The 67610-nt window shown below is 47.4% G+C and overlaps 9 protein-coding genes and 1 pseudogene across 11 annotated transcripts; 4 read left to right on the top strand and 6 right to left on the bottom strand.

Moving 5' to 3' along the window:
• Positions 1-1159, bottom strand: part of LOC112883383 — a 4542-nt pseudogene extending 3383 nt beyond the window's left edge.
• Positions 1160-7780: 6621 nt separating this feature from the next.
• Positions 7781-11827, bottom strand: LOC112880388 (DEAD-box ATP-dependent RNA helicase 57). Its single transcript, XM_025944982.1, has 11 exons — positions 11513-11827; positions 11279-11415; positions 10890-10981; positions 10712-10808; positions 10532-10612; positions 10226-10458; positions 9352-9546; positions 9179-9269; positions 8706-8828; positions 8433-8583; positions 7781-8228 (listed from the first exon to the last, which is right to left on the bottom strand). The coding sequence occupies exons 1-11, from the start codon at positions 11730-11732 to the stop codon at positions 8026-8028; spliced, it is 1623 nt and encodes a 540-aa protein (XP_025800767.1). The 5' UTR covers positions 11733-11827; the 3' UTR covers positions 7781-8025.
• A 161-nt stretch (positions 11828-11988) lies between these two features.
• Positions 11989-18930, top strand: LOC112880389 (E3 ubiquitin-protein ligase SP1). The gene is made up of 11 exons (XM_025944983.1): positions 11989-12210; positions 12300-12352; positions 13055-13179; positions 13269-13364; positions 13913-14050; positions 14125-14190; positions 14294-14406; positions 14477-14587; positions 17057-17100; positions 17186-17291; positions 18418-18930. The coding sequence occupies exons 1-11, from the start codon at positions 12134-12136 to the stop codon at positions 18518-18520; spliced, it is 1032 nt and encodes a 343-aa protein (XP_025800768.1). The 5' UTR covers positions 11989-12133; the 3' UTR covers positions 18521-18930.
• A 1471-nt stretch (positions 18931-20401) lies between these two features.
• On the top strand, positions 20402-23384 carry LOC112879607. The gene is made up of 5 exons (XM_025943947.1): positions 20402-20714; positions 20809-20891; positions 21096-21454; positions 21536-22328; positions 23084-23384. The coding sequence occupies exons 3-5, from the start codon at positions 21098-21100 to the stop codon at positions 23113-23115; spliced, it is 1182 nt and encodes a 393-aa protein (XP_025799732.1). The 5' UTR covers positions 20402-20714; positions 20809-20891; positions 21096-21097; the 3' UTR covers positions 23116-23384.
• A 575-nt stretch (positions 23385-23959) lies between these two features.
• LOC112879617 lies at positions 23960-25916 on the bottom strand. The gene is made up of 3 exons (XM_025943956.1): positions 25760-25916; positions 24338-24494; positions 23960-24229 (listed from the first exon to the last, which is right to left on the bottom strand). The coding sequence occupies exons 2-3, from the start codon at positions 24491-24493 to the stop codon at positions 24182-24184; spliced, it is 204 nt and encodes a 67-aa protein (XP_025799741.1). The 5' UTR covers position 24494; positions 25760-25916; the 3' UTR covers positions 23960-24181.
• Positions 25917-28377: 2461 nt separating this feature from the next.
• On the bottom strand, positions 28378-30110 carry LOC112883262 (BSD domain-containing protein 1-like). Its single transcript, XM_025948536.1, has one exon. It carries the CDS (start codon positions 29934-29936, stop codon positions 28641-28643), a length of 1296 nt encoding a protein of 431 aa, XP_025804321.1. The 5' UTR covers positions 29937-30110; the 3' UTR covers positions 28378-28640.
• Positions 30111-30779: 669 nt separating this feature from the next.
• On the top strand, positions 30780-41727 carry LOC112882922 (39S ribosomal protein L45, mitochondrial). Its single transcript, XM_025948120.1, has 12 exons — positions 30780-31010; positions 31114-31175; positions 31276-31355; positions 31436-31528; positions 31618-31700; positions 32516-32567; positions 37979-38071; positions 39104-39172; positions 39261-39362; positions 39534-39602; positions 40397-40453; positions 41356-41727. Exons 1-12 carry the CDS (start codon positions 30928-30930, stop codon positions 41440-41442), a joined length of 930 nt encoding a protein of 309 aa, XP_025803905.1. The 5' UTR covers positions 30780-30927; the 3' UTR covers positions 41443-41727.
• A 2637-nt stretch (positions 41728-44364) lies between these two features.
• On the top strand, positions 44365-47835 carry LOC112881481 (cytochrome P450 734A5-like). Its single transcript, XM_025946185.1, has 2 exons — positions 44365-44652; positions 46262-47835. The coding sequence occupies exons 1-2, from the start codon at positions 44442-44444 to the stop codon at positions 47518-47520; spliced, it is 1470 nt and encodes a 489-aa protein (XP_025801970.1). The 5' UTR covers positions 44365-44441; the 3' UTR covers positions 47521-47835.
• Positions 47836-48046: 211 nt separating this feature from the next.
• LOC112881482 (calcium-binding protein 39-like) lies at positions 48047-53440 on the bottom strand. 3 transcript variants are annotated; one of them, XM_025946186.1, is made up of 12 exons: positions 53300-53440; positions 52161-52354; positions 50996-51160; positions 50802-50920; positions 50521-50595; positions 50104-50197; positions 49941-50000; positions 49673-49738; positions 49501-49599; positions 48758-48802; positions 48543-48645; positions 48047-48369 (listed from the first exon to the last, which is right to left on the bottom strand). In XM_025946186.1, exons 2-12 carry the CDS (start codon positions 52266-52268, stop codon positions 48293-48295), a joined length of 1011 nt encoding a protein of 336 aa, XP_025801971.1. In that variant the 5' UTR covers positions 52269-52354; positions 53300-53440; the 3' UTR covers positions 48047-48292. The 3 variants fall into 3 exon arrangements, with proteins under 3 accessions (XP_025801971.1, XP_025801972.1, XP_025801973.1); XM_025946187.1 differs by having other exon boundaries at positions 52161-52425; positions 53300-53436; XM_025946188.1 differs by lacking the exons at positions 50996-51160; positions 52161-52354; positions 53300-53440 and having other exon boundaries at positions 50104-50208; positions 50521-50714; positions 50802-50905.
• An 11524-nt stretch (positions 53441-64964) lies between these two features.
• LOC112882234 (probable galacturonosyltransferase-like 4) lies at positions 64965-66556 on the bottom strand. Its single transcript, XM_025947247.1, has one exon. It carries the CDS (start codon positions 66554-66556, stop codon positions 65504-65506), a length of 1053 nt encoding a protein of 350 aa, XP_025803032.1. The 3' UTR covers positions 64965-65503.
• Positions 66557-67610: the final 1054 nt, after the last annotated feature.

The following is a 67610-nucleotide window of genomic DNA, read 5'->3' as shown; positions in this document are numbered from 1 at the left end:
CAAATATGATAATGCCCAAAGCAGCATCGTCTGGAAACGCAAACGCCAACAGCACTCCTGTAGTAAGCATGCACGAATTCAAAATGATTCGATGCCAAAACTCTTGTTTGCTGCCCAGAGCACGATCAACTAGTTTGATGATACATGGAAACCGCCGCCTGCTGATCGTCAAAAGGAGCAGAACCAGAAATAGTAGTACGTACGCTACCAATACGGCCATTTGACGGGTGTCAATTCCTTCCTTAGTTATTACACGGAACAGAGTGAGGCCGAGAAATAAAATTGGAACGAAGGGGCTCAATAACGATATGGCACGGCGTAGCAGATTGCCTCTGACTAACGACCTTGCAAGTCCTGGGAACAACTGGACTACTGCAAGTGTAACCAGCACCACCAGTTTAGCCACTACTTGCACATTCGAGTAGATCGGTAATAAGAGAACGCCGGTAAAAATTGCAACCACAGTCAGCCCATTCCATCCAAGAGGTTTTAAAGCACCTCTTGTGTAAAAGAACAATTGGTAATCCAATTTGTTATTGCGGCTGAACATCCTGCATACATATGGTGCCATTAAATAAGGAAGCTACATATATGTATACAGATAAAAATTACCCGCAGAAAAATATAGATAAAAAAATTAAAGGCACGTAAATCATATTATTGTTTTCGAGAAACTTGGTGTGACGACATGCATAACTATATCGATCGATCTGCAACAGGATTACATGCAGTATAATTTGTATATCGTCGAAATCTATCGTAGTGCATGATGATCGATTTGCTTACCTTGCTGCTTCTAGGAAAACTATGGTGGTTGCGAACCAAAAGTCGCAGTCTTGGCGGAGCACCGTGGGATAGCCCCCCAGCAGGACGACGGTCGCCCAGGTGAAGGCGAGCGTGCCGAAGGCGTTGCCCAGCCGCTCGATCAGCGCGACCGCGCGGACAAAGCCGTTCAGCTGCTTCTCCAGCGGCGTGTCTCCCGTGCCCGCCTGCCCGCCGCCGTGAGCCGACATGCGGACGTGGTGCTCCCCTCCGGTGCTCTGAGCCATGGCTAGCTTGGCGCGCGGGCCGGGAGAGGCTTAATTGCAGCTCGCACCCCGTCGTCTAGGAGTCGCGACGATTCGATGCGACCACTCATACAGCCAGGGCACAGCCGGGCGCTGCCAAGTCAAGTCAATACATGTATGCACACCTTTTAATTATTGATTCCGCTGCTACGCAATAATTAAGTGGATTCAGCCAACGCCACAAGTTGTCCGGTCGGCTTCGACCTAGCTTCGTGGAACTCTTAAGCCCTAGATGATGCCAACACTGCAGCATTCTGAAGCTCATTTCAGTTATCGTTTTGCCGTTCAGTCCCTTTCTCTCACGGTTGTTCTCCTTAACTCTTGCTTGATACCCGCTGGTAGACAAGCTCCGACGAGGGTGACACATCTCGTCTTTCAGCTGGAAACGAGACATTTTTTTTCCCACACCTCCATGGCTCCTTTCGTAGACGGAAAAGGACGGTCAACACAGGAAAGCAAGGTGGTCATCAAATTAACAAGGTATTCTCCATCAATATATAGCTGGTATGTGGTGTACTAGCACTTTTGGTTCAGAAAAACAAGCAATTGATTAATTTGGCTTCATAAATTAATTTGATGCTTAATCCCTACGCGCCTTAACTCCAGCTACTTTCCACTGTGCGGTAAGTCTTTACTTACCTCCCCCCCTCACTACAGTAAACCAGCCTAATTTCGTCTGCCAGAAACCGACAAAACTAGCCTGAAAACCGTCGAAAATATATATTTTCATCGGCTGGCAGACGAAAATAGGCCGACGGAATAAACTCGACGAAAATGAACGCATTTTCGTCGGCAACCGATGAAAATACATTTATTTTCGTCGGCTCAATAGGCCGACGAAAATATGCATCATATTTTCATCGGTCCACGCAGCCGACGAAAATACATAACATACTTTCGTCGGCCCGAGCAGCCGATGAAAATATACACCATATTTTCGTCGGCCGGAGCAGCCAACAAAAATACTAGAGAGTGTACAGTATTTTCATCAGCCCCCTGACCGACGAAAATACTGAGCGCCTGCTAAGAAACAACTACTCCGTACTAGTTTTCCAGAATTTCAAATAGTAGTTAATTAATATAAAAATAGTTATCGATAAGTACAGCATACCACAGTAGTCATACATCATCACGCAACCATGAAATACATAGTCTAAATGATATATATAATATATATATATATATTATATATATATATGTTAAACAAACCTAAAAGGTTTCTGCGGCCTCGTGACCACGGGAATAGAACTCCCGTGCTATATATTGATGGAGAATAACTTGTTGATCTTTTCTGAAGAAAGGGACGGATTTCTGGAAGATCCATGCAGGCCAGATTGGTAGGAGTACACCAGATCTACGCGGTCTTGATAATGAAATTGCTGCAAAGAACACGAGCTCCCAGATCCAAAGTAGGGAGATGAGAGTAACTGGAAGGCCGATCGATACGTTTATAATTCTATCGCACGAACGCACGGCATGATCATCGAAAGAAACCCATCTACAATGTAATTAAACCGTTGCTCGGCTACATACAGCTTCTTGGTTCGTTGTGTGGCGGTGGGCTTCTTCAAGAAGAGTACTCCATGCTGGAGGATGCGGTGGCTAGCTGGAGGTCAGATCACTGTTTCAACTGCAAAAGGCGGTGGTGGTGGCCTCTGTCAGGACCTCCGGAGCCCGCGCGGTGGCGGTGTGGCCTGCTGGCCGCGGTGTCGCTCGACTCGACGCAGCACCAGCGTGACCGTAGACGTGTGGCATTAGCTTGGCTTGGCAGGCAGGAGGCCTCCCTCCACCTTACAGCGGCACACCGGTGAAGTTCGTCAAGCTGTTGAGGACAAAGTAGGCGGCAAGTTCGAGGTCGATAGATGGTGCTCGATCGCGCCCAATGGTGGTGATCCATGGCGCGCCATTGGCCTTGCCCGGTCCTGAGATCTTGTTGCAGGTCGAGCACGCGACGAAGACGCCCCGTGCAAACCCACTACAACCCGGTGCGTCCTTGCAGTACACCCTGTTAATCGCCGCCGCGCCATGGACGCCATCGGACTGACAGAGAGGGCAGGCAGGCGGCTCAGATGCGCGCGGGGTTGGCTTCGGCGGCGCCGGATCAGCGGATGGGCTCGTTCCGTTGAGGGACGGGGGAGCTGGATGTGTATGGCAGGGAGGCGATGTTGGTAGCGGTTGCTCCCCTGCGGTTGGCAGACGCGGCCTCGTCCGCCGCCGTAGCGCCGGCCAAGATTTTTTTACAGATGAGCTCCTATCTTTAGTTCGCGGTTAATAATTGTGACCCGGTATTTTACATATAGCACCCTGAATAAGATCGCGGACAATAATCGCGATCCGATATTTTATAAAAACACCCCTAGTATTTTTCAAAAAAAAAACCTCTTCTCCTCCGTCTGGGTTCGTTCTCCCCTCCCCAAGCAATCCGCCGCCGCCGGCCGCCGCAAGCGCAAGGTCCAGTCCGCCTTCCCCCTAGCAGAAGCTCTTAGATCGTCCGTTTCATTGGAGATTCCCCGGCCCATGTGCGGAAGGACACTGGGACCGCGCTATTCACCAGTCCGCCGCACTCGTTTCGCCAGTGTGGGGAAACCCGCCGGGCCGGTGACCGGCGACGTACGGTGGGCGGCAACAGTGCTGGCTGGTGCTTTTGCTGCTTGCGTGATCCTCCAAAGCAAGGCCCACAGCCAAGGGTAGGCATCGTGCCGTGCGAGAGGCTGGTGCTCACGCTGCAGCAACAGCTGCTTCACCGGCCGCGTGTCTCCCGTGCCCGCCTGCCCGCTGCAGTAAGACTGTCTCCAGCGATATCCTTCAAATCCTATCCTCTACATCCTTCATTTACAGAATTCTCTACAAGATTCTCTCCTCTATATCTCATTTCTCTCCAACAATATTCTCTAAATCTCGTTCTCTATACATTAAACGCTATATTAGAAACGTATTTTGTTCCAAACTTTTGTACGTACGTATTTATCATACCTCAAATGCTATGGATATATTTTATTTTTATTTAATTCAGTGTTTGAAACGTAAAGAAAAAATAGAGAAGAGGAGAAAGAATCTCTATATATAGAGGAAATCTGTAGCGTTCTCTGTTTTAGAGGACCATTTAGAGAACGCTGCTGGAGCAATAGAGAACGAAATCTTCCTCTATATATAGAGTACAGAACGCTTTACAGAACGCTGCTGGAGACAGCCTAAGTAAGCCGGCATGCGGACATGATGCTCTCCTCCTCCGGTGCTCTGAGCCATGGCCTAGGCCCATGTGCGGCCTATAGTCCCGGACTGGGTCAACCAATAGTCCAATGCAGAATTACAGACTTTTTTTTTTGAAAAGATGCAGAATTACAGACATACCGATCCACTTGCAGCCCAGTGTCCTTCCGGCTTCCGCACATGGCTGCAGACAATCCCGTGACCTTCTGCACGTACCAACCTGACGGGGTTAAGGGCCTGCGCATGAACCGGAAAAAACGGTAAACGCAAAATTTTTGAAGGAATGTTACTAATTTAAAGTAGTAAATGAAGTCATAGATGGGCTGTAAATCGCGAGACGAATCTAATGAGCCTACTTAATCCATATTTTGCAACAGTGATGCTACAGTAACCATCCGCTAATTATTGCTTAATCATGGATTAATTAGCATCATTAGATTCGTCTCGCAATTTACAGCCCATCTATGCAAAATATTTTGTAAATAGACTTTATTTAGTACTTCAAATTGGTAAAATTCCTTAGCAAAATAAATTTTACGTTTACACACCGCCGATCTAAACAGGCCCTAAATATCACAGCTACCTCTAAGCAAGGCCAGCAAGGTCCTCGAGGGTCTAATCGGGGAACTAGCAGGCGAGAGCTGGGCAGCCGGGCCCCGTCGGTAGCGCGGACGGGACCGACCCGCTAGCGGAAGAAGCCCCGACGGCCGAACAACGGCCGAGCCAGCGGCACGTGGCGCATCCCGACCCACAACGCCACCGCGGGCCAGGGAGCGGATCCGGCACCCGCGACTCCCTACGGACGCGAGCAGCATTAACTGCACTGACCTGACGAGACATGCGTGCGCCCCCTCGCATGACAGACTATGGTCGGTCAGATAGGACCGGTGTCCGCGCCGGTCGCAGCATCCAGGCTTGTCACGCAAGACACCGACAGGCGTAGGGCGACGATCAGCAGGGCACCTCGACCTCAGAAGGGAGGCCCGGGCCTCACCGCCGACAGGAGGGCCGCCCCGGCGCAATACGAGGGGCGAGCCGCAAAGCACGACGGCGCCATTCCCTGCCACAGGGCTGCCACACGGATGGCGGACAAGACCGGAGCCATGCCAGGCGGCGTCGCGGGATGGGTGAGCAGGACCCGGCATCGGGACACACGGCGAGGCACGACCGACTGAAGGACGCCGGACAAGACACGTGTAGCAACAACGCCGACCTCTCTCCCGGGATGTCGATCTCGGGAGGCGAAGCATCCACTTTCAATCTCATGTAGTGTAGCCTAGCCATCCACGGATATAAGACAGAGCTACATCTTCTCTAAATGTACAGATAATTTTACACACTCGCACCGCTTGCAAGTAATTTTACACACTTGCACCGTTTGCAAGAGATTTGTTGTAACTTGTAAGCACTCAGTTTTCAGGTGTGAGGAATACGAAAAAACACTACCCACACTGAACGTAGAGCATTTGCAGCTAAATTTACAGCCCACTGAACAAACACCAACACAACCATTATTCTATTATAAAAAAACCCAATGTTTTGAAGCTCATTTCAATTATCGTTTTGCTGTTCAGTCCCTCTCTACATACCTGTGGGACATACATAAACACCAATAAACCATGCTCACTACTCACCACATTAGTTCATTTTTATTAATCAGAGGTCACCTAGCAATTATAAATGCAAAACAGTGATTGATACAATAAGCAAAAACAACAAGTATTAGGGAAGAAACAAAGTAGGCAAAAGCTAGACCAAGGATGGTATATCTACTGAATTTTGATGAAGTTACTCTTGGGTACATTGAACATAGATCTTTGTTCTAAATCATTTAAATTAAAAAACAGTAAACCTTGAAATGATAACGATAGCAGTCCATAAAAAATGTACATGGACTAACCTTTTCTCCTTGGCAATCTAATTTCATAGTATGTATGCTTGCAGTATCACTCAGAACTTCACTTGACACACATCTTTGATGAATGATGATCCTCTTGGGCAGGGAATATGAGGTATAATTCCTTCAGGGATGGATTGACACCAAATTACAGGGGGGCATGGGGCCGAAGTATCCCCCTCGAGATGCTCCAGTTTTGGCAGGCGAACAACGTCAAGTCTTCCGTACAGGCAAAAATGGAGTTTTAAGTTCGCTGCATCTACTTTTTGTGCCCCATTCGATTCTGGATCACAGTTTGAGAGATACAGGTGGTAAAGCAGCTGGCAGCAGCCAGAACAGTCAAATAGGTGATGATTGATGTGTTGATGCCCCATTTAGCAAAGCGCAAGGTGTATAGAGACAGTCTTATGAGGCAATGAAATACGCTACGATAAGGACTAAAAAATGCCTCTCACAACACGAGCTTGCTACATGCACATGAGCCTGAAAGAAAAAAAAAAGCAGAGACTTACAGAGTTGATTCCAATGGTAATACTTAAACCCCAATGATGCACAACTGTGAGAGGGAATTCTGGTTTTGGATTGTTGAAGAGCGTGACGAAGGAAAATTCCCTCCAACCAGCGAGCGGATCGAACTCTCTGCAATAATCCGACTGAAAGAAGAAACCAATCCACGTTCGTATGGATGGACCTCCACCACCCTGCCCCAGAGAGGAGAGGAGCTGCGGCGGCGGCGGCGTCGGCAGAGGGACCGGTGCCGGCGGGAGAGGAGGGCTGGTGGTTGGCCGAGTTTTTGGGCTTGAAGCCCCCCGTGCCGGAAGCGCGAGCATGAGGGAGAGGTTTGGCACTCTGCCATGCCACGGTGATGGTGATCCACGGCGCGCTGTTGGCCAGCGACCAGCGTGCCCGATCCCGGCATCTTCTTCGAGGCGGAGCACACGACGACGACACCAATGTACGCACCCGCTACAACCTGCCGACGGTGGCTCCAGTTCAAATCGAGGCGGTGGCTGGACGCGCGTGGGGCTGACCTCTGACGTCGGCGGCGCCGGGTCCTCGGGCTCGTTCGCTTGAGGTTAAGGGGCGGTGGTGGGTGCTGGATGTATGGCAACGGCGGCGCCCGCCGGCTTCGTCCGCCGCCGTATCGCCGGCTTTGATCTTTTACAGATTGGCCCCTCTTTCGGATCACGGTTAATAACCTCCATCCAAATTAGGAGGTTTTAGGTAAATATAGTATCCAGTATATTTATATAAAATCCCCTAGTTTGGATCGCGGATAGTAATCGTGATCCGAAATAGGGAGTTTTGTGATTAATACTGGATCAACATTTTGCATAAATATTCCTATTCTTTCTCAAATAAGCCCTCGTCATCCGTTTGGGTTCCTTCTTCCCTCCTTTCAATAATCCGCCCGCCGCCGATGGCCGCTGCAAGTTCAGGGTCCAGTGCGCCCCCTCCACCATGGCAGAAGCTCTTCGCTCGTCCATTCCGCCGGAGATTCGATCTGGGGTTAAGAATCTGAATGAAGGGGAGATACCAACCAAACATGAAAATGTTTGTTAACAGATGATTGATCTCCTGTCTAAAAAACAGATGATTGATCCAATTGGCAAACAGAATAGATTTACTTGACGATTCATTAATCGATCACAAAACTTGCGAATAACAAAAGATACGCATGTGCTCGTCTGGGTTCGCAGTTAGTAGACCAATCGTTACACCGGGCATTCAAACAGGGAAAACTGAAGCCAACGTGCATCTCAACTCTCAAAGGTGCTATGGTTACAATACCACTCTGGGCATTCAGACATGGATAACTGGAGCCAATGAATTATCTCAAAAATGCTATTCTTAATCTTCATCTGGTATGGTGGAGATTGGGTCCCTATCCACCCTGTGTTTCTTTCGCTTGAGCTTCGGCAACGCCATTATCCAGGAAGGAACTTCACATCCAGAAGATACCAGCACGTTCGCGATATTCCTCAAGAATGGCTTGTCCTCCTCTGTGAAGAACGTAATGGCCTCCCCAGATCTGCCAGCTCTTCCAGATCGTCCTACGATAGATAATATATAAGGTCTTTCAGTACCAAGGTGCCTCCACCAGATGGACAAATGCAGACAGCCAAGATTGCAGACACATCAAAGGATCACTTAAACTTATTAGCACAAGAAATAACTTGGCAGATTTATACCAGATCAGAATTCAATTAAAAAGGAACCTAACAGGCAAGATGATGAGGTAGATGTGAAAGTCTTACCTATCCTGTGAATATAGGCAGCAGCTGACTCTGGAAAATCGTAGTTTATCACACAGTTTACACCTTTGAAGTCCATTCCGCGAGCAATGACTTCTGTTGCTATCAGTACCCAGCTCTTTCCAGCTCTCAAGTTGTCAACAGCATCCTGACGCTGCAGTAAAGGAAATATAATTTGACAGCATGTGAGCCTTGATGTAGACAAACAGCATTACAACTATAAACAAAATAGCACCGACATTTACGCACTAGTAACAACATTATGCAAAGCAATACCTGCTGCTCATTGAGGTCTGCATGAATCACATCAGCCCTAACATCGTCAAATGCCAGTTCTTTGTAAAGCTCTTTTGCCCTCTCTTTGCTTTGAACAAAGATCAATACTGGTGGATTGAGGGACTACAATTCAATAAAAGGTTGATCAACAATAAGTAACAATCTCGGAAAGCATAATAAGGAAACTTTTGTATTTTGTTCAAATGATTACTAAAAGCAGCAGATTAGGTCCAAGCCTAGCTTTTTTATTCATATGTGTTGTTAGTGCATAAACGCTACATGGAACTGTGGTGGGTTAGTTCGGTATTAGCAACAAAATCTGTGTAGCATCAGTACTTTATATTCCAATAACTGCAACCTATTTTTTGAAATTCATGCAAATACAATTCCACATTCCAACAACTAATTTGGAACTCAAGTATATATCTGGAGACAACAGAGACACAACCAGATAAGGATTATTAATACAATACCTCTTGAAAGCTTTGGCGAAGAGCTAACAATTTCCCCCTCTCAGTTCCAGCAAAAATCAACTTTTGCTTAATCAGTGAGGAGGCTGAATTCCTGTTAAGTTGAACAAACAATGATGAAAATAACAAATTAAACAGGCCTGATTTAGGTTCATATATTAGAGGAAGGTACTCACTTTCTTCCAACAATGATTCGAATGGCATCATGCATTATAGTGCGTGCAAGAGCCTCAATTGAATCAGGCAATGTGGCACTGAACAGAGACCGAATTATTGAAGGATTGGAACAGGCTTCAACAACTGAATCAATCACTTCAACAAATCCAAGCTCAAAAAGTTTATCAGATTCATCCAAGACAAGGTATTCCACGCTGCAAAACGGAGTATCTGTTATTTAGATTTTAGACTACGCTTTATAATGCTGAAAGAAAAAAAATTAACAGTTCATCCTTAAATAATAAGAAAACAAAGATGAGTTGGAAACCAGCATAAGGTTAGCTTTAGGGATGCAAGTTATATTTATTTTGGGTCATTGGGTCGACTCAAAAACTTGATAAAATGAACTAGGATGGCATTGTGCGTAATTAATTTAGGAGGAGAAATGAACTAGGATGGCATGCCATCGTAATATTTAGTTGACCCATAAAACACCATTGGGTACCCACTTGCATCCCTAGTTAGCTTGATTGATATTATAAAATTTTGATTCCTAAATAAATTGAATATAAGAATACAGGAACCACAGGCTTTCTAATATTTCTAAAAAATAGAAAAATAACTGGTAAATTTTCTGAATGACACATGAAGCATTGTAGTCGCATACAAGTTATCATTTTTGCATGAAATGCTTCAAGCTGCACAACTATGCTAGCTTTAAGTGTTTAGAAAAAAAAAAGTTAGAAAAAGGAACTGCAAGTTAACAGACATGATCAAACATAAACCGAAACTCCAACTTCTAAGAAGTGGGCATCAATAAATTGCTTATGGAAACCAATTGTGGTGGAAAACAAAACAACAATTCAACAAAACATTCAAGCTATGATCACAGACCTATTTAAATCAAGGTCTCTTTTCTTTACAGCATGGTCCAAACGAAGCGGGGTGGAAACAAGGATATCGCAGTGCATATCTTTGAAATTCCCTGATTTGGAGAGATCTTTGGTCATCAATTTAATATAATACTTCCTTCCTTTAGCCAACTTCTTGCATTCTCTCACAGTTTGTGCAGCCAATTCCCTTGTTGGGCAAAGAATCACGGCTTTAACACCACCTTTAGACCCTGGCTATTAGAACAATACTCATCAAGTGGCATATCAACCAATTCGAACAGCACAATGCAATACTATAAAGACATACCTTAATTTTCATAAGAAGTGGAAACAAGAAAGCCAGTGTCTTGCCAGAACCAGTAGGTGCACAAGCAAAGCATTCCCTCCCCTAGGCAAGGAATGAAAGTTAAATCACCTCAACAGCTAAAACAACTAAGGGTTTCCAAGGCAAGAGGACTAAATCCAAACAGAGTTCACACTCACTCACCGAAAGAAGAATGGGAATGGCCTGCCTTTGTATCGGTGTAGGTTCATGAAACCCAAGTTTTGACAAGTTCCCAACCAGATAGGAATCACAACCATACCTAGTGCAAAAATGAAATCAACCTAAGCACCTTAAACAATTCCACTCTAACCTGAAGTATACTGTGGTTGAAAACACTAACCTTGAAATCAGTTCTTCAAAGCTCTCAAGTGGTGCTGGAACATTTTGTCCAGCAATGTGAATGTCAAACCTCTTCCTAAGAACTGCAGCCCTCTGCAAAGTGAAAAAACAAAATCAAACTATAAAACTCCAGACATCCAGAGGACTCATTGGTAAGAAACTTTGGAAATTGCAATTGCAAATATCTAAACTCCAAGCTTCCTTGGCACTACTGTCAATTCAAGTAGGATAATGAAGGGGTCATAACAAATTTTAGGATATGGCAAGCTTTTAACAATTAGTTCTTCATGAGTGAGAATTCAGTCCAACAAAAGTTGGCCACATGCTTACATAAATGAGACAAGCATGGCAGAATACACCAACACCAGTGCATTGCAAAACTTCAATTACCTCGATTTCCCTCTCAATCTCCTTCCGCCGCCTCACAGCCACCGAATCCTCATCCTTCCCTGTATCCACCTTCTCAGAACGCAGCTCATCATTTTTACCCGTCAATCCCTTGAACAAATTGAACCCCTCCACAGCATCTGCAAAGTACAGCACACACGGCAGAGTGAAATTAGCAACATAATCAGTACCCAAGCGGCAACCACCCGAGGCGAACCAACCGGAACCGAGCCCCACCCGACGACGAGGCGATAGCCGCTTCCGCTCGCTTCTTCTGATTCTTCTTCGCCTTCGCCTTGCCGCTCTTGCGCTTCCGCTTCTTCTCCGGGGACGGAGCGCAGGGGGCGGCGGGTGAGGGAGTCGGGCCCTGGTGGAACCGCTCAAAGTCAGCGGCGAAGCGCTTGCGGTTGAAGTGGGTGCCCGCGAAGAGCGCCGACGAGAGCTTCGAGTTCTCCATTGCTCGCCGTCGCCGCCGCGGAGAACCCCTTCGCTTCTAAAACCCTAGGCACCCCTGCTTCTCTCTGTGATAGCTCCGGGACCCACCTGCAGTGAGTGGTCAAGTAGAACTGGCCGGGCCCATTCGGCAGAGAAGGAACCCGCCCTCCCCATTCCGTGGGACCAACGCGCGTGTGACTGGCTGACTGCAGAGGCGGTCACCCTGGGACCCCACAAGTCAGCGTATCTGACAGCCGGGGGCCACCTTTCCGTCGCGTCCGTTTCCGCTTCTGGTATCCAGTTCTTTGCTTGGCCCCCCCTCCAGCCCCTTCCCATAGCGCGGCCGTAGGAAAAAGGAAGAATTCGGCGCGCAAATCTCCGCCTCCATTCGCGCACCACAATTCTCGAGCTCGATTCGCCGCGATGATGATCCCGTGGGGCGGGGTCGGGTGCTGCCTCAGCGCCGCGGCGCTGTATCTGCTCGGGAGGAGCAGCGGAAGGTGCCGATCCCTCGCATATTTTTTTTTTTCCTTCTCGGTGCGATTTATGTCGAATCCCTGTGATTTTGATTTGTTTGTTTGGTTCTCAGGGATGCGGAGGTGCTGCGCTCGGTGGCAAGGGCTGGCAGCATGAAGGATTTAGGTCAGTAAGTAACGGGCTAGGGTTTGGTTACTGTATTTGTGGTTGATGTATTCAGCCTTTTGGAAGGCTCATTGTTTGATTTAGACTAATCCTATTTTTGTGTTTCCTACAGAAGGATAGTGAAACCGAAGTGTTTATATGTGAGAATAAAAAATTGGCCGAAGCTTATAGTTGCACAGTTTGATATACCCGTTGAGATGAGTTTAGATTAGTACTCCTTTTACTTAGGTTAGCATCCTGGGTTTTTTATATGGTTTTGTTTGCTGGTAGAATTGTATCAGGTTTAAAGTTTTTACACTGAACTAACTTGATTGTGGTTGTATGATTTACAGAATTGTCAACTTTTGACTTTGATATGCTTGCTCAGTTGTTTCTTCTTTCATTTCACTCTCTTTTTCGATATAAATGTTGATTTTAGTGTGGTAGTGTCCAGGAACCAGAACACTAATCTACGCTCTTTTGCAAAAATGCTTAAATGCAAGTGGGATAAGTTTATCAACTTGGGCTCAGATTTGGCAGTTAGAACTTGTTTGCAGATTTTCTCAGCATATAATCAATATAAATAACTTTAACTTTCTCGTGTTTTGATTGGTTAAATAAATAAAAGAAACTTTAGATTATGTGTATATTTTGAGAACTTGCCAACCAGTTTGGTAAATTTAAATGATATTTTTTGTGACATGTCTACACCGTCTTGGACAGCTGCTATCTTGGACACTGCAAGTAAAGTCCTACCACTTGTAGTTGCTGTTTCTGGAAGAGTTGGTTCAGACACGCCACTTATATGCCAACAAAGTGGCATGAGAGGTGTAATCGTTGAGGAAACGGTAACTACTGAATTCGTTCGTTCTTTTGTTTGTGGTGATGAGTACACAGGCTGCAATAAATATTTCTTCTTAAACTTTATATTTTGTAGGCAGAGCAACACTTCCTGAAGCACAATGATGCTGGATCCTGGATTCAAGATTCTGCAGTGATGCTTTCTGTTAGCAAAGAGGTTCCATGGTATCTGGTAATTGACTGTTATAGCTTCTTCTTTTTTCTCTCTTTTTCAAATATGATTTTCAATTCAGCCTAGGATCAAACTAGCACATTATGTCCCCGAATTTGGGTTTATCAATAAGCTAATTTCTGCGGACTTGGGTTTATAGTAGCGAACCAACTAAGCTCATGGTCTCTGCTTGGATTACCTTAAGCTTTTCTTGTGAGCTTATTGTTTTAGCTTGCTGTGTGGATAAAGTCAGCTTTTAAGCTCCAAAGCCCAGCCTGCTAGCTCTGGCTTCTTGTTAGAGGCCAGACTCAAGCCCAAAATTAGACCCTAGCTTAGGCATTGTTGAAATCATACATGAGCTTCTTGTCTAAAATGAATGATAACGCTGAGCCTAAGATATAACAAATAGGTATTTAAACATTAATTATTACAGCTCAGGATGAAAATGAAAATGGCTATTCCATATTCACTATATGAATCCTTCAGGCAAAAGAAAAAATGATACCATTTTTAATAACTTATCCACAATTTGCAAGTGGGATGTTTCTCTAACCTTTAAATATCACTAGGATGATGGAACTGGACGTGTCTATGTGGTTGGTGCTCGTGCTGCAGCTGGTTTAATTTTAACTGTTGCCAGTGAGGTTTTTGAGGAATCAGGGCGGACACTTGTACGTGGAACTCTAGATTATTTACAAGGATTGAAGGTTTGTCTAATCGCATCTTCAACAGTGACAATGCTTAGACAAACATGATTGATGGTTAAATAATAATCCTATAGATGCTCGGAGTAAAGCGGACTGAAAGGGTTCTTCCAACTGGAACCTCTTTGACGGTTGTTGGTGAGGTAAATTGGTTATATTCTGTTGCATTACTTCTTGTTGACATGTCTAATGTATTATTTTTTGTCTCTTCCTTTTGTTCTTTATTCTTATTTTTTGTATGAACAGGCCATTAAAGATGATGTTGGAACTATTCGAATTCAGCGACCTCACAAAGGACCATTTTATGTATCACCAAAAGGCATTGATCAACTTATCTTGAATCTTGGAAAATGGGCCAAGTAGGAAAATTCATTAGAACACTTTTTGTCTTAGTTATGGTCTCATGATGCTAATAGCATGTTGTGACAGGTTATACCGGCTTGCTTCCATGGGCTTTGCAACATTCGGTGTCTTCCTTCTTGCAAAGCGTGCAATACAGCATTTTCTAGAAAGAAAGCGCCGGCATGAACTGCAGAAAAGGTGTCTACCTCCTAACATCAGTTCCTTTTAGGACATCCAAATGAACATATCGTTAGAAAACTTAGTGGCATTCTTTACATGTTCAGAATTTTTTAATAGGTTTGTCTTTCTTTTCTGGCCATGGCTTGGGACTTGCATCATTTTACATCGTTACTTTTTCTTGTGTGAGAACTGCATGGGTGATGCTGAGTGGTCTTGTATTTATGCCGTTCTATTGAAATTAACCCCGCATTTGCAACCTTCAGCTAATATAAACATAAAACTTTTGTAGAGGTTACATGAAATTGAAAAGGACAATACTAATACAATAATTCCTCTGATCATAAATATGAAGTCCATTTAGGTTTGTCTTAAGTCATCCCGTTTAACTTTGACCATCATTATCTAATTTGTATAGATTGGCAGCATAAGATTGACATTATTATATTCATTATGAATATACTTTCATAATATATGATATTATTATATTCATTATGAAATATACTTTCATAATATATAACTCTTTTCATTTGAGATAATATATTTCAATAGACAGGGCTGGCTCTATGATTTTGAGGGCCCTAGTGCGAACTTGATATTATGGGCCCTTTAGGCTAAATTTTTTTATATGTAACAGATAAACGAGAAAATAGCATTAATAATAATTTTAATTGTTGAAAAACAATGTTGATAATACAAACTAAATTAGCGGCAAAATAAAGCTACATAGTATGATTACCAAATTCAGAGAATCAGAAAGCAACAGGAAGGCATATCTCTCGGCTAGTCGGCGACTCAGTATCTCAGTGTTGCCGTGATACGATGATGGGCCTGCTGGCGCCTGGCGGCTAGGAAGTAGGAACAGCAACAGGCAAGGGCACGCACACACTCACAAAGAAGGCAGCAGCGCGATCCCAATCGACAAGATGATCCGTCAATCTCTTTTGCCTCTTGAGCGAGGGCCGGCGATAGATGATAGGATGATTGATGGATGACGATCCATGTACGGTGTGCGTTGTGCCTGCGCTTTAGGCCTTGATCTCGATCACAGCCTCCCCCTGATGCTTTGTGTGCCAGCGCGTGGCTGCTGTGGCTGGAGGAGTCTTGAGACCTAGAGCATAGAGGTATATGGACATATTAGCTCTAAGGGCCCCCTTCGGCTTGGGCCCCTGGCGATCGCCTCTGTTGCATAGGCTTAGAGCCGGGCCTGTCAATAGATATTGCAAGTCAAAATTAAAAAGATTTGACTTAGGATATATTTAGATGGACTTATATTTGTGATTGGAGGAAGTATTTAAGTGTGAGTAGAGCTGGATATCGAGCTGGCTCAGCTCAGCTTGGCTCAGTTCGGCCTGGCTCGTTAGGATAACGAGCTGGCTCAGCCCGGCTCATTATCCAAACGAGCTAAAAGTCGAGCTAGGCTCGGCTCGCTGGCTAGCTCAAGCTAGCTCGTTGAGCTCACGAGCCAGGGCAGCCACGATGCCTGTAGTAGGCCTGATGGAGAAATCAGCGAGGCTGCCATCGAGGATGAACTCCGGCCGCACCATGGGGTGATGGTCATGCAGCGAGGAGGTCCGCTGCCACTTGCCTCGTCGAGGACAGTTGGCCGCCGCCAGTCTCCCCCGCGCCATGGATTTGGCTGCAGGAACTTGACGAACTCCGGCCGGCCGTGATAAGAGGAGATGAGGGCTGGATCCAGTCTGCCGATAGAGGAGGATTAGCAACATCTCCATAGATGAGATGGGCAGTATCGAGCCTCCAAACGTGATTCCTTGCCGGCCGCGGCAACATCAAAGAGCACTGCCTCACCTGCTTGCCGGATCTCAGCCGTGGCCTGTGGATCTTGAGCGTTGTGGCCACCTCGGCCTCCATGACCCCACCGACATTGCAATTGGTGGACACGTGCCTGGAGCTTGTGGGCTAGGCAATGGTGGAGAGCTGTAGAACGGCAAGCAGGATGAATAGGAGCTCGAAAGAGCAAGCCTGGACGGTGAGTACGAGCGGCGGCGGCTGCTGCATCTTGTGTTGCTTTGTGGGATGGGGAAAACAGAATTCTGAATTCAGAGACCCTCGGAGAACACTTGGGCTGGGCTGTCTTGGGCCTTAACATTTAGCTCACAGTTCGTTTACAACCAAGATTCTACAGCTAGCTCACGGCTCGTTTGGCTCGCGAGCTGCTCGCAAGTAGCTCGTTAAAGTAAACGAGCAAAAACTCCAGCTCAGCTCGTTACAAAATTCTATCGAGCCGAGCCGAATCCGTCATGAGCTGAGCGAGCTAACGAGCTACGAGTTTTTTGTCCAGCCCTAAGTGTGAGTAAACTGTATCTTAACCCTGCAACTAGTGTTTTGCTTGGTTAAAATGCAACCAAAATCTAAAACAAAATATTCTATTTGCATAGAAGTGTTACCACAAACCAACACTCATGCACATGATGGCATACTAAGGTCTTATTGGGCACAGAAGATTCTGATACTATTTTATTTGTATAGGGTTCTTAATGCAGCAGCACAAAGGCTAGCTAGAGAAGCTGAAGGTGATTTTATTTTTGTTATAGATTGATTGCGCTATTTGATTAGTAATGGCCATGTTTAATTAGTATCTTGTATTATTTTGTTCAGGTGGCAATGGTACATCGGACACAGAACCTAACAGTAAAAAAGATCAGTTAGTGCTGGATATATGTGTTATATGCCTTGAGCAAGAGTACAATGCTGTTTTTGTGCCGTAAGTATCATTCATCTTCCAGAGCATGACTGTTCATTGTTGAGAATGAACAACCTGATTTTCTTGTTTTCCTCTTACCTTTTCTTTTCCATAATCCCAAACATACTACCACCATTATGGTTTTCCTGTTTCATGTCAACTAGTTTCTCAATTTCTCTCTTAACAGCTTGCCTCATAACTCGACAACCACTTGAATATTGCTAAAATGGTTAAACAACTCAATAAGCAGTGTTATGTGCGATGCTTCATCCTTTGGGTTGGAGCCTGAGCAAAGAGTGGAACTGCAGAAATACAAGTTTTGTTCACATTTTGAGCCCTGCACATTACTAGTTCTGCTATCATTGTTTGCATCCCTAAAAGTTTTTGAGAAAATTCCCTATATAGCAGTAGATAAAAACTTGACTCCCTATATGGCACTAGAAAATTTTACTTCCCTTCATTGACACCAAATTTTTTTATTTTGTTCCCTTTTTGGCACTGCCGTTACATCTGTTAGCATCTTCCGTTAGAAATCACTGTTGGACATATTAGAATTTGATTTATGGACCAAACTACCCCTAACAAAATTAGTGGGCCTCTTGTTGACAGCCCCTCCCTCCCCTGAATCCCCCAGCATCGACCGACCCCTCCTCTCGCGAACAGTCGCGCCTCCCCTCCCTCTACTCTTTCTTCTTTTTGAAAGATCTCTCTGCTCTTTCTGTCCCCAATCCTAGATCTACAGTAGTGGGCGCGGCTGACAGCAGTGAGGGCCGCGGATGGCGCTGGCTTGAACAAGACATGGGGGGTGACCCATTTTGCAGGCTGCCGGCATGGGACCTGCAGCCGCCGCGGGCAAGCTGCGGGTGGTTGTGGTTGTGGCGGTGGGCAGGCTGCTGATGGCGGCGGCGGCGGGTAGGCTGCGGGTGGCCGCGGCCATGGGCAGGCCTGATTGGCTGCAGCGGACGGCAAAGCGCAAGGGCTACTTTTGAATATTCCTGCACCGTTTATGGTTTTTTGGTGTCAATTAGGGAAGACACAATTTTCTAGTGCCATATAGGGAACTATGTTTTTTTTCCAATGCTATATGGGGAATTTTCTCAAAAGTTTTCACTTGAAGGAACTCAGCAATTAATAAATTGTGATACAGGTGCGGCCATATGTGTTGCTGTATGGCGTGCTCTTCACATTTAACAAATTGCCCACTTTGCCGGAGAAGAATAGACCAAGCTGTTAGAACTTTCCGCCATTGACGGTAATATATGATGCTAAAACTGGCATGGGACCACCACGTTGAACTGCTTCTTTTGAAACCAGTTGGTCAACCAAGGACATGAACTGCAATACTGGGTTGAAGCTTCTTCAAGGAGTTTGCTAGCAGAACAGCGTTGCAAGCTCATAGCCAATGGGTGCTCTTGCCTGTAATACTACAATTGTGTACAGAACGTTCTTGTGTAAATGCACATAGGCTAGCAGCGAGTTTATTGATAATGTGGATGCTTGTAACATTTATCGCTGCCCAATGGACATTTGTGCAGAGGAATAACAAAGTTCGCTTTGTTAACATTAATCAATTTTTCTGGTGAATGAGTGGAACACCATTCATGATTCTTTTGTGCCCGGTTTGCTTGGCAGGGTCATAAGAAACAGAAACGATTTGTAATATGTTGTAGTATATTTTTTTTTTCTGCTCATTTTGTAACATGTATAAGTGAAAACTCCTTGTTGGCACATTATTTTTCAGCCCATATATGCTTGTTCCTCGTTAATTTAGAGGCGCCCTGGCGGGATCTGGGATGATAAAGGGCTTTGCCTTTTTGGCTGGGATAATGCAACCATCAATTTGCAAGATTGTTGCTCTTTCTAAAATTGGAAATCGTTGGGCTTATATGTGCAAAAGGAATACTAGGAAGTTATAATAAGAAATTTACGTAAAGAATATTTTACTAGACTTAGTTTGTACATATAATATTTTTAATAAAGTCCAATTAATTTTAGCACACCTACAATACAGTCGATGTTGAATGGACAGCTTGCCTCCAAAAACCTTTTTTAATGGTCAGCCACCAACAATATAATATACATATAATATAGAAGGCTGTTATCTGGAAATAGAACCTAAGGATGGATATGCATTGGGTGCCACCGATTTTATGGACTGAAAATCAACAAAGATGAACACAAGAATTAAGACCAGTGTTTTAAATTATGTGCTATAGTGGTCTTCTGAACCGCTACAGTAAAAATTGCATGATATAGCACTATTAGCGACTTGAGAATAAGTCCCATAATCCGTTATTTATATACTAATTTAGACACTCTTGGTTCTCTTTCTTTGTAAAATGGGAATCACTATGAGGTGTAGCGACTATCATAGTTGATGTATGAATTCCACCTTGACCGCTCTTATATCAGATTTGGGAAAAAATAATATGCAAGCTTCATCCACTCTTATCTTTTACCTTTTCTTTTCTTTCCTTTCTTTTCTCTTCCCTTCCCTTCTTCTTACTTCTCGATAAGTGCCGACCAAGCTTCTCCACCGTAGCGCAAGAACTCTGCTGGTCGATCCATCTCGTCATACCATAACACCCTAGAATCTGGTTTGTCGTGTCATATTATCTACCACTTCTCTACGGTACCTTCACTCTACGCTCCACTATAATCTGCGATTGGTCTCTCTTTCCACTATCCCTACTCCTATCCACCGAATGTCCTTTATAAACCGGCTAACAACATCTCTACTCTTCATAATCTGCCGCCACAACTAGGTAACTGTTGTCACTGACCTTCATCTTAAATGACAACTTCTTCTCTAACTTTTATACTACCATAGCTTCTAGCCTAAATCTCCAAACCTAATTCTACCTCCTTGTAATTGACATAGTGTGCTCCAACAATGCCAAAAAAAATTCATGTCTCAGTACCAAGCAGGCAGACGTTCATTGGCTAACATACTATGGGTGTGTTTGGTTGAACTTCCATCAAAAAAATTAAACAGCCAACTAAAAGGTAGCTTTCCACCATAAGTTCCATAGTAAAAGCAGCTTTTCCGTAGTTTAATTTTCACAATAGTTTTTCCTCTATTTTTTAATTTTGGATGGTATATTTTGCTGAAAATTACTAAACTTTAAACTCCCGCTGGTTACGGGCGTACCCCTCGGCATCTTCGGCTGCCTGGTGAGGTTCTGATTTTCTACCACCCGGACTGTTATCACCCGGGAAGTCAAGTCCTAATCCAAATCCAAATCCAAATCCATACCCATTCCCTGATACGAAGGCTGAGCCGCTGAGGTCCGCTCCAACGGGAATCGCAATCTCAGGATCCAGCCGAGCTCCCGCAGAAACCCTAATCCGTTAATCCCCTCGGGCACGGGATTCCCATTCCCAATCCTGCATCAACCAGCTCGCCGCCGACGTCCTCCGGTCTTGGCCACCGCCGTTCGTGGGGTGAGACTCCTTGCGCTCCTCCGTGTTCTACATAGCGACACCTAACTGTTCAGATTCAGACGAGGTTTTTGCTTTTTTATTATTTTACTTTCAGGTGCTCAAGCGCCGATTTTGTCTCATCTCGACTCTCGCCGTGTCAGCTAACTGCAGTTGCGGGGAGAAATTTGGTCTTCGCAGGTCTGCTTTATCGCTCTCTCCAATTCGTAATGCCATATGCTTTGTATTTCTCTACTCTGTCAGCACTCAGCACAGTATTTTTTAGCGAGGCATTGTTCGGGTCTGAAGCGATTCAGTACTGTCGTGTGCTAATCTACTTGTGCTACAAGTATTATGCACAGTCTGAATTGATTTTTGTCGATTTGTTTTGCTTCTTGGTTCCAGGGATGAATCATACTCAAAGCCCAAGAATTGTTCGCGGCAGAGGTAGAAATAAAAGGAAGTGGACAGCAGAAGAAGATGATGAGCTTGTCAAAGCCTTGTGCCAGGTATCTACCGATCCTAGATATAAGGTTGAAGGAGGGGGCTTCAAGAATTGTTACTCTCAAGGCATACAGAGCATTCTTGCGCAAAAGCTACCTGGCCATGGTATTAAAGCCAGCCCTCATGTTGATTCTCGGTTGAAAGTGATGAAGCAGAAGTATTATTCAATCAAGGATATGCTAGCATCGCCAGGCTTCTCTTGGGACGACACTAGAAAGATGATACAATGTGAAAAACAACGATATGATGAATATTGCAAAGTGCGTTATTCTGAATATTTTGGCACTTTTATATGTTTCATCGTGATATGTTTCTGTTTTGACTTTTTTTTTTTGCTGCAGGATCATCCTAGAGCGAAGGGTCTGTATGGCGTCCCATTTGTATATTTTGATTCATTTGATGCAATATATGGCAAGGACAGATACGCCGGAGAAGGGTTGGAAGGGTCTGAAGAAGCAATTGCTAACATGGAGAATGATGAAAATACAAATGAAGTTGGAGATGACGAAGAGGAGGACGGGATGTCCACAGGAGTATCTGGTCGCTCCTTGGCTGCAACATTAAGCTCTAAGAGTCAGAAGAAATACAAGCATGATGGGAAAAGGAATATGACTGAATTGAATTGTCCGTCTCTGGACAAGTTCAAGGATGTACATGGTCAGTTTCAGAGTGCCATTCAGCATGTTAGTACGATGGCAGCAGCAATGGAGTTGTTCAAGGATGTACATGATCACTTTCAAAGTGTTGTCCAGCATGCTGGTGCAATGGCCACAGCAATGGAACGGTTCAAGGATGCACATGATCGCTTTCAGAGTGTTGTTCAGCATGTCAGCACCACAACAGCAGTGATGGAACATTTCAAGGATGCTCTTGATCATTTCCAGAGTATTACTCAGAATGGCAGGGTGATTGCAGCAGTGGAGTATGGTATTGAGATACAAGAGAAGTCAATGTGTGAAGAGCCCCAAAGGAAGGCCAAAGTAACAGCCATTTCTGAAGTACAAAAGCTTGGCTTTACTGGAATTGAAGTGGTAACCGCCGCAAGCATATTCGCAAAGGAACCAAACCAAATGGACATGTTTTTAGCACTGCCAGAAATCTATAAGAAGGATTACATACTCCAGATGCTCAATGGTATGCCATGCGATTCTCTGATCCTATACTTGGTTTGAACTTTATGGCTGTAAAAATTCATTTAGCATATTTGTTCTTAAGTCTACATTGGCATTTGCTGCAGGTTTCAACTTTCTGAGGTATATGTATATTATTGTTAAGCTATTTGCACTAGTTTCCGTTGTTTTCAATTTGAGTTTATGCATGTGAGACGTCGAATTGCCTCTCCTAGGAGTGCAACATGCGCAAACTGTAGGGGGTTGGAGCATTAATGGATGGTTCTGCATATGTCATCTTTAGTTTGCTCAAGTTATAAGTAGTCGGTCGCTGCTTGCTTCCGACAGGTAACGTGTCAAGATATGTGCGCGCGAGAATAGATAATTATTCGCTTGTTGATAGTTTTGTGAGCACCCCTGTGATGCATTCAAGGAGAATTATCAACAATTGCTGACATCTCTGGTTTGTTAGTTCACGCTATAACTTTATAAGGCTATTCCTATATGCAAAGAGCATTGTATTTAATGTTTTTATTTATGCTTATCCTTGTTATGGTAAAATGTGAACCAGTTTTGTTTGCCAGTCTTTATATTCTTGTTGAGAAGTGGTTGCAAATTTGCAATGCTTTATCTCTGTCAAAAGCCAATACATTTATCCTGCAGAGAAGTATTTGGGGCAATTGGTTGGTTGTTGCTGCCTAGATGGGGACAAAAAAATGATCTGAACTTCCTTTCGATAGCAAATGAACCTAACTTGTATGTCATTTTCTTTTGTTTCAGGTGGACAATCTATCCAATATTCAGTTGGTTAGTCGGTATTCTAGAGAACAAGATGGCTAGGAATTTGTGAACAGTTTAACATGTGACATTCTTCTAGGCTCCATCCATGTGCTTCAATTATTGATGTGGTGTTAGCATGTGTCAAGATTTCGAATACCCTTCCATATGTTTTCACTTTCTGATGTGGTCTGTCTGCGTGTCAAGATTATTCTAACTTAGCTTCTTAGTGATGCAAGAATTATCTGTACGGACCTTTCTTGCGGAAAGAAAATTTTTAATTTCATCTAACTCCTTTCTCCAACCAACCTCCCAGCCCCAGCCCATTCTTTGATTGAAGCATTCGTATGTACTACTGCCATTTCCATTCTAGTTAAAGAGTTAATTAGCCTGCGGTTCTTCGTGGCTTCTATCTCCCAAGCCAACAGCTGGAACTGAAAGATGACACTTCTGACCGCCTGACACCAAGAGTCCAAGACTACCAGTGTTCATTGTCGCTGGAAAAACATCAACAGCCCAAACGAAGTGGGGTGGTCCTTTTAATATGTGAAATGTAAGCCGTGGTATATAGCAATTCGCCATATTTTTCTGCTAGGCCGTTTCCATTCACAGGCAGATCAGGAATTTGAGTTCGAATGACGTATGACAAACTCAACCAGATATCAATTACGCAAAAATATATTAACCAGATATCAAGCTCTCCCGAACACGCAAAAATAATGAGCAGATGCACGATGGCCTTATATTAGCCAATCTCTTGGCGTGCAGGCTTCAACGAGATTTGTGCATGAGATGGAGCAGCTGAGCTGCTGTTAAGCCACATTAACACAAAGCATAACATGATTTCACCTCAAAAATATAAGCCAGCTTCAATTGAAATGAAACACAAAGGAGGAAAGGAATGGTGCAATTAACTGAAACAGCGATAACGCTGACCTTCAAGTAGCTGGCAGTATATATCCACAAATACAAACAGAAAATGAAGCGGAAATGTAGTTGAATTGTTCTTTGACAGTATTATTTTGCAATCAAAGAAGAGTTCATAGCCTGGATGGTATTACTTCCATGCCCAATTAGAGATACTAGTTAACCTGCGGAAGTTCACTCCTTTTTCCCAATCCCGTGAGACATGTTGTAAACTCCACGACCCTGTTTAGGAAACAGAAAACCAAATCACCAGGTGAGTGTTGAGTGCGGACGAGAAAAAGAAAAGGAGAATAATAAGTAATAATAGCCCTAGGGAATGCTGAAACTTACAATCATGAACATGCTGGAGGCAGCAAGTGCAAGGGGGATGGCAACAGAGGTGATCACATCGTAGCGCCCTTTCAGGTAGGTGTGCTTGGTCAAGTTCTGGAAGTAATTCTGCTGCTTGAAGAGCCTCTCACGCGGCAGAAATGGTGCTTCTGTCATCCTGCATTAAAAGAAAAGAAACCTACACAGCTTAAATAACACAATGACAAAAGAATAGCCTCTGTTTCGCTAATCCTCATATTGTAGTGTACATCTAATGACAGCTATTGTGTGTAGTCACTGATTGTAACATCTGTAAGAAAAAAACATCATCCTAAAATGATTTAGTCCACAGATGATTTATTAGTTGTTTGGCTATTCCTATTAGCACCTATCAGAACAGAAAAGAAATATCAATTCACCTTTACTAATTTTAGGAATTTCTTTTCAAACATCAAAGTACAATTTAGTTGGGAAATAAACACACCATATTCCATTGTACGATGATGGTTTATTTGAACTACAATAAAACAACTAGTGCAAGTGATCACTCAAGACTAACATGTAGAATGTAGGCTGAAAAAAAAAACCTTATTCTGAGCAACTCCTTGGCCAACACTCATGGCTAGTCATGACCAGAAAAGTGTATGGTAGCACTATACACTAGACTTATTTGAATTTTGTAACCAGACCAAGTTCCAAAGCATGATATGTATGGTTTCATGTCTAAGCAAAATCCCATGGGCACACACACATGCAACAACATTTGAAAGAACCTGCAAGCATATTATGCACCTTCCATCTACCATTTGATCAATGTCAATCACAATGTTGTTCCTATCTATAACCACAGTATCAAACAACTCTATGGAAAAAAGCATTTTACATCACTTTCACATTTTATAGATTATGGATAAAAGTACGGCCTCAGCTGTCCCACGGTGGGAGCTTGCAGCCAACATCACTTTCACATTCAGTAACGGAATAAACCAAAGACGTATTGACATCGCAAGGTAGTAGCAATCCCCGACACCTAGCTAACCATTGACACCACACGGCACAATTCCAGAAGCAAGAACTGGAACCGCTAACCCAATCATACAAGTAGCTAAGGTAGACAACAGATCGAACCGGCACCGAAGTCGGAGAAAACTACATCATCAATCATGCCAGATCGCGGGAACAGAGCCCGCCGAGATGCCGCCCCCTCCAACTGATAAACGCATCAAGTCAACAGCGATGGAACTAAGGAAAAAAAACACAGGCGCGCCAACTCAGATCGGAGGCCCGAAGCACACAAACGACGCAGGCGATCCATTCGGCGCGACCCCATCACAGGAATGAAACTACGCATCCTTCGCCCGCTCCCAGTTCGGGGACCCATCGGCGGGACGTGACGCAGGATTGGTTCAGGGAGGAGGGAAGGAGGGAGAGATCGCCGCGTACCTGGCGGTCGAGGGTCGCGACGCGGTGGCCGGCGGCGGAGAGGGTGGGGATCTGCGACTGCGAGAGGGTGGGATGCGGGGGAGGCTGACCTGACCGAGGGAGGCCGCGGCTTTTGTTGTTTCTCTCGTGAGCTGAATGGGCTAGCCATTTATGGGCTCTTACCAGGCCGACCTAGTAGAGGCCTAGTTTCCCGGGAAAAGGAAACTAAGCGTGCGTTCGTTTCGCATCAGAGGGGTCTAAAACATACATCTATAAATTAGCGGTATAAACATTTTAGAGGTATATTAGAGGGGTGTTCGTTACGGCCTCTAAAACCACGGCACGGCCGGAGCGCCTAACGCGCGCACGCGGGGGAGGAGCACGCGGCGGGGGCGGCGGGGGAGGAGCTCGCGGCGGCGCGCGGCGGTGCGGGGGAGGAGCAGGGGCGCCGCCGCGCCGCCGCGGTGGGGGGAGAGAGGGGACGGCGGGGCGGCGGCGCGGCGAGGGGAGGAGCAGGGGGCCGGCGGCGCGGGGGGTGGGGGGGAGAGAGGGGACGGCGGGGCGGCGGCGCGGTGGGGGGGGAGAGAGGGGACGGCGGGGCGGCGGCGCGGCGAGGGGAGGAGCAGGGGGCCGGCGGCGCGGGGGTGGGGGAGGGCCGCGGCGGGGGAGGCGCCGCGGCGGCTGAGGAGCGGGCGGCGGGGCGCGGGGGGAGGAGCAGGGGCGGCGGAGGAGCGGGCGGCGGGGAGAGCAGGGGCGGCGGCGGGAGGAGCACGGGGGCGGCGGCGGGGGGAGGAGCACGCGGGCGGCGGCGGTGCGCGGAGGAGCGGGCGGCGGGGGAGGGGCCGCGGCGGGGGAGGCGCCGCGGCGGCTGAGGAGCGGGCGGCGGGGGAGGGGCCGCGGCGGGGGAGGCGCCGCGGCGGCGGAGGAGCGGGCGGCGGGGAGAGCAGGGGCGGCGGCGGGGAGGAGCACGGGGGCGGCGGGGGAGGGGCCGCGGCGGGGGAGGCGCCGCGGCGGCGGAGGAGCGGGCGGCGGGGAGAGCAGGGGCGGCGGCGGGAGGAGCACGGGGGCGGCGGGGGGGGGGAGGAGCACGCGGGCGGGGGCGCGTGGGGAGACGAGCCGAGCGGATTAGAGGGCGTTAGAGCCGTCGCGGGCTCTAAAATTTCTGGAGGTCTAAAAGTTACTGTGCGACGGGAATAGAGGGCCGTTCGTTTCCGAGCCTCTAAAATTTAGAGGTTTGGCTCCATTAGATAGGGAAACGAACGGACCCTAAGGTAGCGTTTGGTTGGACATCCGTTCTTATTTTAGGGATGGAATGGTTCCATTCTATATTGGAGGGTTGGAGCGGTTCCATGGTTGGAGGAACGAACATGTCAACCACCGTTACTTGTGGGGTCCATCTGTCGGTGAAATAGAGCACAGCGCGTCTTCTTCCTCATCGCGCTCGCCTGCTGCTGCTACCTGCACCGCTTGCCTGCTGCTGCCGCATGCTTCGCGGCCACTCGCCGGGACCCGCTCGCCGGCTGCCGCCCGCGCCGCGGCCTCACGGCGGGCCCCATGCGCCTGCTGCCGCACGCGCCGCTCCAGCCTGGCGGCCCGCTCCGCGCGCCTGTTTGCTTGCTTTGCTGCGGCCGCGCGCGTGCGCTGCAGCCTGCGGCCACGCGGCCAGCCCCTTGCTTGCTGCGGCCGAAGCGAAGCACTGGCCGTCGAATCGTAGTCCCGGACCTAGTGAATCGAAGCTCCAGCGGTGTAGCCATGGACAGCACAGGGAGCGAGAGAGACGGAGTGAGACGGCGTAAAAGCGGAACGAGCTCGTTCGATCGATTTCACGGGACGAGCTCATCCCGAATCTGTATAGAATATTCCTCATCTGGAACCGCCGCTCCATTCTCTCGTGCTCCAACCAAACAGCTTCAAAAATAGAACCGCTCCGCTCCATTCCATGCCATCCCACCGACCAAACACTACCTAAATGATAAATGATACTAGGGTCGGTCGGCATCGTCTGATAGGACCTGCAAATCAAGAATCAAGATACACAGCGAAGGGACCGTTTGCTCTGCTGAGAACTTCAGATAAGAGATTCTATTGCGAGGCACGGACATACTGGACCTCTCAAGACAAGATTACTACAGACATACACAGGTCTTATGCTGTCAGCAGTCAAAATCCTGGCAAATATGCTGGCAGGCCTCCCAATTTGGTGTAGCGAAAAGCAAGCTCAGTGTGACTTTGGTAACAGACAATGGATACGCAAAATGATTAGACCCGGTTAAAAGGCAATGTCTGTTGTTTTCACTGTGCAAGATAAGCAATCCTTGGGAACCATATGTAACTTCTGCAGACCTTTGTAAATGAATCAGTATGAAGATGTCAATGTTTGCTGTTTCCACTAATCACCGAACAAAAAGACAATATGAAATGTAAGCTACTGTAAAGACAGTCATTATTTATGTCCAGCATCTGCAGCTACTGGATAAAAGCTTGATGACTTATGCATGAGAACCAACATCAGGAAAAGGTTATCTCCAATATCTATGAATATCACATTACTAGCTACCAGTGAATATCACATTACTGGTAGTTCTTTCTGAAAGAAATTGTCCAAAGCCCGTTCCAAATTCTGGCACAGACAATGTACGTTTCCAAACAACAGTATAACACAGCAGTCAAATAAACTCAACATATTTACAACACCACAGAGACAACAGAGTAGATTGACGCTTTTAGCCAATTGCCACTTGATATCATCGAACTAGAGTGTTTACAGTTTACACACATATCCATAGCATAAGCAGTGCAATTAACCAATATTTATTGGCTGAATCACAGTATTTTCTTGAGTAATGAAAGGTAAGAAATGTAGAAATACAATTGACACTTCCATACCAGCATTCATGAGTATTCAAGACTTATCATCGTCATCCTCGATATCCCAACTCAAATCCTCATCATCTTCAGCTACACTCAGCCTCTTTCTCAACTCCTCCTTCAGAGCAGGGCTTGGGTCGTGGGTGCTACCCTTCTTTTCTTCATGCTCTCCAAGATCCTCAATCTCATCCCATTCAAGATCCTCTTCCTCCATCGTTCGTTGTCTAGACACTATGGAGTAATCACTATCCTTGCTTGAATCACTGGTCTCATGCTTTGCCGCTTCTTTCTTGTCACCTGATTCTTCAACATTCGACTTGGAGTGCCCTTCCTTCTCTTCCTCATCCACTACCACCAAAGAGCTACCTAAAACCACTGGTTGGGGCTCATCAGCATTCTTATGTTCCCCCTCCAAAGTAGCCGGTTCTTCCAGCATTCTCTCATTTTCCTTCGCTTCCACTTCATGATTCACTTCTTTGGTCGCCTCTTGTTGCCTTGCTACTGGCTCTTTTGCAGCCTCTTTCTGCTGCTCTTCCTCCTCATCCTCATCATCCACTTCCCAGCTCAAATCCTCGTCTTCCTCCTGAGCAATCACACGCTGCACGAGCTTCGCCCTCGCGTCCTCCTGCTGCTTCAGCTTATGGACACGGTAGAAGTACCTCGCCCAGAATACCTCGCTCTCCACGGTTTCCGGCACTAGCCTGTCGACCATGGCTTCCAGCGCGTCGCTATCGTAGCACAAGGCCTCGATATCGTCCTTCCTCTCATCCAAACTAAACCCTTTACTCCAAGCCGCGAAGTCCTCTGCATCCTCGGGATCGGCGGTGAAGGTGGCCGGATCCGCCTGGAGCGCCCGCAGCTGCGCCTCGAAGCGGCTGTACCGGACGTGGGCCCCGGCGGCGGAGCTTTGCTCCGACTCGCCGCCGTCAGAGTGCGCGGAGACTGGGGCAGCCGCGGCGGCGGCGACCTGGGAGAGCGCGTCCTTGCCCTGCGCGACGATGTCCGCGAGCCCGTCGAGCGCGTGCGCGGAGGACGGGAGGTCCCGCGCGGCGCGGGCGGCGGCCTCGCGGAGCACCTCGGTCTCGCGGCGCAGGCCGGTGCCGAACTCGGCGAGGTCGCGGCGGTAGGTCTCCAGCACGGTCTCGGACTGCGAGGTGAGCGTCTTGAGCAGCCCGCCGAAGCCCCACCCGCCGCCGCCGCCGCCAGCGGGAGCGGGAGCGGCGGGCGCGGAGGAGGCGGATCCGGCGGGAGCGGACTCAGGGTCCTGCTCTGGCGGCGGGGAGGTCGGGTCCGGATCGGGCTCGGCGAGGATGGACTTGAAAAAATCCATGGGGGTTTGGATCGGATCGGATTGGAGAGGCGGGGAGGGAGGTCGTGGTGGATTTGGCCGCGGAGAGCAGTCTCGGGAAAGGCAAGTTGAAGGTTTCGTTCGTGGGGAGGGCTTCGCTTCGCTTTCGCTTGCTGTACACGGGTTGGATGATTGCCGGAGCCCGGAAGCCTGGAACGGACGCATTCCTGCCGTGCCGTTCGGCTGAGCGGCTCGTGCAAAGCTTCCTCTTCTTCCAATTTTCCTTTTGTTCACGCAAATTTCAATGTTATCACTGCATATATTCACTATTTTGGTTTGTATTTGGATGAATTTGGAAAGACCATTTTAAACCACACCACACATAAGCTCTACAAGATATTTATATTCATAATATAAATATATAGAGAGTTTCATCTAAACATTTGATTGCACATTTATACCTTTATTGTTGTCTTTTAATGTTTTCAACCAAGTGCTGGCAAGATGATATTAAAAAAAGAGTAAACAACTTTGCTAAAATTTCAATAACTATTGCCAACTAACTAAGAGGTAATAAAATTATAAAAGTTTGTTAAATTTCATATAGGTAAGTGTATGCCATCGAATTTTCCTTTAGACAAGATTAATATGACATGTTTTTTTATAAATATAAAGGTTTTGTGTAGTTTTAATGCTATGATCAAGATAAAATCATAAAATCATCAATATATAAATTGTGACTAACCACAAACCAAATATCAGTTTAAAAATATAAGCTATGAGTTTGTTAACCATACAATATTAAATTATATTATTTATATGAATTGCAAAGACGAAGGAAGGTTCTAGACTCCATTAATATTATAATTGGATCTCACCCGTCCAATGAGAAATCTAAGGGCCGAAATCAATGGAGACCATCACAAGTGGTTTTGGTCGGTTCATTTCCTCCGTCTCCCGTCTCCCCTAAAACCCTCGCCGTCGAGCTCCCGGCTCCCACCTCCGTCGCCATCGCCGGGAAGACACTTCAGTGATGGCTTTGGCTCGCCTCAGGCAGTCTCTTGCCCGCCTCCTCCACCGCCCTCTCTACCTCCCTCCGACGCCACCGCCGCTCGAGTAACCCCCTCTTCCTCGATCCTCATCGACTCGTTCTAGATCTCGATTGATTTCTGCAACGCGGATGCGATGATTCTTACACCCGCTTCCATTTCTGTTTCAGATATTACCATGCCTCCGTTGTGCGATCCTTCGCTCCGACCCACACAGGCGCATGCTTAAAAGGTGATCCGGTGATTGCTTGCTTCATTGCTTGTCGGTTCCTGTTTCAGTCCTGCATGGACTTCATTTCAATCAGTCTATCTGATGGATGATTGGTAATTAGGTTTTGCAAGCCTGACCTACAATGCCAGCAGCATGATTGGCCACAAGCTCGGCGGGCCATCGCCCGTCCACATTGTGAAGGTTCGAGTTATTGAGTGTTCTGCATTTAGGAATTTTAATAATTCTTCCTCAATTTTGGTTACATGTTTGTGTTTCTGCAGGTTCTGGATCTTGTTGTCCATCTGGATCATACTAGACTGATGTCAACAGCAGCAGCGTCAAAGCCAAAGATGCCGTCTGCTCGTGCCCGAAGGGTGTGAGGACATTCTGATTTACTTCTGTTGTTCTCTCCACTTGGAACAGTACCATATTTAGTGTAGTTACGTTTGTTTCATTTGTGCAGGTTAGTCGGAAGCTTGTCATGACGAGTCCTGGTTTTGTATATGAGCCATACAGCCCTCGGGAACGCATTCCCTTCTGGAAAAGGTTATTTTTTTCAATATGTTTTGACCATGTGTTTTTCTCCTTAGAGAAATCAGTATGTGGTACTCAATGCATATTCCTACTCATCTGGTTGTGTGGGAAACATCTGCTAGTGTACATAGCTACCATTAAGCCAGTAATAGTTCAACCTGCCTCAAAAATTGGGAACTATGTTTGATAGTTTCTGCTAGTGAGCAGGGGTATTGGAACGACATAAATTTGCTACATCCATGGGGCATGTAATGTATTGCAAATTAATGAGTTTTTGGACATTAGCAAGAGCTACAACACTCAGAGTACGACCTGCAACTTGTATTGCAATGTATTTCAGAATCCATTAAAATTGTAATATTTCTGCTTGGGAGTAGAAGGTTTTGTCGTGGTTTTTGTATTAAAATTGTAATATGATTGCGAAAATATTTACTATCACAAATATACACGTTCCATTTTATATGTTTGATTAAGCATTTATAAAGCATTGTAGGATACAGCTTAGTTTTTACTGGAGGGAACATAAAAAGTAACATTCTTTGACTAAACAAACTCAAGACATCTGCAATGAGCAGGGGTATTCTAGACACTTTCTTTCTATGCTTTCAAATGTCATATTAATATGGGGGGATAACAAAAAGTGGGAGTAGAGTTATTTTTCTGGATATTCCAGCATTAAATAGTCAATATCACTGCCTTAGTTCTAAAAAGTTCAAACCTTTTGGTGTGATATGATCTTACAGCCGCAGATGTTTCTTAAAATAATTTCTATTGTATGATACAACATAACTTTTTCATCATTTTAACTTCGATTTGTTCTGAATTAGATGGTTCACATTAAGTGGCTGGAGAAGGACAAAGGAGGACATCATTTTTGAGGTACTAACTCATCTTTAGAAAAACTGCTGCTGCTAAAGCTCTTTTCTTCATTAGTTACTTTTGTTTTTCTGGTTATTAGGTTTGATTTCAATTTGTTCTTTCATCTTTTTTCAACCGTTTACTTTGGGGTTTGAAATCCAAACCCTTAATTTTCTCATCCTTGGTAGGACATTGCTCCTGTGTGCCACTGATCAAATCAACCTAGTATATACTGTGAATAGTATTGCATGGTTATTCAACAGGCATAACAATGTTGTTTACATTAAGATAAAAAGCCATAATATATTATCAGAAATCTGTAGCTGTTTGGATGTACTGATTTAGGCTCATAAAACTTTGGGTTCTTTTTGTTAGAGAAGAATGACTACCACAATGGATTGCTCAGATTAGGGTTACATATACACAGGTTGGGCCTATAGGCCAAAAGGCCTACATGGGCCAGAATAGACCTCTACACTACTCTAACACCCCCCTTCAAACTAAAGGTGGCTGTGAAATTACAGAGTCAGATACATTTAGTTTGAATACATGAAATTGATGTTGATCCCTAGTCTGAGCCTTGGTAAAGAAATCAGCAAGCTGAAGTTCAGAAGGTGTGTACTGAAGGTCAACAGTAGACAACTGACAATGTGATCTTATGAAGGAGGCATCAACACCAATATGTTTAGTGAGTTCATGCTTGACTGGATTGTTGGCAATTTGAATAGCACTAGTGTTGTCACAGCGGAGAATAGTAGGATGAGCAGAATCAACACCAAAATCAGCCAACAGCCAACGAAGCCAAATAATTTCTGCAGTTGTTGTGGCAAGGGCTCGTAGTTCAGCCTCAGCACTAGACCGAGAAACTGCAGTTTGCCGCTTGGACTTCCATGCCACTGGCGAGCCACCAAGACAAATACAATAACCAGTGACAGATCGTCGATCAACCGGATCACTTGCCCAAGTAGCATCTGAATAAGCATGCAGTGTTGGTGGACTGGATGTGGCATAAAAAAGATGATGAGAAGCTGTACCTCTCAAGTACCGCAATACCCTAAGCAAATGAGCATAGTGAACTGTGGTAGGACAACTCACAAACTGAGTGAGAATGTGGACTGAATAGGCAATATCCGGTCTGGTAGCAGTGAGATAGACAAGACTGCCAACTAGATGACGGTACCTTGTCGGATCATCCAGAGGAGAACCATCTGATGACTTCAAATGAAGATGAAGTTCCATAGGAGTAGCAGCAGTCCGAGTATCAGTGAGGCCAGAACGAGTAAGAAGATCTTGAATGTACTTGGCCTGAGAAAGATAATAACCAGCAGCAGTTGATTCAACCTCAAGGCCCAGAAAATAGCTGAGAGGGCCCAAGTCAGACATCATGAACTGGTCACAAAGGCGTGCTTTGACAAAAGCAATGTAGTCCGGATCATCTCCAGTGATCAGCATATCATCAACATAAAGCAGAATTAAGGTACGTCCACGAGAAGAGGTGTGAACAAAGAGAGCAGGATCATGGTCACTGGGAGTGAAACCTGCAGCAATAACCACTGAACTGAAACGTGCAAACCATGCACGAGGGGCTTGCTTGAGACCATAAAGAGCACGCCGCAGATGACAAACATAGCCAGAAGGAAGTTGAACCCCTGGTGGTGGATGCATATAGACATCTTCTTGCAAATCACCGTGAAGAAAAGCATTCTTAACATCCATTTGAGAGATTTTCCATGAACGACTAGCAGCCACAGCAATGAGAGTACGGACTGTTGTCATGTGGGCAACAGGAGCAAATGTCTCCTCATAGTCGCGACCATGGGATTGCTGAAAACCTCGAGCAACCAGACGGGCTTTGTACCTTTCAATTGAGCCATCAGCTTTGGTCTTAAGTTTGTACACCCATTTACAGGTGATGGGAACGACATGAGAAGGTAATGGAACAATGTCCCAAGTACCAGTGCGGTGCAAAGCTTGTAATTCAGCAGACATAGCATCACGCCAAGCAGGAAGTTGAAGAGCTTCCTGATAAGAAGATGGCTCACAGACTACACCAGCAGTGGGAAAACCAAACCGATCAGGGATTTGAATAGCAGAACGATCCCTGAGATTATAATGTGAGCCAGAAGAAAAATCATCAGCTAAGAGAGGAGTGGTGGTAGAAGAAGGTGCACGGGGACGACGACGATAATAAAAAGGAAAAGGAGTAACAGAGGGAAGTGGAGGTGGTGATGTTAATTCAGGTGGACTTGATGGTGTGGAAACAGGAGGTGGAGTTGGTTCATGTGGATTGACAAAGTCATAAGGTGGTAGAAAAAGAAAGGACGGAGGTGCATTACATGATGACGGAGGAGTGGATGAATGAAAGTAGGGTTTGTTTTCAAGAAAGGTGACATCACGAGAGAAGCGAATACGGCGAGCGGAGGGGTCATAACAGCGGTAGCCCTTATGTTCAAGACTATAACCAAGAAAAGCACACTCAACAGACTGAGCTGTCAATTTTGTGGACTGAGTAGAAGGAAGAAGAACATAACAGGTGCAACCAAAAACACGAAGATGAGCATATTTGGGAGGTGACCCATGCAAGATTTCTCCAGGACTTTTCCCTTGAAGACGAATGGAGGGCTGAAGGTTGATGAGATAAACAGCAGTAGAAACAGCTTCAGCCCAAAAGTGAGTTGGCACAAAAGAAGAAAGGAGAAGAGTCCGTGCAGTTTCAAGAATATGGCGATGTTTACGCTCAGCCACTCCATTTTGAGCATGAGCACCAGGACAAGAGAGCTGAGGCAAAGTTCCTTCAGAAGAAAGAAATTCACGAAAAACAGTGGATAGATACTCCCCCCCTGAATCAGATCGAAAAATGCGAATAGAAGAGGTAAACTGAGTATGAACCATTTGAGCGAAGGATTTATAAATAGACAACAGCTCAGAACGATGCTTCATGAAATAAATCCAAGTATAGCGAGAATAATCATCAATGAAAATGACATAATACTTGTGACCACCTTTGGAAACAAAAGAAGCAGGACCCCATACATCAGAATGTACAAGAGCAAAAGGCTGAGTAGTCTTAGAATCACTAGATGGATATGGGAGTTGAATCTGTTTCCCAAGTTTACAGCCAGTACATTCAAAAGAAGAATCCACAGATACATGACCAAGGACCCCCTGCTTAACTAAGGTAGACAGACGTGAACTACACAAGTGACCTAAACGGTGATGCCATTGAGGAAAGGTGGCTGCAGCAGAAGCGAAGAATGATGGTGGAGAAGATGCTGGTGGCGATGCAGAAGGTGGCAGCTGAAGATGATCAAGGATGTAGAGACCGGATGAGCTCTTATGGCGATGGCCAGTACCAAGAAGAGCTCGGGTGCGCCGATCCTGAACACAACAAGAAGTGTCATCAAAAACAACGACACAGTTCAGATCAGCAAGTTGGCCAACTGAGATTAGATTCATGGAAAGTTTTGGCGCAAGAGAAACATCAGAGACAGAAAACTGAGAGCTATTCAGATTGCCTTGATGGGTAACATGGCAAAGGTTACCATCAGCAGTCTGAACAGGACGAGAATGTGAAAGAGGCCGACAAGAATCCAAGACAGAGGAATTTGAAGTCATGTGAAAAGAGGCACCCGAATCCAACACCCAAAGATTAGTACCGGACTGTGATGTCGATGACAAGGATGCATGGGACGTATAAGCACTGAGTGGAGCAGGCATAATACTGCTGGGTTGCTGATGGAACTGAGGAGCACTGACTGCTGATTGTTGTGGCACTAAGTGTTGGGGGAACAGCTGGTATTGGGGCGCTGATTGTTGTAGACACTGAGGCATTGCAGCTGTTGCTGAGAACTGAACTGAAGGCTCCGGTGTGCTGGAAGGTGCTGCATGTGATCCTTTACGAGAAGCAGCACGTTTGTCTCTCATTTCAGCAAGGAGGTGAGGATACTTTTTGAAACACCTGGAATCTGGATGAGTGGTCTTCCCACAGTGACTACAGGGAGTCTTCTGAGAAACCTTCTTAGAGGTTGCTGCGGCAATTTCAACTTCAACAGGTAAAGGAGGAATAGCCAGAACAGAGTGCTGCTCAGACACCATGGACTGTGCAGCAAGAGACTTAAGCCGGGTTTCCTCAGCCATGAGAGCAGATAACGTCTCAGAGAGAGTGGGAAGGGTTGGTCGCCCCAAAAGTTGAACACGGATAGGTTCAAAATCAGATCGCAGACCCATCACAAAATCAAACATAGTGTCCTGCGCATCATATGTCTCCCTAGCAGTCCAGGCTGGAGTACAAGTGGTGCACAAGGAAGAAGGCTTGGGTACCATGGAGGCAATTTGACTTGATATCTTGTTGAAGGCAGCATAGTACTCCTCAATTGACATGTTCTGCTGCTGAAGATGCTGAAGATTCTGACGAAGTGAATAGCGAAGGGCTGAGCTGCTTTGTTGGTAGCGATTCTGCAAGTAATCCCACATTTCTTTGGCAGTCTTGTGATCCTCAAGACAAGAGCGAATACTGAGATCAGTACTCATGCAGATGATGGCCATCACACGGTCATCAGTAAGATTCCAAGCTTGTATCTCCTTCTCATTGGTAGCAGTAGCTGCAGGAGGAGCATCGGTGAGATGATGAGCAGAACCACCCCATTTCAGCAGCATCTTGAGGGAGAAGGCCCATTCTCTGTAGTTGGAGCCATCTAGCTTCACATCCAGACCGGGAGACCCAAACGAAAGGCCGCTGAAAGGAGCAGCAGCCGCAGAGGACCCCATGGCAGCAACACAGAAGAAGGAGAGTGCACTCGACGACCCGGAGCAGAGAACGACGGGCAGCCGCGAGGCAGGGAAGCGCCGCCCCGACTGGCGGCGCGAAGAGGACGGGCGGCGCGAAGCAGGGGAGCGCCGCCCCAACTGGCGGCGCGAAGCAGGGGAGCGCCGCCCCGACCTGCGGCGCGAAGCAGAGGAGCTCCGCCCCGACCGGCGGCGCGAAGCAGGGTAGGGGAGGGAGGGATGACGCCGACGGGGGGAATCACTGCCGCGACGGGCGGAGAGCAGCGGAAAAAGTGGATCTTGGCTCTGATTCCATGTTAGAGAAGAATGACTACCGCAATGGATTGCTCAGATTAGGGTTACATATACACAGGTTGGGCCTATAGGCCAAAAGGCCTACATGGGCCAGAATAGACCTCTACACTACTCTAACACTTTTGACTTGTGAAATGTGCGTGCTACATTGGTTTATGCTGTATATGACAAAGTGATGTGATTGAATGTCTTAATTTTGATCCAATCCTATCGCCACTCAACTTTCCATGATTTAGTTTTCATGTATGTAGATGTGAGAATGTCAGATATTTGATTTGATTGATGTTTAGCTATTTTTCTTTACCCTATTCTCTTTCACCAAATATATGCTTAGTAGTTGGGTGCCTTGACAGATGAAGAACGCATATGCCGTTTCAAGGTTGAGGAAGAAAACTGGGTATACCAAAAAGCAATTCTATGCTGAAGCATTAAACATATACAAGGAGGTATATTTTATTTATCAGTCAGAAACAGCTCATATATTTTAAGTAGTTAGACTGCATTGGTGTGAGTTTCAGATTTTTCTTTCTTGTATGTTGATCTGATTTTAGGTTTATGCAGTGTTTAAATCCTTGGAATAAGAAATAATCCCTAACTTGTGCAGGCCAGTATAGTTTCATGAATAAGTCAAGATCAATGTATTTAGATAGGTTTGTTAGGTATTTAGCAGATCAACTGTCCAAATTATTGATCTAAGTGCATTATGGTTATGACTTCTTATTTGCTAGTTCTAATAAAGTTATGACTTTTTATTTGCTACTTCTAATTATTAATAATAAACCACCTAGACACATTGTAGTAATAACTAGTGATGAATTAGACACTGTCCTTATTACATTGTTTGGATGACTTGCAGGGCCTTTGCAGCCTTTTTTACCATGTTCCATTTAACATTTCTGTCCAATGTTGTCCTTAATCTGTTGTCGGCTGGTGTATTTTTTTCATCTTTTGGATTGCAATAGTTGCAAATTACAATTTTTCTTTTTTGTGTTATCTTACAGCGTGATCTTTCATCTGTTGAACACATAGCATACGTGACTTGTATTAACACAGTCTAATCGTTTTCTAAACATGAAACTGTATAATTTTACCCTTCCAACTATTGGAAGAAACGGTGTCCTCCATGAATGATGTTTATATGATGACACAGTTACACATATTGAAGTGATTGTTGGATGTCTCCTACTCTCGTCTTTTACTAAACATGTGCCAATTGTCATTTTACCATTGCAATTTATACATCCCTCCCTGGCACCCTCACTTATTTATTGAAATATGTCTTTCTAGAGATAATAGTACCTCTTAGCACAGAAAGTACATAATATGGTTATCAAGCAACACTATCATCGCATCATTTCCATTTCTCTCGTGCTCGTGCAAGAACCCAGCATAATATCTACTAAAAGCAGAGTTCAAATTGCACAATATAAATTATTCCACATGGAATCTTTTGACGTTGTTCAATCTACTTGATTCAGGTTAACACTCTGATGGCACATGGAGACACGTCGGCACTCCGGAAAATTCTGACAGAGAGGATGCATTCTGTAAGTTTTCAACATTTCATCAATCCATGCTAGATAATGTTCAAGGACTTTGCTGTTTATTGTTTCCTCTCTCTCTTTTTGGCTGAAGACTATAAAAAATGAACTAAAGAGAAGGCAATCCAAGTGGAGTTCTGTACATTGGGAACTGGTGGAGCCTGCCGTGAGTATCAGAACTTTGAGGGCTCGTATGGTAAGCTACTTCTGTTACACTGTATATCTGTAGGTTCCATAGACAAAGCACCATATCATGGTATGTACGTAAATTATTTTTAACTCTAATAGTTTCTGTCTGGTAAATTTGTAGTTGTTATACTATGTTTCCTGATTGGATCATGCAGTTGAAGTTTTATTTGCCTTGCAGATTGGCCTCGATAAGAAGGACCTGGATAAAGGTTTTGTACAGCTTACACTTGAGTTCGTCACCAAACAGGTTTCATTCTCTCAGACTTCTAAGTCCTTGTGTGTAAAGTGCAGTTCATATACCTGTCTTTTGTCTGTGTTTGAACTATTAGCTTGATGCTGAACATGATTCACTGATTTCTTTCTCTCTATTTTATCTATATCCATCCTTTTCGAATTTATTTCCCTGTACTTGTAAGGACTTGTATTTTCATCAATTTCCCTGTACTTTTAAGTACTGATCTTTATCTTTAAAATGGACATATATCTTGTCTACGTAGAATAAGCATGGGAGCTGTGTACCTTTGCAATATCCATGTTTGATTTTTACCTGTATAATCCATTACTGTTTTGATGTTGATTTTTTTTTTTTTGTGTGTGTGTGTGTGTTTTTTTTTGTTCTTGACTTCAAGATCTACTTTGGACACCTCATTGGTACCCAACATGTTGCTTTCATGTTGCACTTGTATGCATCATTCAATTGCTTGCCAGTGTTTGCATGTATCTACCTGACTCTGCAGTTTAGATTGGTCTGAGTGCCTGCAGTACCTTTTCTTTTTTGAACCGAATTCTGACCTTCATTCTTCATGTATGTATCGTTAAAGTAAGGCGTTGAAGTTCACATCCCTATAATAACTAATAAGCATCAAAATTAGAATATCTAGAACTACATTGAGAACACAACGTCAATAGCGAGTTTGTTTTCTTAGATACTCCCCTGTTGTGCTATCAGTGCCAGTGGATATCCCAAAACTGTGGAAATCTGTTGTTTCCTGTACTTCATTCACATCTTCTGACCAATCTTTATTATTATTTTTTTTTTAGAAATTTGAAGCCTATAATTCAAAGGGTGAGGTTGTGTCTGGAGACAAGTCAAAGGAGGTAAATTATATATGCCAAAACATTTGAAACAGTAATCTCAAACAAGTTAGAATGAGATTTGCTAGTGTATGAACAAAATTTAATAGTTCCCTGATTAGTTTTTTCCCAGGTTATCTTTCTCGCTCACCTACATTATTTTACTGGCTGATACACGTCATGTATGCTAGCATTACATTAATGTCAACTACTCAACTTGTCAAGTGTTGAATGTATTTGCTGTTGTGCTGGTTCTATGTCAGTGGTGATGGATATAACTAGAACTCAACTTTTTCCCACCTGCTGGTCCATCATCCTCGTCTAGGCAGTTGCCTTGCTGGCAGTAACTTATAGTTAGTTGCAGGAAGCCATAGCTTAGAAAAGGAACTGAACAAAAATTACCATTTTAGCCAAATACCAGCTAAGAACTGGTTGATACTTTTTAGGTGAATTCCGTGTAACAGTTAACTATTCAATATCAGATTGACCTAAGCCATCAGATGATTTGTCTGTGCAACTATGATTCAACAGTACAGTGGACAATCAGTTTTAGTTTAGTTAGATAGCTGGTTTACCCTGACCAATTCTATCAAACTGGTTACCATCGCTTATCAGGAAGTCAAATATCAAGTGGATGGTTTAACAAGGTGATGTTACAGTGTTTAGGGGCCATAATAGATGTAATATGGCTATTGATCAATCTGAGCCATTAGATGAAGTAAAATTGAATGGATAGGATAGTCATGTGTATAAAATGGTTGGTTGATGTAGGAGAGAAAGCTAGGGTGGTTTCTATATTAGTCTATGTATAAATTTTTTATAATTCAAATAGACTTTTGTAATTCAAAGTTAATTAAATGCTACAATCAGTCTTACAGAATTAAAAATTCTCATGATGTATCCTGATATCTGCATATATTCTATAGGTACTCGTGAAAGACATATGGGTGTTTGAGAGATCACTTTTTCATCCTGGAGCATATTGGCGTGTATGCGGAAGGATTACTCTGTAATAATATCTGTTTGGCAAGGACATTTCCGTTCTGAATGAACTGAACGGAGCCTTTTGGTTGCACAAAGGGTTCTCAATAAATTTTTGCCCTGAGCTATTGTTTCTCTCCAGTCTAACTGATGTCTAACAGGATCGTCAGACACACAGATATAGTGGTAGTCTTTATATTTTGTTCTCTTTCTTTATGATTTTATTAGCAGAAAACAGTGTTGTCTTCACGCTTTTGTTAGAGAACTACCTTGGGGGCGTACTGACCCCTTTGAAAGTTTTTCATATCTTCACCAGATACCAGGACCATCCAATGTGGCAACAAAGTTCGTGCACATATGAGGTGACGCTGTCACAAGGAAACACTTTTCTGCAGGCTGCATGTTTGCTTCACTTTCTGGTCAACTTTTTGGTTGTTGCGAAGCTAGGGAAAGCCTACCCCACTTCTGTGTAACTGTCATGTGATTTGGTTGTCGTTTTGCCTAACATTCCTCTTGCTTGTGGGCACCAAGTTTCACCATTCTCATTGCACGGCTGCCGTTCCTTCTGCCGTAAGGATAGTTTCAGTTTCTTCCCTGGATTTAATTTATAGAGCGCTTTTACTTGGGTAACGTCTTGTGCATCCAGGGCTTTGCAGAGTGGTTGCCTTTCAGAAATGCCGTCTGTGGTGTCAGACAATTTTACTGATCACTTGAGCAAGTTTCAGCATGAGCATTCCCACTTGCCCCAAAGGATCATGGTTCCTTAATGCCCTCATTTTTTACAAATAAAATTAAGAACCATAAATAAAACCGGGCGTGAAAAGGATGGTAAACTAGATAGCGACAATCTAATTGTCTGCTAACCCCTCGTATCCGCAAAGTATTTTGGATGAGATTTGCATACATCTTGTATAGAGTACTATAATCCTCGCAAGAATACCATCGAATTCCCGTGTTCCTCGAGGAAGACCGTCAGGAACACTCGGTCACAGGCCAGTGGCTCAGCACAGCAAACAATTGCCATGGCTAGGGGCCAGTCCATTGTCATCTGTCTCATCTCCCTCCTCCAATAAGGAACCCAAGAACTCCAGGCAACAGGCTCAGCTCCACCTGCACCCCTGGGCCCCTGGCCCTGCTGACGCAGTGTAGGTGAAGCACACACGTTGACCTGGGCACCTGACAGCTCGGTTACACGAAACCGAAGCCCCCGTCCCAATCAGCCTCGCAGTGTCAACGGCTTGCTAAACTACTACGGCTGCGGCTGCGGCTGCTGCTCGGCGCCCAGCTGGTTGATGTCCTGCCTGCACGGCAGCGTGCGCCCGGGCCTCCATTGGCCCGTCGGGGATTATTAACGTGGGCGATCGCCGTCGCTCGGGATTATGATAAGCGCGCGCGGAGCATGACGCGCGCCGACCCGTGGGCGGATTATTGTTAACGACTCGAGTGACAGCGGGGGGGTTGCGGCAGGAACGGAAGCGATGAACAGGCGCGCGGTGCCGCGGGAGGGAGACGACGAGACGACGGCGACCTCCGCGCGCGCAAGTATTTCCTTGCGTGCGGTTTCGGCGATCGCGATTCGTCGGCGACGCGGAGAGGATCTATAAATATGTATATATACATATATATATGAATCGATGGGTTCCTCAACGGCCACGGGATGAAGGAAGCGAAGCGACGACTTTGGGAGGGCGACGGTTGTGGCAACAATCTGTGGTGAACTGGAGACGACTCAGGCGACGAATCGATGCCAACAGTACACATCGTCTCAATGATCCAAATGACAGCGCTGCGACGAAAGCACATTGTGCTACAGCCTACAGTACCAGCCAGTATGCAACGACGGATCGGAGTCGGAGCATATAAAAGGCGGCGGCAAGGGAGGGAGCTGCCGAGCTGGGCGTGCAGCTACCGACCGGTGCGGGGGCGGCCAGGCTGTGGCGAGCCAACTGTGCGGCGACAGGGCCCCGACCGCGGCAACCCCCGCGCAACGCTTTTCCCGGAGGGACAGCAACACAACAAGGGGCGCGGGGCGGCAGCCGGGCGGGCGCAAGCGCGCGGCACCACCCTCCCCCTCCGTCCGCTTGCTGCCTGTTAATTCCGCCGCTGCGCCCCTCGCTCCCCCAGGGTGCCTCAAACATTTATATATATACATATATATTTGTGTAAACATGGACAGTCGAAAGCGGTGGCGATTTTCAAAGGCATGCTAGACTACTACTAGTAGTAGTTAGTGCTTCAACACACACACAACAGCATGCCTCTGGGTTTTTCTTTTAGGGAGAAAAGAGAAAGATGATCCAACAGCATGAGAAAAGAGAAAGATGATCCAACACACACACAACAGCATGTCTCGCTCGCTCTTCTTTGTCGCAGGATCTCCAGGATCAATGCGGTTCGGTAAAGCAAGGACATGTGTATACATCTGTGGCGTTCTGCCTTTCCAGGCACCCGCATTTCAAACGGGCCCTGAGCGCGTCAACTCGATTCAGCAAGTATGAACGCTTTTTTCCCCCCGAGATTCAACCATGTTTGATTCTTAGGATGGTGTAAAGCGCATTGACCAATTTGCCCGGCTTTCGATTCAAACTTTGTGGCCATCGCCTCCACCAACCCATGAACAAAATCTTTACAATTCCTTCATCAAACCATATATACTATATGTTCTCCGAAATTTAAACAGGAGAATAAAGGCCACATAAATGGTAGCAACCTGGAGGACAGAATGGTATATTCAAATACGAAAAGCTCGCAGCCTTCCAAGAACTCCTCCTCTGGTGCCAAGCAGGCAGCTATATATATAAGCCTCGGCGGCGACATATGCCATTGCGGCCTCCTGCCACCACGAAAAGGCGGGCGGGGGCAGGTGCGTTCTCTTCTACTACGTCGCACGCCGCCGCCGTCGGGATCGGAGCTCACCCAAGAAGAAGCCCGGGCCGTCATGTGGTGGCCGTGGCCATGGCCGTGGTCGTGGCAAGGGACCGCGCTCACCGCGGCGGCGTGGCTGTGCCTGCACGTGGCAGTGGCGCGGCTCATGGACGCGCTGTGGTGGCGGCCGCGGCGGCTGGAGCGCCACTTCGCGCGCCACGGCGTGCGCGGGCCGGGCTACCGCTTCTTCTTCGGCAGCTCCATCGAGCTCATCCGGCTCATGGTCGACGCGTCCTCCCGCCCCGCGCCGCCCGAGGCGCCCCACGACGTGCTCCCCAGGGTGCTCGCCTTCTACCACCATTGGAGGAAGCTCTACGGTAACTCACCGACCAGCAACACACATGCTTCAATTGATCATTTCCTTGCATTGCTCCAGTCATCATCTCCCGTAGGAACTTAACAGATTGATCATCAAACAAACTCGTAGCTTGATTGCCAATTTTTTTGTGCCATTACGCGGTTTCTTGGTGTATCCATACCTATTTTTATTTCCCTCCTAATCTTGGAAATGGGGACAGATTTCAAATAATTAATGGTGCCATCATCTTAAAAAATGATGAATGGTGCAACTTTACAGTGTTTACTTATTCCAACTTCACATGAAACTTAAAGAAGGAAAAAAGTGCGCATTTGCTACGCGTATATATACAAAATATTATAGTAGAGGGATTAAAGAGTAGACGCTCACGCGTAAACCGCAGGAAAGGAGGGGACATGCTTCCATGCTTTTGCAAATAGAAACAAGAGGACAAACTCTAAACTATGCTTGATTAGGTGACCTTCATTTCATTCCATTTCACTTTGTACTATAATCCTACCACCACTATCTGCATCCATCACTTTAGTCGTGATGACAGCAAGCTCTGCGGGCTAACAAATTCACCTGCAACCTAGCTCCCAAGTCAAACCTTCCGGTACTGCCTCCATGATCCATCGATCTCTCCACCAGGCTGTCAATGCTGGTCAATGATAATCAAGCGATTAACAACAGGGTAGCAGCTTAAGATTGGCTATGCATATAGGAGCTAGCTCTCACACACACAGAGCCATGTAGATCCATCCGGCAATTCAGAGCTAGAGCACATGTCTTCATGCTTGCTTTCTGCTTCAGTGCTTGCTCTGCGCATTGGGCAGCATGACACGGCCAGAGCATTTCAGTTCAGGATCCAAATTAAACCAGTTGGTTACTCGCTGTTGAGATTAGTTTATGCTAACCTTTTGCGGCGATCGATGATAATTCCGCTGTTTTTCAACGGTTTGTGGAGTATAATATGTACAGCCGTAGTAGCTACCTACAGGGCATCTGCGTTTGATCCAAGTGACGAATCTTGTTGTTGGTCAGTTAAGGAATTATGTGATTTGCCCACATGAAAACACTGAAGCTAAGTGCTGGCTTAGCTTAGCTTTATGGCAACCCGGCCGGTAGATCATGGCCTTGGTATCACATGCATTAATGCTTGATTCGCTGCATAATTTCATACTACGTCAGCTTATTTATTTGATGAAAAATTAATCAATGCCAGCTCCAAGTGTGTGTATGATATTGTCAAAACGACGGCGCATTTATACACAGCAAACGCATGCTTTCTGCTGGCGCCAATCTCGACCATCCAATTTTCCATCGGACGGTCTGACCAAGGGCCTAACTTAAAGTTGAGTGCTAAATTTTAGCACCTATTAGTATTTATATTTTTTGCTAAAGTTTTTGAGTCTTGGTTAAAGTTAAGCTCACCCTATTAGTACTCCCATTTGGAAAAACTAGTGCTAAAGTTTAGCACTTTTAAACATTAGCACTCGGATCCAAATTAAAATGGCATGAAATGCATGACAATGCCAATATTTTCTGTATTTCTTCTGGAAATTAAAATAACGTTGATGTTGGATAATTTTTACTTATTTTGTGCTAATTGTGGGCTTTGCATGCAGGTCCAATGCACATGATTTGGTTCGGGAGCACGCCGCGGCTGATCGTCAGCGAGCCGGAGCTGATCCGGGAGGTGCTGCTGTCGCGGGCGGAGCACTTCGACCGGTACGAGGCGCACCCGCTCATCCACCAGTTCGAGGGCCTCGGCCTCAGCAACCTCCACGGCGACGAGTGGGCGCGCCGCCGCAAGATCCTCACGCCCGCCTTCCACGTCGAGAACCTCAAGCTGCTGGTGCCGTTCGTCGGCGAGACGGTGCAGCGGATGCTGGAGGAGCGCGTGCTGTCGTCCGCGGCGGGCGGCGAGGTGGAGGTGGACGTCGCGGAGTGGTACCAGCGGCTGCCGCAGGAGGCCATCACGCTCGCCACGTTCGGCCGGAACTACGACGAGGGCAGCGTCGTGTTCCGGCTGCAGGGCGAGCACGCCAGCTACGCCACCGAGGCGCACAGCAAGGTCTTCATGCCCGGCTACAGGTTCCTCCCGACGAGGAAGAACAGGCGCGTCTGGCAGCTGGACAGGGAGATCAGGAGGCTCCTGGGCAAGTTCGTGACCGGCCTGCAGAGCGGCGACCACCGGGGCGGGGGCCGGGACCACGGGCGCGCCGGGGGCATGAAGGACTTCATGAGCTTCATGGCGCCGGCCATGACGGCGGACGAGATCATCGAGGAGTCCAAGAACTTCTTCTTCGCCGGGAAGGAGACGCTGACAAGCCTCCTCACCTGGGCGACCGTCGCGCTCGCTATGCACTCGGAGTGGCAGGACCGCGCTCGCCGGGAGGTCGTCGACGTCTGCGGCCGCCGGGGCCTGCCCACAAAGGACCACCTCCCCAGGCTCAAAACCCTGGGGATGATCGTGAACGAGACGCTGAGGCTTTACCCGCCGGCGGTGGCGATGATCCGGAAGTCGAAGCGGGACGTGGATCTCGGCGGGTGCGTGGTGCCGGCGGGCACGGAGATCATGATGCCGATCATGGCCGTGCACCACGACGCCGAGGTGTGGGGCGCCGACGCCACGGAGTTCAACCCCGCGCGATTCGCGGACGACGGCGACCGGCCGCGGCAGCAGATGGCGTTCATGCCGTTCGGCGGCGGCGGGCGGGTGTGCATCGGCCAGAACCTGGCGCTGATCGAGGCCAAGGTGGCGCTGGCACTCGTGCTGCAGCAGTGCGAGTTCCGGCTGTCGCCGGCGTACGTGCACGCGCCCAGGGTGCTCATGATACTCAACCCGCAGCACGGCGCGCCGGTCATCTTCCGGCCGTTGTGACCCGCCATGCATGCTCTCGCGGCAGCTCAGAAATCCCAATAGGATTCAATTAATTCCTTCCTGTAAATTATCCCCATTGCCAATTGCAAATATATAAAGTATACCACCATACCTGATAGGTAATCAGATATATAAAGAAGGATCGATAGCAAAAAAAAGGACTTTTCTAGCTGTTATTGTTCACACTAATGCAGAATTTGAATCGATTGGTGTGCTTTCAGCAGCTCAATCTTCAGTAGGTGGCCTGAATATCATGCAAACGTTGTGAGAATTTGCAAACATGAGAGATAAAATATTCATGTACAACAGTTTTCTATATCTTGTGCATAGTCTAGAGAGCAATTCTCACCCTCGATCTTTGGCTAGCGAGAAATCCGAAACAGAGAAAGTCTATATTTAGATATCCAATTGAAAAAGCTGTTGGAGGGTAAATTTTTTTTACCAAAATCTCTATTTCTGGAGAAATAAAGAGTCTCTTGGAGATGCCAAACATTTTCTCCTAATTCCTAAAGGTACCACACCATAATGGAAATTATTCCAGACATGGAATCTGTTGTGATTTCCATTTACCAGTATATCATGTCCACAAATTCAGATAGGAATGCTTAAGTCTTCTTTCGTAGAATGAAATTCCTGGCCGAACTCATTCCCCAAAAAAGACAACCTCTATACAGGGGAGCATATTACAGGATGTCTTCAAAATATCAAGGGGAGAAAGGGGTTGCCTTGTCCTGACACACTAGGATAGGATATATTTGAGTTTGCTGAGGGTTTATACTGATAAGCGCACAAGCTTCTCGATTTCTTTGATAATTAAATCTCTCTCCTCATCAAGTTGTTCATCTTCGCCTGTGAAACGGAATGCATTGTTAGTTTTGCATCTATCAGCAATCTAACAAGAAAAAATCCATTAGCATTGAGATTCAGCTACGATGTTTGGTTACTCTATTGCTGGCATCAATTGTGTGGGCAGAGAATAAGGCTAAGTATAGGAAGTAGGCAATACACTACAACATTAGTACCTTTGCTTGTGGGGAGATTGTGGAGTAGCTTCAACAATTCTCTGTGATTATCAACCAAAACTTGAACAATCTCACGAGGCTTGTTTGGATTGGCAACAAATACCTGCTTCCATGCAACAAAAATGAACATCGGAAAAATGGTAAAAGGCCTGATCGAGTGTGTGAAGCCACTGAAAGGCTAAACATATGAAGCTTTGAAGCATGAAACTTATTACCTTAAAAATGTGGAAGGCACATATCCTGATATTTTTGCTTGAATCCTACAAAAACACCAGTCAATAGAGGCAATTACAGAGGATAGGTATGAAAAGGTGGTCACTAGTTATGAAGAACAAAGAAAAAACTATCTATAGCTAATCTGTGTTGCTTTCATCACTCAGTTGTCTTAATGGGTTAAATTTGTATCACTGTTTATTGTGAGTGTGTATATTTGAACCACTTTTGTATTAGAACCTCACTTTTATAGACAATCCGAACTGGCATGACATCCAAACAGTACATAAATGGCTGGGAAAAAATAAACTGATAGTTACAGTGTTGGGCATGAATAATGGTGGTATGCTTTTAGCTATAAACTGAAAGCCCTTCAGTGGATGGCTGGATCTCTGGTAGCCACCAGAGACAATCGCAAGAGTATTGTTATACTTTTGTAGATAACCTTTGCTTGGCAAGATATTAGATATCCGAAAGCCAGTAAAAGAAAGCAGGATTTCTCATGTATTGTACTAACACAATATCCACCATTGTTTTCACTTGATAATGGCACTAGACACTTGTATGTCATAACTAATCGGTTGGAAAATAGAGTAGCAATTATATGTCCCTAACACTAGAGATCATCAAGGAAAAGTAGTAACTAGTCTAGATAAAGTGGAACAGAGGAAATGAGAATGATGATCAATATCGTTGCTGATTCATTTGAGTAGAAGCAGGACATTTATATATAATATTGTAATACCTTCAGCAGACCAATCATAATGTTTAAGTAATGAACTTCCAAAATGTACCGCTTCATTATTTGAGCATTTGGGGCCTCCAACAGAAACTCCGAAAGAAACTGGCATGCAGCAAAGCACTTTTAAGTATTCTATTTTAGTAATCTACAAAAATTGCAATCTAAATAGTCTAACCTTCACTGATTGTCTTCTTGTCACATAATTAGTTGAAGATAAAAGCCTTGTATAGAGTCCAAAAAACTGCAGATGTTTACATGGATCAGTGTTTAAAGCTGTTATCAATACAAAAACAAATTTTCATTAAAAAATAATGTACATGTGCAAAAGATGGCATGGAAGAAGATACAAGGAACAGGGTGGACGAAAACCATTGATCCTCGTATTTTGTTGGCATAAAATTGTGGATTTCAATCATTCCATAGAAACATATCGCTCAGCTGACCTGTTCATAATGGGAGCTCAGAAATTCGGAGACTGCATCTTCATGTTTGGTTAGCAAATCCTGCAAACATCTTGTCAACAGCAAAAATCAATCCTGAACAAGCAAACATAAAGCAATTTTTCTTTTTTTAGGAAAAAAAACAAATCAACAAGATCATGTTTACCTTGAACGTGTTCAGAGCATCGGAAGCAATATCAAAGTTTGGCAATTCAACGTACTGGAAAAACAACTCGAAGCTACTTGACTCCAGTATATATCTGAAACAGCACTACAAAATCAAATGTATGAAAAATTAATCAATTGCAAAATTAATTAAATCAGCTATTTGCTTGTTTTCTTTTGTTTTATTGCAAAGCCTGACAGATTAGTGTACATTTGCATGTCTGCTTGTATTGGTGATGGTGTTATATACTTTACCTGTCCATGCATATACAGAGTTTCTAAAAAACAGACATGACAAACAAAGGCATATATGCTGCAAGCTATATGCTATTGCGGACAGCAATTTCAAATAATGGCTAAGACCTAGTAGCCACTAAGAAATAGGAAACATTGTTGAACGAAGACTCCCGAGCCTTACTTTGCAAGTGTAGGATATTTTATGCATTCTCGCAACATGTTCCCACAGTTCAATGCAATTTCCAAATTCTTGTAGCTGGTACAAAAGAGTTAAATCGATCAAACACAAGAGTATTATAGTGGTATATACTAGATAATGAAAGCATATGGTAAAAAATACATAACTACAGGAAGTAATAGGACATCTACATATTTCTGCAATTGCATTGCCCCCAAGATACGAATCAGTATTCTCAGATTGGTTGTTGTTCCAATTCATAACTTGAGAAATACAGGTCTTACCAAACAACAAGGAAATCCAAAAGGTCAACATGATTTTCAATATACTGCACGCAGCAATAGCTTTCATCAACCTTCTGTCTCAACAAAATAGACCAGCAGTGAACAAGATCCTTTCTACCCTGCAATATAGAACCAATAAGGCTGATAAACTCAGTGAAAAAAGGTATCACATTCAATACATGAATATAGCATACCTCCCAACCCAAGGAAGGAAGATTCTGAACAAAGAGGGGTAGAACACCCTCCTTGCAAATCTCAAGGGCTATCTGCAAAACCTGCTCTTGATTTGGTTCTACTTCTCCATAACCAGAAAGCGTATGCCTCAACGTAAGTATGTTTTTCTCAGCATCATCGAGAGCCTAATAAGGGCACATGCAAATTCGTGAGCAATATGCCTTCTATATCATGGTGTTTACTGTTCAGTGTGCACAATAGTTGTAATATGGGGACAGCACATCAATCAGACAACAATTAAAACTGTAAATAAAAGAAGTAAACATCCAATCGCTAATAGCAGGCTCAAAATGTATATCCACTTGTACGTGAATACTTTTAAAAAGAACATGAACAGAACTGCATGTTTACAAGTGATGTGGCCCTTCTACATGCTAACATGCAAATAGATACCAACTGCTAAGTTATCCATTCAATGAAGACAAGTGTTCTCTCAGTGTCATACTGTCATGATTATTGACTTGATACTTACATAACCTGGTACAGTTAAAGAAGGAAACATTATTGTTTAACCTACGGAACCCATGAAGCAATGAGCTATTTCCCGATTAGGTAGAGATCAACGTCATGTCAACTAACGTTTTTCAATTTAACTCGCCTCAACACAAATGCCTTTGCTGCCGCCAACATGGAGACCAATATGTGCAATCCAATGACCTATGGTAACCGCAACCTCATCAGACCCCACTACAATACAAAATTCAACGGTTTTTCTAAAGCTTTGAGCGACAGGCTGAAGATACAGACAAACCACTCTCACAAGTACTTTTCCTACCATTTCCTGCTTTGCAGAAATCTGGCAAATTATCAGCAGGCAATGCCCCAACTAATAGCAGCAAGTCTTTACTTCCAGTTGCCGAGCAATATTCCTCAATAACAGAGAAATGGAGCAGTATGCCAGTATCAGTCTGTCGCCAAAATCCGAGAGTCTATAGTCCATACAATTCTACAAACACAGGGACAGATCCAGCAAGCATGTACAACTCTAGAAACAAAGCAACTCAATCTCATGAACACCCAAGAACACCTGGCTGGGGTGGGACGAGATGCTTGCAGAAAGCATGCGCATGCGGATCGGCCGGGAGCGGATGGAAATATGGAAGCAAGACGCGGACGACCACATACCTTGGTGCCGGTCTTGTTGTCTAGGGCAACAAGAGAGTCCTTAATGGAGCGGACGATCTCTTGCGGCGTCGGGCGCTGCCGCGACCCGCCCCGGAAGAAGAACGACATCCCGCCACTGGCTGGCGCAAATCCAAATGGATCGGGGAGAGCTTCCCTTGCTCTTCTTCACTCCTGTAGTCTTGTCGTGCTCGTAACTTGACGAGGAGTCGATGGTTTAAAACATATTCCCACATTTAATATTAAATCTCATAAGGATATAACTTTCCTAAAATTCAAAAGGAAAGATGCTAAGCCCATTTAATTAGAAAACACACACAAAGGAGTGTCGTATACACTATGCAATGTAGAGAGTAAACTTTACACATCTCATATACTACCATAATTAATGAAAAATTTCAAATCACTACCCTAAACTATCAACAAAGTCCGGATGACCCCTGAATACTGTTCACTTAACCCTATTATTTGCTAAGCCAACGCACTATTCACCTTTGACCCCACTATAATATGGTTTTGCTGACTGGAAGGTTGCTTTTGCTAACTAATGGTGGTAACTGCTTTGTCCAGCGTGGTAAAAGTGTTTGAGGGCTACTTAAACCCCTCCGCATCACGTGTCAGCCTGCTCGTGTCATTTCTTCTCCTCCTCAAGTTCTTTCTCATCTACGACGACCAGTGAGGAGAACTAGGGTTCGTAGAAGAGATGATTGAGACGAGCTCCTAGCCGTACGCGAGCGGTGGGAGGCGGCAAGAGTCCCCAGGGCCATAAATGGGAGAAGTCCTTGCAGTATGAGCCCTCGTGTTTTGCCACTACGCCAAGAAGTGGTGTGATGGATATTCTAGAGCGATTGGAATCCAGGAAGAAGCACTACACTTGCGCAAGGGTCCGAATAAGCACTGATTTTCGTCAATTCAGGGTTTGATTTGACTATATTTGTGGGCCGATGTTGATGTGGTATTATGTGTTATGTGGACCCAGTATAGACATGGGTGTACACATGTATACCCAATAACTGTTGCAAAAAGATCGAATTTAGTAGGTAAAATCATGGTCAGATCCGAATACAAATACCATATGTTAGGGGTTTGGTTGTTTGATTTCGCGCAGCACGATGGGAAGGGAGGGGAATAGGTAGGCATACCCCTGTCGGATGTTCGTCGCCGGCGTAGCACCCGTCGCTCGTCGAACAACGGGCAGCGCAACTCGCCCTGTCGTCGCCGCCAGGAAAGGAAGACCGAGGCCGAGAGAAAGAACAGAGAAGTCGTGGGAAGGGAGGGTGCTGCCGCACCAGCCGGACTCGAGCTGCAGCTGGGCAGGGGAGCGTGGAGAGCGGCGCACGGGCCAACCGCGTGGAGAGCGGCGGGCGCTGGGGGCAGCGAAGGGAGGAGATGGGTCGCGGCGCCGAAGGAGCGGGCCTTTTTGCCGTGTGGGCGTGTTGCCCGTCAAAGGAGAAGGTTCTGCTGCTCCGCCGCCGGCTACCTGCCAGATGGTGGGGCCGTGAGCTGCTAGGGCCGCCCGGCTGAGAGGAGCTCGTGTCGACGGAGGCCCGCCCAGTGCATCGCCCGTCAGGCCGTCACCGTCAGACGGGTGGAGGCGCTGGCACGACGGCACACCGGATCTTGCGGGGAGGAGAGGAGGGGAGGGGACACCACCGCCGCCGATGAGAGAGACGAGAAGACTGGCGGCTAGGGTATGGATGAATGAGGTGGGGACTTCGGGATACATGAACTGGAGAGTGTGAGAATCATTTAGGTAGTTTTTCAAAAAAAAGAATCATTTAGCTAGTTCTGCTTATTAGTTCCGGGCTTTACGTGTATAGATAGTAGCTCGGTTATTCGAGCCTAAGAAATGAAAAAAATGAAGTTAATTAAGTTATTTAGATCTGGAAATTGAATTTAGGATCGAAAATATCAATTTCGATCCTTTCGTTTTTGGCCTCAATTGTCGGTTTCAGCCTCAATTGTTTCAGTTCAGTTTTCGATCACGGTTAATTATGCTCACCTCTAGTCGTGGGAAGAAACAAAACTACAGCGGCCGAACCAGTTTGACTGATTTCGAGGGAGATAGAGAGAGGAAAGATTCAATCTAAATAAATTAATTTCAATGTAACAAATTTAATAACTTTAAAAAATCAGACTAAAATTCAAAAATAACATAATTAACATTTTTCAAAATAGATATTAATATTGTAGAAAGTAGTACAACCAACATTTTCTAAAGGCTAAGGCTACATATGAGTAAAACAGATTCAATATTTTTCAAAGCAAAGTCAACATTTTTGAGATACTAGTTTTTTTTTATTTCTTCTTCTTCCAAAAAGTCGGTAGTTGTAGGGCCACCATGGCAAGCACTAGCAGCGTACGGTGGAGATAGATGACATCAATAGATAGGCTACAGTGATGGACGCGGTGGGGTTAAGCACTCGCAATGAGCACGGAAAGCCACGGCGGGAAGTTGTGCACGGGGCGCCGCAACAAACACGAGCGGTGCATGGCGGAGGCGGCGCCAATGGACGGCAACAAGGGTGGGGCGTGCAGCGAGCACGAATTGTCAGAATCTGGTAGAAATATTTAGTTTTTATTTTTCTAAAAAATATTACCTCAACATATATGCTGGTTTTCACCTCTACAACTTTTTACCTTGTAAAGAATACTTTTAGAATAGTACTCTAATCAAATCGATATATACCTCTTTCAAGAATAATATAAAAAACAATATAAAGATTTTTTTCCTTCCAATGGTGGTTCTAGATAAAAGATTTTTTTAATAAAAATATCATCATCGCACGTAAAAAAGAAAGTGAATATTTTTTTAAATATGATATTATGAAAGTACTGCTCTTTTTTAATTCGGCTAGCACAACTGCACTGTAATCTATTAAATTTTCGACGAAGACAACCAACTAGCAACTTTCTTACCACTAAAGTTTAGGAGTTGTAAAGTTTAGGAGTTGCCATGATATCTCCCGTAATATATGATGAACCGTGGAATGTATATTTTAGTCAAAAAATTAAAAATGTATTTAAACAAACACAACTTGCAAAATATATGAAGATTATGTTCTTCTATATATTTAGGATTGTTAATTTCAATAAGTAGTTAAGCAAACTTTATTTTTATTTGAAAATAAAGTCAACACTTACTTAAAAATTATGTAATAGAACAATATAGATTTAGAAATAAAATTAAGAATGCATGTACACCTATTTGTATAATTCTATGTCCGCCACTGTATGCTAGTGTTTGTCGCCAAGATCCGGAAGTCTATAATCCATACAACTCTACAAACATAGCGATAGATACAGCGAGCCTGTACAACTCTAGAAATAAAACAACTCAATCTCATGAATAACACCCAAAGAACACCTGGCCGCAGGGGGGAGGGGATGCTAGCAGAAAGCATGCGCGCGGGTCAGCCGGGAGCGGATGGAAATATGGAAGCAAGACGCGGAGGACCGTATACGTTGGCGTCGGTCCGGGTGCTGAGGGCAACGAGAGAGTCCTTATGGAGTAGACGATCTCATGCGGTAACGGGCGCTACCGCGACCCGCCCTGAAAGAAGAATGACATGCTTGAAGTGTGTTTCGCGCGTCGTGATGTGGTCTAGCATACAATGACTCAAGATTTATACTGGTTGAGGCAATCATGCCCTACACCCTACATCCAGTCAGAGTCAGTCGGATGTATTGCTTGAGGAGTTACAAGCTTTCAAGCAGAAGTTGTGAGATTTAAGAGTCTATGGTCCCTTCTTGTCGTGCCTTCCCTAGGCGGATGACTCTCTAGTCCAAGGGGGATCTCCATTACAGTGGAAATAGAGGTATAAGGACCCCACCGGGGTCGTCAGCTTCATCAGTTGGATCTTCCCATCCCGTTGCCCAGAGTCTTCCGGTGACCACCGTCCAAGTCCTACGTCGTGGGGCGAGTGTCTTGTCTTGTCCCTGTGCGTCATGCTCCGTCGGTCGGGGGGGAGGGGGGCGAGCGCGTGCTGATAGGTACGGTACGACAGTCACGCCCAGTCTCTAGAGCCGCGCCATGTCACTCCGTCGTGATAGAGGCGTGCAAATGGATTCGTGATGATGTTGCGCCCCGTCCCTTCACGAGAACGGGTAGGTGGAATAGTGCCCCCCTGCTATGGCAATAGAGGGGACTGCACCCCTGTGACGGGAGTGGTTGGCCCTGCATGACAAGTTAATTCCGGAGCTCATCCTTATCCTCCGCACCTACCCTAGAGCCCGCTGGTGCATAGGGTCTAGCTCCCCAACTGGCCTTGCCGGTCGAGGATGTTGCCACGTGTAAGATGGAGCCCGATCGGAGTTCTCAGTCGGAGCCTTGGTACGGACCCGGCCTCCGATCGTTCCCACAGTCAGGGATATGGACTTTGGTCATCCTGACCGAGCTGTCGGTCGGGGTTGTGGACCGAGACGGTCCAGATGAAGTTGTCGCCTCATGCAGACGGACAATTGTTCCAAGCGCGGCCTTAGGCTGGTCAACGAGAAGTGAGCCCGTTGGAGACCCCGGGTTCCTGCGCTTCTCTTGCTCCTTCTTCACTCTTGTAGTCCTGTCGCACTCGTAACTTGACGAGAAGTCGATGGCTGAAAACGTATTCCCGTCTCTAGAAGGTGATGGCGTAAACATCGTCACACTCGTAACTTGACGAGGAGTTGATGGCTAAAAACGTATTCCCATCTCTATAAGGTGATGGCGTAAACTTCATAGTACACTCTGGTTGAAAATGTAAGCTACATGTCTGCCCTCAATTTCTTTATAGATCTTCCTTGGTATGAAATTAAATACTACTGCACATTTAATACCACCTCATAAGGATTATACATTTTGTTTTTAGTTTTCATTACTATATAACTTTCCTAAAATTCAAAAAGAAAGGTGCTAAGCCCATTTAATTAGAAAACACACACACACTAGAGTGTTGTATACACTGTGCAATGCAGAGGGTAAACTTCGTGCATCTCATATGCTACCATAATTAATGAAAAAGTTTAAATCACTACCCTAAACTATCAACAAAGTCCGGATCACCTCTGAATATTGTTCACTTGACCCTATTGTTCGCTAAGCCAGCACACTGTTCACCTTTGACCCCACTCGAATGTGGTTTTGCTGACTGGAAGGTTGCTTTGCTAACTAATGGTGGTGCATGCTTTTATCTAGCGTGGTAACAGTGTTTGAGGGCCACTTAACCCCCTACACATCGCGTGTCAGCCTGCTCGTGTCATTTCTTCTCCTCCTCAAGTTCTTCCTCATCTACGACGACCTATGAGGAGAACTAGGGTTCGTGGAAGAGATGATTGAGATGAGCTCCTAGCAGTACGCGAGCGGTGGGAGGCGGCGAGAGTCCCCAGTGCCATAAATGGGAGAAGTCCTTGCAGTACGAGCCCTCGTGTTTTGCCACTACGCCAAGAAGTGGTGTGATGGATATTCTAGAGCGACTGGAATCCGGGGAGATGCACTGCACTAGCGCAAGGGTCTGAATAATCACTGATTTTGGTCAATTTAGGGTTTGGTTTGACTATATTTGTGGGTCGATGTTGACATGGTATTATGTGTTATGTGGAATTTGGTTTGGTTAGTATGGAGGATGCAAGCTTTATCAATGGCATGAGCATGACCAAGAGCAGAGGACCCCATTCCTGACGCAGGTCGTAAAGGACTGCATGACTCGGTGTATGGATTGAAGGACGAGGGTGCTGCCTTGAATCATGCATATTTAACTTTTTACCATCATTAAGAAGAGCCAACATGCAAATGTCAGCTTTACGAACGACCCTAAACGACCCTGTATATTTGCCATTAGAGATAGAAGAATTCTTTTATTTTTACCAAAATCGCTGATGTAGTAGGCAAGGTAGGAGGGCCAGCATGGACAGACATCGTGAAATGACTTGTTTGCCCCCCACCAGCCCACTTCCTGCAACCTCCCTTTCCCTATGACAGTATGGTCCCACTCGTCATCCCTAATCTCCCGCGTTCCGCGTCCTGCTGGAAGAACCCGAGCCCGGCGGTGCCGTCCTCTGCTGCGTCGGCGAGCGGGTCCAAGTGTTGAGTACAAGAGGCTTGCGAGTGCGGACGACACGCTCTTATTAGCTGACGCCGCCCTCACCTCGCAAGAAGCCAAGAAGCATCGTCTGGTAGTCTCTGTCTCCCTGCCTTGGTGCTACAGCAGCCACCGGAGGTCATCCACGCGCCACAAGCAAGAAGCAATTGAAGCTTTGTTTGGTAGTCTCCCAGCTCATATCACGTGACCATCGCACAAGCAAGAAGCACAACGTGTTTGGCCGGCACCGCGCCGGCGTCGGTGCAGTGCTGCAGACCCAGCGTCAAGGACACGCTGCCGCCGTCGTAGCCGCCGCCGAGGCTGCGCATGTCGCCGAACGCCACAAACCTCGGGTCGCCGTGGTGGTGCGCGAGCGCGTCCTGCAGGAGGCTGCTGCTGCTGCTCGTGTACGAGCCAATGGCGCCTCCGGCGAGGCCGGACAGGCCGACGCCACCCGCGTCCATGCCACCGATCGCCTCCGACTTGAACGCGTTGAGGTGGCCAGCTGCTGCGCCGTGCTTGGCGGCGCTCGACGGGCTCTGGAACTTGTCGTGATCCTCCGAAGATATCACCTCGTCCTTGCCCTTGTTGCCCGCGTTCTCCGACGACGAGTGCGAGTCCATCTCCGCGCCGAATTCCTCCTTGTACATCTCCTCGATCATCGGCTTCCACGGGCGAACCCGCGCGTTGATGAACCAGTTCAACACCTGCGTAAAGACAGACGCAGCTTAGCAAGGACAACCATTTTTTCCTTGAAGTAGTAGTATAACAGCACGGCATCGAGTTCATGTCTCACCTGGCCCCAGCTGGACAAGCCTGTCTGCCTTGCGAGCATCAACTTCTCAGAATCGAGTAGTTGCAGTGCACATAGGGGAGGGAGGGAAGTTAGGGATGACGTGTGGGGCCAGGCTGTCATAAGCAGGGAGGTTGCAAGGAGTGGGCTGCTGTGGGCAAACAAGTCATTTCACGTGGTCTGTCCATGCTGGCCCTCCGACCTGGACTGCCACGTTAGCGGTTTTGGTAAAGATAAAAGAATTCTTCTCTCTCCAATGGTAAATACGTAGAATGTTCATAAAACTGCTGGCATTTGAATGTTGGCTCTTGATGATAAAAAATTAAATATCCCAGATCTGGAAGGTGCAGGCATGCAAATGGAGAGATGAGGAACAAGGAGGCTGTTTTCATTGCTGAAATGGACAAACTGAGGCATGATTTGCAAGAGAGCAATGTGGCACTGGATGACATGTGTTAGACAATGAGATGCCGTGGAATTAGATTAGATTGATCAACAGAGGTTACAATATATATAGGGGTGGAAGACCCCTATGATAATACGAGTAACATATATTCTAACACCCCCCGCAGTCACAACTCAGCCATTGCAGACGTTGAGACTGGAACGAAACTCCGCAAACACCGAGGACGGGAGACCCTTCGTGAACACGTCGGCGAACTGTGATGTCGAAGGGACATGGAGTACACGGACTTGACCGATTGCGACCTTCTCCCGGACGAAGTGAAGATCAATCTCGACATGCTTGGTGCGTTGATGCTGAACAGGGTTGGTGGAGAGGTACACGGCACTGATGTTGTCGCAGTAGACGAGCGTGCACTGCGACGGAGGCGCCTGGAGTTCCAGTAGTAGCTGGCGCAGCCAGGTGGCCTCGGCCACCCCGTTAGCGACAGCGCGGTACTCAGCCTCCGCACTGGAACGGGACAACCGCATAGCCTGAAGTCGAGCGGCGTGTATCGGGACAACCGGCCCAGTCTGCATCAGTGTAGACGACGAGGTCGGCGGAGCGCGAGCGGCGTAGGAGGAGCCCGTAGTCCGGCGTGCCCCGAAGGTAGCGCAGGATGCGCTTCATAGCCGCCAGATGGGACTCCCGGGGGTCGTGCATGTACAGACAGACCTGTTGCACGGCGTAGGCGATGTCGGGCCGCGTGAAGGTCAAGTACTGCAGGGCCCCAGCAATGCTACGGAAACGGGAGGGGTCCCGAACCGGAGGTCCGGAGTCAACAGCCAGCTTCGCCTTCAGGTCCACCGGAGTCGAACACGGCTTGCAATCAGCCATGACCGCACGCTTGAGGACGTCGAGCGTGTAGGTGCGCTGGTGCAGGAACAACCCATCGGGACGACGCTCAACTGTGATGCCGAGAAAATGGTGAAGAGGCCCCAGATCCTTCATTGCAAATTCCCGCCGAAGAGCAGAAATGGTCCGGTGTAGGATCTCCGTGCTGGAAGCTGTCAAAATAATGTCATCGACATATAATAACAGGTATACCGTGTCGGAGCCGCGACGGTAGACGAACAGGGAAGTGTCGGATTTGGCCTCGGCAAACCCCAGCGAGAGCAGGAAAGAGGCGAACCGGCTGTACCAAGCTCGGGGCGCCTGCTTCAGCCCGTACAAAGACTTCCTCAGGCGGCAGACCAAGTCGGGTTGAGCAGGATCCGCGAAGCCAGTCGGCTGGCAGCAGTAAACTGTCTCGGTGAGAGTGCCGTGGAGAAATGCGTTCTTCACGTCGAGCTGCTGAATCGGCCAGTCACGAGAAACAGCAATGGAGAGCACCGTACGCACGGTGGCCGGTTTCACAACCGGGCTGAATGTCTCGTCGTAGTCCACACCAGGGCGCTGAGTAAAGCCCCGGAGGACCCAACGAGCCTTGTAGCGGTCGAAGGAGCCATCGGCGCGAAGTTTGTGGGTGAAGATCCACTTGCCGGTGACGACGTTCGAGCCACGAGGCCGGGAAACAAGCTCCCAGGTCCCGTTGCTCATCAGGGCCCCATACTCATCCTCCATGGCCGCGCGCCAATTCGGATCAGCGAGCGCGGCACGAACGGAGGACGGGATCGGCGACGGTGAGGAGGCGATGAAGGTGAACGGCTGCCTGGCCATCCGGAACCCGGCCTTAGCCCGCGTGACCATATGGTGAGGGTTCACGGGCGGTGTGACGGGCAGCACCTGAGCCTTGGTGCCGGGAGGCCGGCGGGGTAGAGGTGCAGGCAGCCCTGCCGGACCTCCAGGCGGACCTCCAGACGTACCGCCAGCCGGACCCCCAGCCGGACCTCCTGTCGGACCGCCAGCCGGACCTCCTGGCAGAGTAGGAACTGGAGAAGACGCCGGGGCCACGGGAGATAGCAGCGGCGGACCTCCTGCCGCACTGCCAATCGGACCCAGCCGGACCCCCGGATCAAGAGCAGGACCTGGAGAAGACGCCGGGGCCGCAGGAGGCGCGGCTGGTGTCGACGGGGCCGCGCGTGGCGCAGCTGTGGAGGCCGGTGCCGCGCGTGGCGCGGGCGAAGTCCGCGTGACCGCCCTGGGCGGGAACCCTGGGGCAGGCAGGAGAGGCACCCGGGGCGCGAAGCCCGGGGGGACCGCTGGGGCGGACCGGCAGGCCGCCTCAGGAGTGGTACCTGCAGTGGTGAGGGGGGTCCCGATGGGGTGAACCGAGGGATCTGCCTCACAAAGAAAATCTAGGTTAGTTAGATGGGGCGAGGTAGCGAGCGGGAAGCTAGCCTCATCAAAAACCACGTGTCGAGAGACGATCAGGCGGTTTGTGGAAAGATCAAGGCAACGATAGCCTTTGTGTTCGGAAGAGTAGCCAAGGAAGACACACCGGGTGGACCTGGGACTGAGCTTATTGGGAGCGGTGGCGGAGGTGTTAGGATAACACGCACAGCCAAAAACCCGGAGGTGCTCGTAGGAAGGTGGAGAGCCAAAGAGGGCCATGTGCGGACAGGCCACCTGAATCGTCTTGGTGGGGAGACGATTAAGAAGGTATGTCGCGGTGTGAAGCCCCTCAGCCCAGTAGCGCCCAGGAAGATGTGCCTGAAAAAGCAAAGTGCGAATGACGTTGTTGATGGTACGAATGATACGTTCGGCTTTACCGTTCTGGGGGGAGGTATATGGACAGGACATCCGAAGCAGGGCGCCTTTCGTCAAGAGAAAGGTCCGAGTGGACGAGTTGTCAAACTCGCGCCCGTTGTCACACTGGATGGCCGTCACGGTGCAGCCGAACTGTGTAGAGACATAGGCAAAGAAATTGGACAAAGTAGTGAATGTGTCAGATTTAAGTTTAAGAGGAAACGTCCATATGTAATGAGTAAAATCATCGAGAATAACCAGATAATACTTATAACCAGACACACTGACAATGGGGGATGTCCACAAATCAAGATGCACTAACTCGAAAGGTCGTTGCGCACGATGCAAGGAACTGCCAAATGGCAACCTGGTGTGTTTGCCTAACTGACAAGCATGACACAGCTCAGGAGGACTACTCTTACAACTAATGAAAGATGCCCGAGACAAAACGGATAAAGCATCCGAGCCAGGGTGACCAAGACGACGATGCCACGTAGTCGCGGTGACTGCAGCGGGAGCAGCAGAGGAGACAACAGCAACAGCAGCAGGTGGAGTCTGGAAGGAGCTGGGAAGACGCATCGTATACAGCGGGCCGGTGCTATTCGACCTGACGATCACGTTCTTCGTAGTGAGATCCTTCACAGATAAACCAAATGGGTCAAACTCCATAGAACACCAGTTATCAGTGGTAAAACGGCGCACAGAGAGCAAGCTTTGAACAAGGTCCGGTGCGAATAAAATATTGTTAAGGTAAAATGGTCCAGGAAGCACCGAGTCTCCGACTGAGGCGACCGGGAGAGTGGAGCCATTACCCACAATGATGGATGAAGGACTGGAAGATGTCAAAGGACGGGTGTGGAAGATATTACCAGCTGAGGGAGTGGAGTGATGTGAAGCTCCAGAATCGGCCACCCAGTCCTGGGTAGAAGTGGGTGGCGGAGTAAGCGCCATGGTGCTGAAGGAGTTGGCCAGTGACTGCTGGTCCCAGCCCGGACCAGTCCACGGGGACCAGGAGACCGGACCACCTGCCGGACCTCCGGCGAGAGCCATAGGGGGGTGCGCCGCCTGCTGCTGTGGCCCAGGCATGTAGCCTGGGGGCATGTAGTAGCCTGGCGCAGCCATCAGGACCTGCGGGCGCTGAAGGTTGCCTGGAAGCGGGCCGGGGTACATCGCGAAGTGGCCCTGCCATGGGTTGACGTAAGTCGGCCCAGAGGAGGACGCCTTGCCGTCGGGGCCGGAGGGAGCGGGAGGAGTCGAAGTGGAGTGGCCGGAGGTACCACCGCGACCGCCACCACTGCCGGCGGCCTTCTTGGTCTTGCCCTTCCTGCCGGTACCGCTGGAGCGGGACGGAGGGCCGGGTGCGGAAGAAGGCGGCCTGTCAGCAGAACCGGAGTAGAGCGCCGTAGCATCAGCAGAGGGACCCACGCTGCCCATGTGAAGCTCCTCCAGGATCAAGTCGTCCCGCGCCTTTAGGAAGGACGGGAACGGAGAGTAGCGCCGAATGATGGCGCCGACGTGCTCGAACCGTCGGTTCAGACCGCGGAGGATATTGAGGACGAGGATCCGCTCGTCGACAGGCGAGCCGAGGTCGGCCAGAGCATCCGCCATGTTCTTGAATTTGCGGCAGTACTCGCTCACGGAGAGATCGCCCTGGACAAAGTTACGAAAAGCAGCGTCAAGATGAAGGGTGCGCTGCTCGCGGTTACCAAGAAACTGGTTCTCGATAGCGAGCCACAGGTGGCGCGCGGTGGCACCACGCTCCCGAACGACTTGATGAAGCTCCGGGGTGATGGAATTGCTGATCCAGTTGAGGACGACGCTGTCCATCCGGCGCCAGCCCGGATCGGTAGACGAGGCGACGTCCGAGTCGATGTGGTCGAGGAGGGCGTAGCGCTCCAGTGCCAGCATCATGAGGTCACGCCAACTGGCATAGTTGACGGAGGTGGAGTCGAGGACGATGTTCACGAGAGAGCGAACGTTGAGGACGGACGCTGCCTGTAGATGAAGACCGGCGACGACGGTGGCCTCGTAGGAAGACGAGGACGAGGACGAGGACGATGTGACGACAGTGCCGGACGACGTACCGGGCACAAGCAGCCGTGCAGTAGCAGCAGCCGTCTCCAGGGCGACGGCCTTCTGCTCCTCCTCCTCCAGAAGGGCACGAGCGGCGGTGGCGCGGCGACGGGCAGCCACTGCCCGCTCTTCAGCCTCCTGGGCGTCCTTGATGAGGGAGTCCAGGCGGGCCTTGAGGGCGGCGGCGTCGGCGTCTGTAGTCTCGTCACCCATGCTGAACAAGGCGGCGGCGATCTGGTCCAAACCAGAGGCGGCGGCAGAGCAGCAAGGGTAGGGTTAGCGGAAGCGAAAAAAAGCTAGGCTCTGATTACCATGTTAGACAATGAGATGCCGTGGAATTAGATTAGATTGATCAACAGAGGTTACAATATATATAGGGGTGGAAGACCCCTATGATAATACGAGTAACATATATTCTAACAACATGAAGAGAATTGATTGAGCAAACCGAGAAAGGGTTTAGGTATAGTTGTGTTTGTGCTTGCTGTCGTACTGGTTTGTAGAGCTGTAAGAATGTGATGATGTACTGAACATGTACCTTTAATCTGAATGGAGACAAATGCAGAATAAGAACAAGACATATGGTGGTGAACCTGCTTAAGGATGGAGTCTCTTCCTCTGCCGAATAATCTTCGATAATTAGAATGAGAATGCCAGAGGATAAATCCTTTATCATCATTTTTGGTAGTCCAAGATGAAGATTCTTCCGTTGAAGTTGAAGGGAGATGTGTAGTGTTCCTCTTTTATTCGTATCTGCATTTGTGTTCGTGAATTGTCCAACTAAGGCGATTTGTCCTTTCAAGCATACAACACATGAATCGTCGAATGACATGGTTCGTAATCGTTTGATTTCTCTGTGTGTTTTGTGTTTGTGTGTGTGTTTAGTAGTACACGCAACATACAACATGCTTTTGTTAGTGTATTCTCCCACTGCACCACCCCTAATCTCTTTACAAATTAACACCCCAGCCCCACTGACCACATGACCTATACAAACACGACGAGTCCAAGGGCAGACCGATCGAATTGTGCCCGTACATGAGAACCCAAAACAGGAGGCCTTGCTCATCCCCTCCTACTCGCATCGATCATCACCCTCGGATCATCTTCTTCCTCCGGCCAACTCCCCCTTCTTCCATCCACACCCCGACTCGGATTTCGTCGCACTTGCATTGCATCGCACGCAACCACACCTCGATCGAGACACAAGTGTGCAGGCGTTCGTTGCATTGCCCTGCATGCGCTGGTCTGCTCATCTCTGCTAGCTTCCTCTCCCCCCACCTCGATCGGCCGTCGTCTGCCCTCCGGACTCGCTCCCATATGCTCGATCGATCGCTTGCCGCGCCACCGGACTCGATCACTCCTCGAGCGCGGTCGCCGCAGCCTTGTAGAGGTCGTAGGGCGCCCAGAGGTAGTCGACGGTGCAGGGCTTCCTGGAGTCGAGCCGCAGCCATGGCTTGCCCTTGCCGCTCCAGTGCAGCAGGCTGATGGGCCCCGGGTGCAGGCTCCGGCACTTGCCCTCCATGTTGTCGCCGCCGAGCCCGTGCTGGTTCCACCGGTGGTCCACGGCCTTGATGTCGCCGGCGAGCACCAGCAGGAACGGCGGCAGCGAGCCCAGGTGGTAGATCCGCTTCTGCTTCTGCACCGCCATCCACTCCTCCACCCGCCGGGTGTAGCCGCCGAGGCGCCACTTGGCCACGTCCATCACCATCACGCCCGTGTTGAAGTAGCACGGCCGGCGGCCGCGGAAGGTGGCGCTGAGCTCCGGGTCCGACCAGAAGGCGTCGGTGAAGTACTTGGTGAAGTTGGCGTGGCAGTACTCGGGCGCCGCCACGACGTGGCCGCCGAGGTCCACGGACCAGAGCTTGTGGACGTCGTCGACGACCACGACGTCGGAGTCGAGGTAGATGACCCGGCGCACGTCGGCGGGGAGCGTGTCGGCGAGGTAGATGCGCGCGTAGTTGAGCGGCTGGTCCAGCGCGTGGCGCACGGAGCGGGAGATGCGCCCCCGCACCCGCGACGGGTCGAAGCGGTAGACGGTGGGGTCCAGGTACGGGAACGTTGCGCGGATCGCCGCCAGCGGGTCCGGCCCGTCCCGGCGCGCTGCGAGGAAGTGGAACGCGACGCTCTCCGGGCACGCTGTGTGCTGCAGGATGGAGAAGACGGCCGCCATGGTGCCCCGCAGGTAGTTGGCGTCCAGCGTCATGGCGACGTCGACGCGGCCCTCCGGGGAGCCCCGCGGCGGGCACTCGTCCCCGTTCCGGAACGCGGGGGCCTCGCGGAACGCCGGGAACGGCGGCGCCGAGGGGAGGCGGATGACGTCGACCCGGATGCCCGACGCCCCCGCCACGCCGTGGCCGGCGACGAGCAGCAGCGCCAGCAGGAGGCAGGGGGCGGTGGAGGCTGCCATCGTCCAGGTCCTCGCCATGGGACCGGACGGGCGCGGGCGGGCGGGGGGAGAGGGTGGCGGTGGTGGCAAGCGTGGGAAGGGTGCGCCACCACCGCGCGCCGGAGGTGTTTGTGGGGCCGGGAGAGGGGAGGATAAAGTTAGGCAGGCGCGGGACGGACGCGCGCGCGCGGAGGGCCGGCGCGCCTGGAGGCAAGCTCGCGACGGACGGACGGCGACGACGACGCCTACGCGCACCAGCTGCCTATACTTAGACGACGATCAGTTGACGGCCGGCACATGATGCGCTAACCAACCAACCAATCATCCCTCCCAATCATTTCCACATGCCTGCCTGCCAATATCCCTCGGCCCCTCCCAAATGGAACGAAGAAATGGGCAGCGGCGGCGGTCCTGATGATTGGAGCGAGAGAGCTGCTGGATCGACGGAGCAGCCGCCGTGACAAGAATGCTGGAGGGTGGCTGGAGTTTATATAGGATCCATTGGTAGAGACGGTAGCTAGTCCAGCTTGCATGCGCGTCGAGCCGAGTTGGTCAACACTGCCAGCGTGGCATGCGCGCATGTGCTGCTGGTTGCATGCACGTACATGCTCCGCATGTATGTATGGTGCTGCCATTCTTCTCCATCAACGGTGGTTGGAGGGTCGTCCTGACCGACGACCGACTTTCATATATCCTCTTCGATCAGACTTCAGAAGTTCAGATGGAATGGAATGGAATGGAATATCGTTTCAGAAATCATTCAGAGGAAGAGACAACTGAATGTACTAGTATAGTATACGTGAACGCGGCAGTTCGATGTGCTCGGCCAACGGCCAGCTGTTCGCTTGTTAACTCGATCGCCACGTTCACCAGCTAACCCATCTGCTTTTCTTTTATTTTCTTTTGGCGAAGAACTACCGACCCAGCTGCTAACGTCTTAACGACCAGCTAGCGTACTGCGTTTCTGTGCAAGAGATCGTCGAGGGTTTCTTGGCTTGGTAAAAGAAAATGATTGGCGCGGATCTGTATCAAACCTAGAGAAGGGCTCGAATCGCCGTGTGTGGGTCTGACCTAA

Source organism: Panicum hallii, chromosome 2, assembly GCF_002211085.1.
Source record: "Panicum hallii strain FIL2 chromosome 2, PHallii_v3.1, whole genome shotgun sequence".
Classification (NCBI taxonomy): domain Eukaryota; kingdom Viridiplantae; phylum Streptophyta; class Magnoliopsida; order Poales; family Poaceae; genus Panicum; species Panicum hallii.
The sequence above is the reverse complement of the archived record's forward strand: the minus strand, read 5'-3'. Positions and strand labels throughout refer to the sequence as shown.

What these genes read in the sequence shown, in the direction of transcription:
- LOC112880388 (XM_025944982.1), bottom strand. Translation starts at nt 11,732, where the DNA reads ATGGAGAACTCGAAGCTCTCGTCGGCGCTCTTCGCGGGCACCCACTTC. An exon ending in TTTGAAGAACTGATTTCAAG is followed by an intron (nt 10,809 to 10,889) that starts GTTAGTGTTTTC and finishes TTTTTGCACTAG; the next exon opens with GTATGGTTGTGATTCCTATC. An exon ending in CGAATCATTGTTGGAAGAAA is followed by an intron (nt 9,270 to 9,351) that starts GTGAGTACCTTC and finishes TCAACTTAACAG; the next exon opens with GAATTCAGCCTCCTCACTGA.
- LOC112880389 (XM_025944983.1), top strand. Translation starts at nt 12,134, where the DNA reads ATGATGATCCCGTGGGGCGGGGTCGGGTGCTGCCTCAGCGCCGCGGCG. An exon ending in CTCGGGAGGAGCAGCGGAAG is followed by an intron (nt 12,211 to 12,299) that starts GTGCCGATCCCT and finishes TTTGGTTCTCAG; the next exon opens with GGATGCGGAGGTGCTGCGCT. An exon ending in GCTAGCTAGAGAAGCTGAAG is followed by an intron (nt 17,101 to 17,185) that starts GTGATTTTATTT and finishes TATTTTGTTCAG; the next exon opens with GTGGCAATGGTACATCGGAC.
- LOC112879607 (XM_025943947.1), top strand. Translation starts at nt 21,098, where the DNA reads ATGAATCATACTCAAAGCCCAAGAATTGTTCGCGGCAGAGGTAGAAAT. An exon ending in GATATGATGAATATTGCAAA is followed by an intron (nt 21,455 to 21,535) that starts GTGCGTTATTCT and finishes TTTTTGCTGCAG; the next exon opens with GATCATCCTAGAGCGAAGGG. An exon ending in CATACTCCAGATGCTCAATG is followed by an intron (nt 22,329 to 23,083) that starts GTATGCCATGCG and finishes CTTTTGTTTCAG; the next exon opens with GTGGACAATCTATCCAATAT.
- LOC112879617 (XM_025943956.1), bottom strand. Translation starts at nt 24,493, where the DNA reads ATGACAGAAGCACCATTTCTGCCGCGTGAGAGGCTCTTCAAGCAGCAG. An exon ending in CCTCCAGCATGTTCATGATT is followed by an intron (nt 24,230 to 24,337) that starts GTAAGTTTCAGC and finishes TTTCCTAAACAG; the next exon opens with GGTCGTGGAGTTTACAACAT.
- LOC112883262 (XM_025948536.1), bottom strand. Translation starts at nt 29,936, where the DNA reads ATGGATTTTTTCAAGTCCATCCTCGCCGAGCCCGATCCGGACCCGACC.
- LOC112882922 (XM_025948120.1), top strand. Translation starts at nt 30,928, where the DNA reads ATGGCTTTGGCTCGCCTCAGGCAGTCTCTTGCCCGCCTCCTCCACCGC. An exon ending in CGCATTCCCTTCTGGAAAAG is followed by an intron (nt 31,701 to 32,515) that starts GTTATTTTTTTC and finishes GTTCTGAATTAG; the next exon opens with ATGGTTCACATTAAGTGGCT. An exon ending in GAACTTTGAGGGCTCGTATG is followed by an intron (nt 39,363 to 39,533) that starts GTAAGCTACTTC and finishes TTTGCCTTGCAG; the next exon opens with ATTGGCCTCGATAAGAAGGA.
- LOC112881481 (XM_025946185.1), top strand. Translation starts at nt 44,442, where the DNA reads ATGGACGCGCTGTGGTGGCGGCCGCGGCGGCTGGAGCGCCACTTCGCG. An exon ending in CCATTGGAGGAAGCTCTACG is followed by an intron (nt 44,653 to 46,261) that starts GTAACTCACCGA and finishes CTTTGCATGCAG; the next exon opens with GTCCAATGCACATGATTTGG.
- LOC112881482 (XM_025946186.1), bottom strand. Translation starts at nt 52,268, where the DNA reads ATGTCGTTCTTCTTCCGGGGCGGGTCGCGGCAGCGCCCGACGCCGCAA. An exon ending in ACAACAAGACCGGCACCAAG is followed by an intron (nt 51,161 to 52,160) that starts GTATGTGGTCGT and finishes TGCCCTTATTAG; the next exon opens with GCTCTCGATGATGCTGAGAA. An exon ending in CAATCTCCCCACAAGCAAAG is followed by an intron (nt 48,370 to 48,542) that starts GTACTAATGTTG and finishes TCCGTTTCACAG; the next exon opens with GCGAAGATGAACAACTTGAT.
- LOC112882234 (XM_025947247.1), bottom strand. Translation starts at nt 66,556, where the DNA reads ATGGCAGCCTCCACCGCCCCCTGCCTCCTGCTGGCGCTGCTGCTCGTC.